The sequence below is a fragment of the Zingiber officinale genome, chromosome 5B (assembly GCF_018446385.1).
Source record: "Zingiber officinale cultivar Zhangliang chromosome 5B, Zo_v1.1, whole genome shotgun sequence".
Lineage (NCBI taxonomy): Eukaryota > Viridiplantae > Streptophyta > Magnoliopsida > Zingiberales > Zingiberaceae > Zingiber > Zingiber officinale.
Window position 1 is genome coordinate 118918898 of NC_055995.1, and position 72089 is coordinate 118990986.

Below are 72089 nucleotides of genomic sequence, written 5' to 3' on the forward strand. Positions count from 1 at the left end.
CTTTAATTTATTTTTGTTTGTCGGTAACATTTACATTTTAGTTCTTATACTCAATCTTTATAACTTATTATTCGAACTAATAGTGATTGTCCAACAAAAACACTCAACGAGTGCAGGCCTTGGAGTAGGAATCGTCAAATGCTCCGAACCAAGTAAAAAATTACTTGTGTTAGCATTTGTACTTTTATGTTTTTTTTGCTACGTATTCTCGATTTTCTAAAAAACGACGAATGTTATTCCCCCTCTAGTATCTTTTCGACCTAACAGAAAGAGTGTGTGATGGGAGAGAGCATGAAGAGAGAGGATGAGGAGAGAGAAAATATGATGAGAGAGAAAGTATAATGGAAGAGAATAAAAAGAGAAAATGAAAAGAGACAGTGTGATGGGAGAAATTGAGAAAAAGAATGATAAGAAAGAAAGTGTGATGATAGAATGATGAAAGAAAAAGTATTATGAGAAATAACAAGAAGAAAGAAAGTGATACAAAAGAAAAATTGAATAAACATATTAAGGATATTTTCATCCAAAACTTAATTCTCAATCTTATTCCTATTAAAATCAAATAGAGAAGGTGAGTTTCATCAATACTTAAATTTTTAAATTCTATTATCAAATTTTAATTTTATTCTCATCAACTAAATATAAAATTTAGAAATAAATTTATTCTTTCATTTCCAAATTACTAAACTAAACGACACTTGAGTATCCAATCCATATGAAAATGAGACTGAGGATAGATTTAGTAAACGAGAATGAATACAGAAGATATAAAATCCTATTCATATCTTATACATTGTGCCCTCATGGCTCCTTTCTCCTTTCTCCTTTCTCCTTTCATATTATATTAAAAAAATTAAAATTAATAAATTATAAGAAAAATAGATTTTTGATGATCAAATTGATTTTTTTCCTGAATTTTTCATGGCAATTTTTATCAAAAATGTCTTCTGTTTTGTGTGCGTGTGAGAGAAAAAAAAGCGAGCCTCTTTTGACTTCCATTTATAAGCGAAAGCAAAGCCAGGTCACTCGAGTTCACGTGGGGAAAGCGGGGGTGCGGGAAGAAGACCATCTTGAACTCGCCTCTCTCCCTCTCCTTCTTTCTTTGAGGGAAAGGGGCGATCGGGCGAGGCGATTGAGCGCCTTCGGCCCTCGATGTCACGGGCTTGATCCGAGGTTCGTGCTTTCAGGATCGTATCTGTGTCAACCCTAGGTGATCGGGACCATGGAATCGTTGGCGCCGCAGCCATTTGATATCTTCGAGGTCTTCTCCAGGTACTCTGGTGAGTGGAAAAAGTTTCTCTCTTCGGGTCGACGATTGTCTTCAATTTTTGTTTTTGACGTCATAACTGAGAAGAAGATTTTTTATAATTATATTTTTTTTATGAAAAAAAAATATTTTGTGGATCCTTGAGCACGGAAGAGCGTGCCATCTGTGCAAATCATGGGGAGCAAGTTGGCTAAAATGAAGTGAGGACAGTGATCTGATTGATCGCCGGTTCGACTGATATAAATGCTAGTATGTTAGTACTTAGTACGTTAGGTTTATGAATAAATAATATGCATTGTGTACACTGGGAATTCACATTTCAGATTGTTGAGTCATCGGCTGCAGCCTTCATTTATAATGACGTTGCAAGGCATGAAGGGGAGCGATCAGTCTCTACTCGATCTTCTAAACATTCTTGAATAAAGGCCTCTGGACAAATCCATATACATTGTCTGACTCTTCATGCACTGTTTGAGAGTATAATTAGTCTTACTATGTTTTTTGCTGCAGTGGACTATTATTTTTCAGTAGAAAAACAAGAACGAAATTGGATTCACTAATGCCATTGGTTGCAGAATTTCATAGCATTTGTGGCTATCTTGTTCTTTTCTGTGACATCAGAGAATTATGCCAAACTAATTTCAGTGTACCTTTTAATTTTTTGTGCAGATATAATGTCCAATAGTCAGCCATCTGGAGGAAAGACAAGATTAGCTGCATTTTCCAAATCGTTGGAATCTAGAGGTCAATCAGGGTTTGTGCCTTTTGGATAGTTTAAATTTTCATACTCATCTTTGTTGTTTATTGCTTTTCCTTTAGCTTTGATTAACTCATTAGTTATAAATCATTTTCATAACTAGCAATGCATTCGTGTGTTAAAGTGAACACAGTTGTAGAATTGTAAACTTTAATCATCTTGTATTTCATATTATTGAAAGTTTACTTTATTTAAAACAAAGCAACCTTTTTTTACTTGGTTTGTCAGAAAAAAAACATGCTTATGGTTCAATATTTATTGATAACGAACATCTTGCATCATCTTTTTGTCTATTGAAATTTGTGTGATTATTCTTCTGAAGACCTTGATAGTCGGCTCTCAAAATATGGGTAGTAATAATGGAAAATATTTCCAACAGTGCTTCTCAGAGTTAAAAACACTGTTTTCTTTCTTGGTCAGACATACTCTAGAAGAAATGCAAATGGACTGTTCATTGTTCCTTGCAAAAAATAGATATCTATTTGCAATGTCTTAATCTGATGTACTCATTTTTTTATAGTTCATTTGTTGTTTGATTTGATCCAGGAGTACGATATTTGATGAGATTGGCAAGCGTATGTCAAGTCTAGATTTGTCTGTAAGTGTAGATAGCTGAATATATGATCACCATCTAACATCCTGCTTGACATTTCTATTAATGGTTGGTAGTATTTTTTTTTTTAGGGAAATTCCCATCAGTTCAATTTGATTTATGATTTTGTCTTCTTCATTTGTCGTGGAGATGGGCAGAAGAATCTCAGTAAGATCAGCTAGACTTTTAAGTTACTGTATTTCATACTTTGAATTTTCTTCATGACGTTAAAGATCATATATTTCCTCAGCTGTAAATAGGGCGATAGCAGGATAGAGGTTAGTTTTGAGGGGAAGGTTTCGCTTGCTGTGCCAGTGGTGTAATTTTGTTGAGGTAGGAGGCATTTATATACTAGTTAACTAATTATTTGCATACCAGATTTATGACTTGTGCAAATGTGCTTATTTTTTTTCCAGATTCATCTAATAACTCGAAGAGGCACATATTGTTGCATCTTTCTAGTTGCTCTCGAATCTTAAGATGGAGAGTCAATAGGACACGTATCTTCATAATTTGGATTAATTATATCACACATTGTCTCTATTTAGTGCTCCTTAAAATTTTGTTAGCTAACTATATTTATTCTAAACTCCTAATTAAGAAGACCATGTTAGCCATCACATTTCTTCAAGTAATATTTGATTAGGGTAGGGTGAGATCTTAAATCTCTCCAATTTAATATTATTTAATATTATCCTTATCTGGCATTGATGTATTGCTTCAGAATTATCATACTCTTGTTTAATTAATATATCATTTCCTAGGATACTAGTACATGTAGTATATAGTTTACTGCTTCACATATACTCCAGTTTAAATAATTTTAATAATTATATCAGTACTATTAATTCTTAATCTCTGCACTGAGATGTACTGTTTAAAGTGTTATTGTTTGTTAATGATGATCTCTACCCACACCCACTACTTCCATTTCCCCTTGTCATTTCCTTTTCAAGAGAAAGCCAATGGATACAAATGGACAGGAGTAGGAGGCGATGGTAGGGCAATTGGATAGCAATGGAAATTGGAAAGTGTCTTACAGCAACAAACAACAATATGCCAAGAGACTGCTGTTCTTACCATTTTCAAGAGTGCTTGTCGCTTTATTTCAAAACCTTCTCTACTACCTCCTCTTCTATTACCTTATTCCGCCTTCTTCCGCTGCTGCTATTTTTCTGGTATCAGAGCCTCACATACTTCTGTTGTTCGGGCAAGTTGGTACTACGCAACCCTGCGAGGCAAAAGAACAGATCCTAACTTGGCACATAGGGCAGGAGGCCTGAGTAAGTCCAAGGGCACATCTGTATGAGGTTCGCTGGGAAGGAATTGCCCTCGCCTGAGCTCCAGGAGTCCCTGTAAGTACTTACCAGCTTTTATGAGCACTTTTATAACAACAAGGAATACAAGTTCATACCGAGAAGCACTCTCTTCCACTGATACTATAGAAACCTCCTCTGTTGGCTTTGCAAAACCTTGCGATTACCAAGGTGTTACACCTGGTATTGCTACTATCATTATGCAAAATAACACGCAAATCCAATTACTAGTTCAAATAACTGAATCCTTGAAAGATATCCAAGCTGAACTGAGAAAACAGAATACTCCTCCATTTCCACAAGATCTTATTTCCAAACTACAAAACCTATCTCTTGGTTCTTCTAAACCCAAGGAAAAGGCAGGGAAACTTAGAGTCTTTAAAGACCCATACAAAATTCTGAAGGAAGAACGGGAAAAGCTGAAGGGAGTATGGCCACAAGAACAGAACAAGTAACTACAACTCCTTTATTTGAAGATCAAATTCGAAACTACAGAAGGAGTCAACGACGATTATATAATACCCAGCAAGCAGTAAGAAGATTGGGGCGACAATTAACTGGAAGAACAACTCCTAGATATACTCTTGAGCAACAAATCGAGCCTGAAGCGCAGCTCCATCTAGCAATGCAAGAACGAGCTTCAATAGTACCTGCTGAGGTACTTTATCATTCTCGACGAGATGATGCACATCATAGAGTATATATTCACAGATCTGAAGAAGCAGTACTAGTGACATATAATTATCAAATTGATAGAAGTTTTATTCAAGAAGAAAGCTTTAACCAACTAAGAAGAAGTCAGATGCAATCCATCCACCAGGGAGTTCTCCAGGTACGTATCCAAATACTACACAGGCAACAAGAAGGGACCATGGCGCTTATCGTTTTCAGAGATAACCGATGGCAAGGAGATCAGGCAATTTTGGCAACCATGGAAGTTGATCTAACTCATGGAAGCCAGATGATCTATGTCATCCCAGAAATTATGATGACTATTGGAGATTTTTACCGAAATATTCAACTCTCTATCTTAACCAGAGGATATGAAGCATGGCATAACAGTGAAGCTAATCTCTTAATCACAAGATGACTGGTAGGTAGACTTTCCAACACCCCTAATGTCAGTTTTGCTTATGAAATACAGGGCGTAGTGGATTATTTAACATCCCATGGGGTAAATGCCCTACCTGGACGAAGTCTTTCAACAAGACACCTACAAGGCCTCAATTGGGTAATCAATCCTACCCAAATTATTAATCCAATGCAACCATCCGAAGTCAACAGTCAAACATTGATGGATGGTCGAATTTCGTTAAGCTTCAAAAACTATGATGCGGCTCAATAAGTTGAGCAACCAAGTTATAATGAAAAGGATGAAGAAGTCCAGGAAGTATTAGCAGTTTTAATACAAATCAAGCCAGGGATATTTACTAATTTTAGCGGAACCAAGGAAGAATATTATGAAGAGTATGACGATTTTGAAGAAAATAGCAAAGGAAAGTGGATAATTGAGAATGAAACACGGTACCCCTCTCAAACTGATCCACATATTCTTGTTAACAAAATTTTACAACATGCAGTATTGCCACAAAGACAAACACCGGCATCTGTTGGACTTGACATATCAGCAAGCCATACGGCTATCATAGAGCTATATGGGCGAGAGCTTATTCAAACTGGACTCCGGATTGAGATACCTGATGGATATTATGGCAGACTTGCCTCACGCTCTGGATTAGCGTGGAAAAGCGACATCGAAGTCGGTGCGGGAGTCATTGATTCGGACTATCCGGGTGAGGTACAGGTCCTTCTATTTAACCGTACTAATATATCGGTTAATATTTTTTCTTAGCAAAAGGTAGCACAGCTAATCCCGGAAAGAATAGCCCTTCCTGAAGTCTATGAGGTACCTCATCTCAGCATTACTGATAGAGGGGAGCGAGGTTTTGGCTCCTCTAATATTTTTGCTCAACCCATTCCCAGCAACCAACCATCCTCTTCTAAGCAACCACAATCCTTTACGCCAACTGATATCTTCTCACTCCTCATGCCACGTGAAACAACTGTAGTCCTACTTCAAGGAGACTCTTCTTTCCTTAATAATTCTGAGGAAGACCATGCAGCGACTACAAGCCGGCCTCTATACCGCAGCCCATGGACCCTACTCCTAATTATGAGGATAATGAAGAATCCTATCTCGACTATATCCATTATTTATCCACTTTATCAAACCCACAACCAAACTGGGACGATTATCCCGATGATAATTGGACGAACTCTTTTGCAAGCGAAGGTGGTGGGAATGAACTTATTGCAGCAAATTGTGAAATGGAGTATCCGTGCTTAAGACGACTAGCTAAGAAGGTAGAGGTAGCACCAACGAAGCAAATTTATTCGACCAGTACGATCCTATCTCCCTACAGACCACCAACAGACATTGCAATGGGACCCCAAGCTACCCCCCAGCCAATTTCGCAACTGGACCACCAACTTTCCAGCTAATTTATGAGCAACAGTCTCCTAAGGCAAAATTTAAGGGAGGAATGAATAACAAATTATGGACTCTTCCCTCTGCACAGCAGCAAAGCGGGGCTTTATTTGTTATACCAGAACAACTGGGCCTTTTTGATGATGCCTTTTCACGATGAGAATCTATCACAAAAAATTATGTGGCATCTCAAGCGTTTACTGATTTAAAGGAGAAGGTAGAATTTATTGAAAATCTACTTGGAGAGATCAAGAAAATAACTTGGGTCCAATGGAGGATGACCTATGTCAGTGAGTATGATGCCCTTATTTCCATTAGCGAAGGAAGGGAAGGAACTCAGAATATTCTCTCCCAAATGAGGTGTGTTTTCTCGGCAGAAGATCCTACCCAAGGATCTACGGAAATACAAAATTCTGCATACAGAGACCTAGAAAATCTATCTTGTGATAACGTGAAACATATTATTCAATACATTAATGATTACATGCGACTTGCAGCAAAAATCGGAAGGCTCTATGCAGGACCTGAATTATCTGAAAAAATCTGGCTCAAAATGCCTGGAGATTTGGGCAACCGAATCAAGGCGGCGTTTGAAGCAAAACATCCAGGTCTTACAGTTGGGGTATTCCCAAGAATTATTTTTGCTCATAAATTTCTTGAGCAGGAATGTAAGGATGCAGCCTTTAAGCGATCTCTGAAAGACTTATCATTCTGTAGTCAGATCCCTATACTTGGATACTATCAGAAGACAGGACCAAGAAAAATTGGAGTCAGGCAGTCAAAGACCTATAAGGGAAAACCTCATGATTCACACGCAAGGATAGAGAAAAGGAAGCATTTGCTAAGAAACAAGAAGTGTAAATGCTACCTCTGTGGCCAGGAGGGACATTTTGCGAAGGACTGCTCCAATGAAAAGAGAAATGTGAAAAGAGTTGCCATCTTTGAACAACTTGAGCTACTAGAAGATTGTGACATTCTCTCTGTACAAGAAGGAGAAGAAGATGCTTATGACTTACAAAAGTCAGTACAGACGCTGCAATTAGATACTATTTATATGCTAGGGTCGAAGATGGAGGCTACAGACAGCAAGTACAACTCTCTGAAGCACAGGCATATTGCCTACACAACTAAAAGCATAACGAAAGAATCTTCGCCCCTCAATCCCAGAATTGCACATGTTGTAAAAGAGCAACGATGCAAAGAGCAAAAATACATTGTCCGAAAAGCCTTCTAACTGTCTGCAATCTATGCGGACCCTACTATTTCAATAAAGAGGTACCTGTCACACCTGCTCTTCCACATCATTTTTTCCACTAAATTTGATACATGAACAACGAAACTATATTATTTGGTGTGAAGAAGAGATTAAAAGGCTAAAGGAGGAAGTGAGTTACTACAGGACCCAATATGAAGCATTACAATTAGAACAAGACCTACAAAAGGATTTTCAGGATCTTGAAGAAGAAAGTGTTGGGACCGATGTGCCCGCTAGAGGGGGGGTGAATAGCGTCTCACCAAAATCGATGGCTTCCTACGTATTCGTTAGTTGCACAGCGGAATAATACGAAACTAAATACGAATATGAAAGCTAAAAGACAAAGAAAGGAAATGCAAACCAATGCACGTCAATGTAACATGGTTCGAAGATATCTTGCTCCTACTCCACGGCTGTCCGTAAGGTGGACGATCCCGATCCTTCGGTGGATTAACCCCCGGCAAACTCCGGCTACTCAAGCAACTCCTTGTGGGTGGAGAAACCTCATCACAACACCAACCAAGAACACTTGGACACAAGAGAACCTTGAGCACGTTTGGTGACTACCAATTAGGCTTTAACCAAATCTAATTTCGTCACCTTGGCCGGCCATCCCAAGCTCCTTCTTATAGAGCTTGGAACAAATCAGTAAGCTGATTTGCCCGTTACCAGTCGACTGGTCCTTGCACCAGTCGACTGGTGTCAGCCCAACGGCTCTCTCAACCGCTCTCTACAGTGCACCAGTCGACTGCTACAATCACCCGTCGACTGCTACAGTACTGCTAAGTACTGCTACATTACTGCTACAGTAAACCCTAATTCTAGGATTTTACCTCGAGTACATTCACTCAACACTCGTTCTCGCCCGACCAACCTAGACCTAGCCTTCTAGCCTCCTCCATCAGCCTTGCGTCCCTCGGATGCCTCCCCATCCTTCACGTCTTGCCTTCTGGAGCTTCCATCGGCCTTGTCATTGTTGTCGGGTCTTCCTTTGCCAAGAGGTCGCGCCTCCGAGACTTCATCCATTGTTAAGTTACACTTGAACTTACGTTGCCAAGACTACATGCTTGGACTTACACCGCCAAGACTCATCCTTGGACTTTCCTCCTTTGCCAAGATCACACTTGGACTTACGTTGCCAAGACTACATGCTTGGACTTTCCTTGTTGTACCTGTATCCTGCACACTCACAATGCATATCAAATACAACAATAAACCTAACTAAAACCTTTGCTCAAACATCAAAACTTAGGGCACCTAGATTTCTCCAACAATCTCCCCCTTTTTGATGTTTGACAACCTGTTTAAGTTAGGGAAACATAAATGCAATACATATGCAAATTAATTTGCAAATCAACTCATGCATAAATAATAGAACCTAAATCCCTAGGCTCCCCCTTCACCTAAGCTCCCCCTTGAGCTAGGATTTCCCGCAAAGGTAAACTTCTCCCCCTTTGCCTAAACAATCGCTCCCCCTTCACCTAAGCTCTCCCTCGAGTTAGGATTTCTTGCAAAGGTGTATAGGTTTCCCACTTAAACCTAGACTTCTCCCCCTTTGCCATACATCAAAAAGAGCTCCAACAGAAAGAACTATAAATATGCTTATTGAGGAAATAATAGCCGCAACACAAAGCCCACTGTTAGTCAAGAATATGTTATACAATTTAACGGTTGAAGTTGATATCCCAGGAATTCTAAAGTTTAAGTTAAAAGCAATCCTAGATACGGGAGCAACGACTTGCTGTGTTGACCAAAGATCAGTCCCAAAGGAAGCACTAGAGCAGAACACCTTTGTGGTCAGTTTCAGCGGGATACATTCTCAGCAAACCGCTAATATGAAGCTCAAGAATGGAAGAATGATGATAGGAGATAATATGTTTCGGATTCCTTATACCTACAGTTTTCCAATGACACTAGGTGATAACATTCAGCTTATCATTGGGTGTAATTTTATCAGAGCAATGCAAGGAGGGCTCAGAATCGAAGGCAATATGGTAACGTTTTATAAAAATCTAACCACAATTAATACGTTACCTTCCGTTCATGCAGCAATAGAAGAGTTAGAAATGGACGAGGATGAATACATGCAAATTAAAGAAATGGTGCATTTCTCAATTGGGAAAATAAACTGGACCTTTGAGCAGAAATTCGAGCCACTTTTGAAGGAGTTAAAGGCACAAGGCTTTATTGGGGATAACCCACTACAACATTGGCAAAAGAATAAAATTGTTTGTCATTTTGATATCAAGAATCCAGAGTTTACTATTGAAGACAGACCCTTGAAGCACTTAACGCCGATCTAGAAGGAAGCCTTTACAAAATATGTAAAGTCTTTACTTGAATTGGGGATTATTAGGCCCAGTAAAAGCCGTCACAGAACGACTGCCATAATAGTAAACTCCGGAACAACGATTGATCCTATTACTGGCAAAGAAAAGAAGGGCAAAGAAAGATTGGTATTCAACTACAAACGCCTGAATGATATTACCCACAAGGATCAATATAGTCTATCCGACATCAACACAATCCTTAAAAAGGTCAGTAACAGCTGTATTTTTTCAAAATTTGATCTAAAGAGTGGATTTCATCAGGTGGCTATGCATCCTGAATCTATCGAATGGACGGCCTTTGGGGTCCCGGATGGATTGTATGAATGGCTTGTAATGTCATTCGGTCTAAAAACCGCACTTGTCATATTCCAGAGAAAGATGGACCTATGCTTTAAGGGGACTGAAGAATTCATAGCCGTTTATATTGACGATATATTAGTTTTCTCGCCTGATGAAAGGAGCCATGAGCAACATCTTCGAAAGATGCTTCACATATGCAAATAAAATGGGCTAGTTCTTAGTCCCACTAAGATGAAAATTGCGGTTCCTGAAATAGAATTCTTAGAGGCTATTATTACAAGCTGCAGAATTAAATTACAGCCCCATGTTATAACCAAGATTGTGGGCTTCAAGGACAACGATCTGAAGACAACCAAAGGAATGAGATCGTGGTTGGGATTGTTAAACTATGCTAGGAATTACATCCCAAACTAAACTACTAAGCCCACTTTATGCAAATACCTCTCCAAATGAAGAAAAACGGCTGAACCAACAAGACTGGGAGCTAATTCATATGATGAAAGAAAAGGTCAAGCAACTCCCAGACCTTGAGATACCCCCCCCCCCCGGACTGCTACATAGTGCTTGAATTAGATGGATGTATGGATGGTTGGGGAGGTATATGCAAATGGAAGAAGAAAAAATATGATCCGATATCCTCAGAAAAAATCTGTGCATATTCAAGCGGGAAATACAATCCGCCTAAATCAACTATCGACGCAGAAATACATGTAGTCATGAACACCATGGAAGCATTAAAGATTTATTTCTTGGATAAATCAGAAATCATTATTAGGACCGACTGCCAAGCAATTATTAGTTTTTTCGACAAGACAGCCAACCATAAGCCATCCAGGGTCCGATGGATTTCCTTTATCGATTATATTACTGGCGCAGGCCCTTCAGTACAATTTGATCACATTGATGGAAAAAATAATCAGGTAGCCGACTCTTTATCTCGACTAATCTCTGTGTTAATTTTGACAGAATGGCCGGAATAGGAGTTAGGCCGACTGGCCTTGGTGGCACCAACACTCAAAGAAGTGGAAGGTCAGCCCAGTCCAGAGGTCCATCAGATGTTAGTCAGGACACTCCAGGCCCTCTCGACCTTGCTGAGCAATACCAACGGAAACTTAATGAAATACACAACTCCTACCCAATACCTCTGGACGAATACCACAACTTCTCAGAAGAACTACACGAGCTGGAACAAAGAGCAGCGACCCAGGCTGTTAACACACTTCAGCAACTCAGACTCATCCACTCACTAAAACGACAAGAATGCAACAAGAGGAGAGGAAAAGACAATTGGTGGAATGACTGGTATCCTGCTGTAAAGCAAAACGATGAGCAACTTTCTCAGTCAGCATATCTCCTTCAAGATTGCGTATCAAGGATGAGGAACTTCAAGGTCTAACTTTGGGAAAGTGGTGGGCCCAAAACACTACTACTCACTGTTGACACATGTTTAAAGTAGATTCGCGTGTTGTAAAGTAGATATGTGTGTCTAAAGTAGGTTTGCGTGGTTATACGCCACTACTTTAAAAGATTCCTTCCTATCTGATTAGCAATGAACGTGCCGATGGGGCCAATAAGCACCCGACGTTTTGCTATAAGAAGGGAGCAATCTCCTCTTGCAAGGCATTCAAGCATCCACTTGAGCCTTACTTGAGGGATTTATGTAAGATTACCATTTCAAGAGTGCTTGTCGCTTTATTTCAAAACCATCCACTTGAGCCTTACTTGAGGGATTTTTGTAAGATTACCATTTTCAAGAGTGCTTGTCGTTTTATTTCAAAACCTTCTCTACTACCTCCTCTTCTATTATCTTCTTCTGCTGCTGCCATTTTTCTGGTATCAGAGCCTCACATACTTCTGTTGTTCGGGCAAGTTGGTACTACGCAACCCTGCGAGGCAAAAGAACAGATCCTAACTTGGCACATAGGGCAGGAGACCTTAGTAAGTCCAAGGGCACATCTGTATGAGGTTCGTTGGGAAGGAATTGCCCTTGCCTGAGCTCCAGGAGTCCCTGTAAGTACTTACCAGCTTTTATTAGCACTTTTATAACAACAAGGAATACAAGTTCATACCGAGAAGCACTCTCTTCCATTGATACTATAGAAACCCCCTCTGTTGGCTTTGCAAAACCTTGCGATTACCAAGGTGTTACACCTGATATTGCTACTATCATTAAGCAAAATAACACACAAATCCAATTACTAGTTTAAATAGTTGAATCCTTGAAAGATATCCAAGCTGAACTGAATACTCCATTTCCACAAGACCTTATTTCCAAACTACAAAACCTATCTCTTGGTTCTTCTAAACCCAAGGAAAAGGCAGGGAAACTTAGAGTCTTTAAAGACCCATACAAAATCCTGAAGGAAGAACAGGAAAAGCTGAAGGGAGCAATCTCCCTTGCAATGAACGTGCCGATGGGCCCAATGAGCACCCGGCGTTTTGCTATAAGAAGGGAGCAATCTCCTCTTGCAAGGCATGAACGGAAGGTAACGTATTAATTGTGGTTAGATTTTTATAAAACGTTACCGTACTACCTTCGATTCTGAGCCCTCCTTGCATTGCTCTGATAAAATTACACCCAATGATATGCTGAATGTTATCACCTAGTGTCATTGGAAAACTGTAAGTATAAGGAATCCGAAACATATTATCTCCTATCATCATTCTTCCATTCTTGAGCTTCATATTAGCGGTTTGCTGAGAATGTATCCCGCTGAAACTGACCACAAAGGTGTTCTGCTCTAGTGCTTCCTTTGGGACTGATCTTTGTCAACACAGCAGGTCGTTGCTCCCGTATCCAGGATTGCTTTTAACTTAAACTTTGGAATTCCTGGGATATCAACTTCAACCGTTAAATTATATAACATATTCTTGACTAACCGTGGGCTTTGTGTTGCGGCTATTGTTTCCTCAGTAAGCATATTTATAGTTCTTTCTTCTTCAAGATCCTGAAAATCCTTTTGTAGGTCTTGTTCTAATTGTAATGCTTCATAGTGGGTCCTATAGTAACTCACTTCCTCCTTTAGCCTTTTAATCTCTTCTTCACACCAAATAAAATAGCTTCATTATTCCTGTATCAAATTTAGTGGAAAAAATGATGTGGAAGGAGCAGGTGTGACAGGTACCTCTTTATTGAAATAGTAGGGTCCGCATAGATTGTAGACGGTTACAAGGCATTCCAGACAATGTATTTTTGCTCTTTGCATCGTTGCTCTTTTACAGCATGTGCAATTTTGGGATTGAGGGGCGAAGATTCTTTCGTTATGCTTCCAGTTGTGTAGGCAATTTGCCTGTGCTTCAGAGAGTTGTACTTGCTGTCTGTAGCCTCTATCTTCGCGCCCTAGCATATAAATAGTATCTAATTGCAGCGTCTGTACTGACTTTTGTAAGTCATAAGCATCTTCTTCTCCTTCTTGTACAGAGAGAATGTCACAATCTTCTAGTAGCTCAAGTTGTTCAAAGATTGCAACTCTTTTCACATTTCTCTTTCCGGTAGCATTTACATTTCTTGTTTCTTAGCAAATGCTTCCTTTTCTCTATCCTTGCGTGCGAATCATGAGGTTTCCCTTATAGGTCTTTGACTGCCTGACTCCAATTTTTCTTGGTCCTGTCTTCTGATAGTATCCAGGTATAGGGATCTGACTACAGAATGATAAGTCTTTCAGGGATCGCTTAAAGGCTGCATCCTTACATTCCTGCTCAAGAAATTTATGAGCAAAAATAATTCTTGGGAATACCCCAACTGTAAGACCTGGATGTTTTGCTTCAAACACCGCCTTGATTCGGTTGCCCAAATCTCCAGGCATTTTGAGCTAGATTTTTTCAGATAATTCAGGTCCTGCATAGAGCCTTCCGGTTTTTGCTGCAAGTCGCATGTAATCATTAATGTATTGAATAATATGTTTCACGTTATCACAAGATAGTTTTTCTAGGTCTCTGTATGCAGAATTTTGTATTTCCGTAGATCCTTGGGTAGGATCTTCTGCCGAGAAAACACACCTCATTTGGGAGAGAATATTCTGAGTTCCTTCCCTTCCTTCGCTAATGGAAATAAGGGCATCATACTCACTGACATAGGTCATCCTCCATTGGACCCAAGTTATTTTCTTGATCTCTCCAAGTAGATTTTCAATAAATTCTATCTTCTCCTTTAAATCAGTAAACGCTTGAGATGCCACATAATTTTTTGTGATAGATTCTCATCGTGAAAAGGCATCATCAAAAAGGCCCAGTTGTTCTGGTATAACAAATAAAGCCCCGCTTTGCTGCTGTGCAGAGGGAAGAGTCCATAATTTGTTATTCATTCCTCCCTTAAATTTTACCTTAGGAGACTGTTGCTCATAAATTAGCTGGAAAGTTGGTGGTCCAGTTGCAAAATTTGCTGGGGGGTAGCTTGGGGTCCCATTGCAATGTCTGTTGGTGGTCTGTAGGGAGATAGGATCGTACTGGTCGAATAAATTTGCTTCGTTGGTGCTACCTCTACCTTCTTAGCTAGTCGTCTTAAGCACGGATACTCCATTTCACAATTTGCTGCAATAAGTTCATTCCCACCACCTTCGCTTGCAAAAGAGTTCGTCCAATTATCATCGGGATAATCGTCCCAGTTTGGTTGTGGGTTTGATAAAGTGGATAAATAATGGATATAGTCGAGATAGGATTCTTCATTATCCTCATAATTAGGAGTAGGGTCCATGGGCTGCGGTACAGAGGCCCATGGGCTTGTAGTCACTGCATGGTCTTCCTCTGAATTATTAAGGAAAGAAGAGTCTCCTTGAAGTAGGACTACAGTTGTTTCACGTGGCATGAGGAGTGAGAAGATATCAGTTGGCATAAAGGATTGTGGTTGCTGAGAAGAGGATGGTTGGTTGCTGGGAATGGGTTGAGCAAAAATATCAGAGGAGCCAAAACCTCGCTCCCCTCTATCAGTAATGCTAAGATGAGGTACCTCATAGACTTCAGGAAGGGCTATTCTTTCCAGGATTAGCTGTGCTACTTTTTGCTAAGAAAAAATATAAACCGGTATATTAGTATGGTTAAATAGAAGGACCTGTACTTCACCCCGGTAGTCCGAATCAATGACTCCCGGACCGACTTCGATGCCGCTTTTCCACGCTAATCCAGAGCGTGAGGCAAGTCTGCCATAATATCCATCAGGTATCTCAATCCGGAGTCCAGTATGAATAAGCTCTCGCCCATATGGCTCGTTGTTTGTTGCCGAATGAACAAGGCTGAGCAATTTGATGTGATGGTCAGGGGTCATGACTTGTGCTATATTTTCTACTCGTTTGCTTAGAGGAAGTATAATTATGCAGTATATGTGCATTCCACAAAGTTTTCTATTGCACTTATTTACAGAAAAATGTTAGATGTCTACGAATATGAACTAATCATGTGACCACCTTTAATTTCTGAGTTTGTACATTTGTTCCAAAATGAGGCTGGAAAAATGGAAACCTAAGAGAAGTGAAAATTGCTTTTGCTTAATTCCAACAACTCTAGAACCATGGAGAGAGATCTTGGTAACAGTGAGAACCAATTAGGCTATGAACGATGACATTAATAATATTAAGAGTTATAGGGCAAGTGGGCAAGTATATGATTAAGAAACCATTTATTTATTTTCTTTGGCTTTACCTAATCATCACATGAATTTGCCTTTGATATCTGAACATAATTAGGGTTGTAAATGAGCCGAGTCGAGCTTTGGGTGTTCAAGTTTGTTTGATAAGGTAATCGAGCCGAGCCTAGCTTAAAATGAACCAAGCTTTTGAAATGATTGTTCAAGCTTGGCTTGGTTTATTTTTTATGAGCTTGAGCTTGTTTGGGCTTTAGTTTTGTCATTCTTAGTGTTAATCGAACTTCAAATCAAATGTAGATTCACTACATTAACGACCCCCCACGGATGACTGCATGGAGGAATACAAGTGCATCAGTAGCACAGATGCTCAGGTCGTCAGTTCTTGAGAATCGACCCTTGGCCATTACGCTAGAGATGTCATGTGCCCACCGTCTGTGCTATGCCTGGGGGTTTGGCTTGAGCTTGGTTCGAGCTTGGTTTGTTTAGATGTTATCGACCTCTCAATTCAAACTTGTTTGATTGTTTAAAATTTTTAGTTGTTTGATTGGTTATTGAGATTGATAATTTAAACTTTTTTTTTTATTTTGTTTTATTTTATTGTTTATTTAGTATATTGAAAAGAGTTTTATTAATGAATATGGTTCGTGAACATTGTTCACTAACGTTAACGAGCTGAACATATATGTGTTCAAATTTGTTTGTTTAGTTTAACGAGCTGTTCAAGCTTGTTTGTTTAATTAATCTTGTGTATATTGAATGAACATAAACAAGCTCTTACCAAGTCGAACACCAAACTTGTTCACAATTGCTTCGTTCATTTATAGCCCTAAACATAATAGAAGTATAGAACTATAGAATGAATTCAATTTATGGAATTACAGTTGGGTGGGCCTCTAGATGTTGGGCGGCTCACCAATACTTCTTTGCCGATGCTGTTATTTCTGTTCCTTATTGATGGACTGATCACCATATCTGAAACTAAATTTTTTGCAGCAAATAAGCAATAGTCACGCGGAATTAATTTCCATTTAGGATGACTATTCTCTCACCATAGAAGAAGATCTCAAATCTTAAGAGTTTTGAGTAGACAAAGCTGTAGTTCCAAGTTCATTGGTTAATTTTATTTATTTAGGTCTAGTTCAAATAATTTATTGCTCTTAAATAATTTTCTCGATTGAACCCAGATGCACCAACGGAATAGTATATCAGAAGATACTTGGCAACAACTCCTCGCCTTCAGCCAATGTGTCAACGAAGATCTTGAAGGCTATGATCCAAATGGTAATCATAAAATAACTCATCTATTGATATGGGCCTTTAGGTACTGCTAAGAGTGCATATCATATGTGCATGCTGCAGACCTCATTTGAGCATGATCGGTAGTCTTCTATATCTCACAGCTAGTCGACCGGACATACTCTTTGCTGTGGGCATGTGCGCTAGATATCGTTCAGCGGAATCATTAATCAGCTAAGAGAATTCCGAGATACCAAAGGCACACCAGAGTCGCCCGCATCGACTTGACCGACATTACACCGACGCAATCGATCGAAAGCACTGGGGTCGCCACCCAGATCATCGTTCGTCGCCAGCAACATCGCCCCCACGATCGTCACACCGCCACGGAAGAGCCACACCGCCGCCGATGACCACCTGAAGACACGATCGTGAGGCAAGCAGCCAACATAGACAACAACCCAGTCCACCATCATTCAGACCAACAGCGCCATCACCACAGATCACGCCGAGACATCGCCCATGCCGAGTCAGTCAACCCAGTCGACATTCACCAATTCTTCCCGAACGTCATTTAAGGAAATCGAACGGTCGACCAACACATCACGATCACTGACCATTAAACGACAAGAGAAATCAGAACACTGGCAACCGGAACATCCACATACCACACAAAACATTTTATTCTGGCAACGGATCGATCAACCAAATGTTCAAACGATCATGCATCCCTGAACACCAGTCACAACAGCACGGGAAGACCATCACATCTCACGCAGTACTCCCAGATCCACCATATTCCAACCATGAATCTCGCCGTTACCAGAAATCATCATCACATGTCGACGTGTCGATCGATATTGTCGATCATTTCACGATTGACAGATAAGATGGTCATAAATAGAACTAATCACATTTTCATAACCCATACATCCAAGTCTCCACCTGGTTCACTATAGATAGTTTTATAAGGTTTTCCGAGATCGAACCCCAAGATTCCAACGTCTCGAGTTTTAGTTCCGGTCCCCGCCCAAACGCCCGCACCACAAGATTGCGCATTTTCAGATCTCAGGCGACGATTCTCAGGTTACGACCTGAGATCTCGACCGAAGTTCACTCGATAACAACCCTGTACCAGCTATCGAACCAGACCTCGAAGATCGCGTCCGACCGATCAGGCTGCCCGATCGTCGATCCAGATCGAGCCCTGCATCTTCGCTCGATACCGATCGTTCCACCACGACCGCATCGCATTCATCATCACGAGCCCATCGATGATCCGTGATCGATCGAGCATCGCACGCATCTACCCATCGATCCTGATCGGGTCCGTGACCCATCGAGCTCGACGGGTCCCACCACCCACCGATCGATCAGACGCCCCCGATCGGTCGATTTCCGATCGACAGCCGTCCGATCCGCTCGATCACCCCATCTCCCCAACCTTTCCTCCGCCACGCCCTAGCCGACATTCTCCTTCCCGCCCGACCTGAAGCTAACGGCGCCTGTAACCTTCGAATCCTTGTTGGCATGTTCATCGACCGTCTTCGTCCGGCCTACTGTTCGCACCATCTGTCCCGTTCATCACGTCCCATTTTGCCCATGAGGGTACAGTCTCGTCAGAAAACCTCTCACCAACCTTCGAGATTCAACCGAACGAACAACGCCAACAGGATCTGTTATCCACGCCGACCGCGATCGGCAAACGGACGGTTGTCCTCTTCCAGACCGAACCGCACCGACCTGTCCCAGATCAACCACGACCAGCACCGACCTCACGTCATCAATGACGCCAGAACTGCATCGCCAAGAACTATCGACCGCCGACTTCGCATCCAGGTCACCAGATCCCACCATTTATCAGACATCCTCCGACCTGATCCACATCCGACATCATTCACGAGATCGACACCCTGGATCGACGAGTCGACGCCAGCCTCACTCAGACTATCTCCCCGACCATATCCTTAAGATAGTCACAACCGCCTTCCACCATCCACCCCCCACAGATCCGACCATCGACGACGCCGCCGATGCCCGACCTCACGTCCCAGCATCATTCTCGACATTATCCATACCGCCATCCACCATACGCCCACGGCACATAAGATCGTCGAGATCTTCCGACAGACGTCTGCCCAGATAAAGACGGTCGACAGATCGCACTGAAACGGCATTTTCCGTCCCAGACCGGATCGCCGACCGGCGGAGGAGAGGTCCGGAGAGCACGCACCGACAGTCGTCGCGAACAGACCGACCGCGAGATCGCGCAGAAGGACCGCTGACCACGACGACGGTCGTCACCGATCGCCGCCGATCGACCGCCCCACGATGACGACGCAGCCGACGATGAAGTCGGCGCCGACGGCACCATCAGCCGCCATCCACCGAGCCCGCACCAGACGACGACGACGTGACGAGGACATCGATCGACATTCGTCACTGATCGCCCGCTGATTTCGTCGCCAGACGACCGGATATGCCATCTATTTACGCCCATTTTCCGCACGCGTCATTTACCATCGCTATCGATACGCCGTCCACGCCTCGATCGCCTCATTCCTCGCCACATCACACCTGGCGATTTCAATGCAGCACACACGCACGGTTGCAGTCTCAGCCTCATCACATTTCGGCTGCGTGAGGATATCTGCTCAGAGACGATGGTTGCTCATGTGAAGATGACGGAGGATCTGATCTCGCCATCGACATCCCACATCGCGGTCATCTGGGAGGATCTCGATCCCTTAAAATCACGAAGAACATCGATCCATCCAATCGTCAACAAAGTGGGGAGATCGTCGACAGTCGACCGGTCGCTTTTCACTGCCGACACCGATTTAAGCTCAGATCGACGTTAATCGAACTCGACAACTGCCTCCCACCAGAGGGCCGAGCGCTCCTCCGACCGAACGAGGGCCCTGAGCCTGCTCTACGGAGGATCGGTCCGAGAACCAGCCACCGAGCCCTCTCCACCCAATCCGGTCCGCAGAACCAGCCCGAGCCCCTCTCCGACCCAGTCCCAGAACGAGCCGAGCCCTCTCCGACTCGCCCCGGTCCAGAGAACGAGCTACCGAGCCCTCTCTGACCTAGTCCGGAGAACGAGCTACCGAGCCCTCTCCGACTTCGTCCGGTCCAGAGAACGAGCTACCGAGCCCTCTCTGACCTGGTCCGGAGAACGAGCTACCGAGTTCAATTAACATCTGATACAAACTTAAATTAGTGTCAACATCAAAACAACAGCCAGGTCGTATCAACAATCTCCCCCTTTTTGTTGTTTGACAACACGATTTAAGTTTAGATCAGAAATGTTCTTATTTTCATAATTTTAGGGGAATCAAAATCCTCCCCCTAAGATGAATACATCACGATGTAAGGATGTCAATAACGGGAATCAAGATCCTCCCCGTTATCTTCTCCCCTAAAATCAAACCTTTATACATCTCTAAACTTAGATATCCTCTCCCCCTTTGTCAAACACCGAAAAGGTACGAATGGGGTGATAAGACTCAAAAGACTCCCCTTAACCCATACTGTCTTTTTCTTAATGCACCTAGAATTCCCTCTAAGTGTATTATGAGACAGTAATAAAGAAATAAGAGGCAGTCAAGACAAAGCATATGAACAACATATCAATCAATCAAAATGACACATAAAGAGAAAAAGAAAGATAAATAATAAATAAGCAAATCTAACCAAATAAAAAAATAAGATCCAAAATCACGTATATCAAAGTGACAAACAGAATATATCAATCAATGTCCTCAACACGAGGAACATCATCATCATCCATGGAGGCACGTGAACCCCGAGGCGCACGCCTGGAGCTCAAGGTGGATGGCCCGAAATGTCATGAGGTGGGTAGTCGATCATCCAAATTCTGTATACCGGCCACCATCCACGATCACAGATCATCATAACTGGTCGATCCGAACGCAGCCCACGGAGCTCGCAGCCAAGAGCTCATCGTGCCGATCAAGCGGCCTCCAGCCTCGCACCGCCATCGCAGTCGTGGCTCACTCATCAAGAATGGAGGAGGAGCAAGAACCGCCGAGGAAGTGCCCGTGGTAACTCTCCTGCACTCTCCCATCCTTCCATCGAACGTCCCCATTCGTCCTAAGATACCGACTGAAAATGCCCGCTTCCCAAGTCTGCAATCTCGTCCGACCATCTTCACTATCCTACCCTTGACATCTATCGAAGGGTCTCGAGCCAATCTGTAATTATATGCCCATAAGGCATATAAATAGTGGAGCTGCTAGGCTGAGTATATGAGATGATCGAAGAATAGATGCTCGACATGATATCAAAATCGAGACGCCGACGCAAATCATAAAGCATCAGGCAGTGGTATGGTCGGATCTCTGCTAGAGGTTTGGATGTGATTGGAAGAAGACAGTTTGTGACTATCTTAAAAAGAATATAATCAGGAGGAGATAGTCTCAGAGCCGCAAAAGTAGGAAACTCGACATCCAACTCATCCAGTCCATCCGGTCTAGGGTGTCCAAAGAAATACTCATAGATAGTGTCAGGTGATACATCAAGTGGAGGAGGTAATAGGTCTGGTAAATCAAGATAAATGGGAAAAGGATCTCCTGAACACATTCGGCAACCTAGATACCCAAAGAATTCTACGGCGGAGAAATCGATAGTTCTCTTAGCGATTCTGGTTCTATAAGCACCATCACTGGTCTGATGAAGATTGTTGTAGAATTCAGATACTAGGTCATAGTTGATGTCCCTTTCTAGGTAGACTAACGAGTCAAGTTTATAATATGCCAGGGTTTCGGATACAGAGGGACAAAACTCATCCATGTACTTTCGATCCACAGATCGACATGGGAGTAGCTTAATGTCCTCTGCTGAAACGCTTGTTCAAACTGCGGTTCGGGAATCTCAAGAAAAGGAAGGTCGAGGTCGGAGGGTGCCTGACTTGATTTCTCAAAGAGATGACTTGTAAGTACCCTCACCGCTGATTTCTTCCTAAATAGCCAAAATGGGACACGATCGGACAAGTGAGAGTGCACGGGAGCCCCAAACAATCAAGAACCGAGACAAGAGACAATATACAGAGATTCAGTGAGAAATGAAACCAAATGCCAACAATGAACAGATTTCGGGAAGGAAAAAGGAGTTACCTGGGCGCCATTTGTAGCTTTCGGAGAAGGTGGAGAGAAGAATCGGAACTGAGGAGAGTGCTGAGGAGAATGTCGGCTAGGGTTCTTTGGCGTGAAATGAGAGGAGAAAGGGTTGGGGGAAGTTAAAGAGGGTGATCAAAGCATAAGATCGGACGGCTGTCCGATCAGAAATCTGACCGATCAGTGAACGCCCCGATCGGTCAGAGTGTCCCGATCGGCCGGAGACCGATCAGAGTTTCCCGATCGGTCCTCGACCGATCAGATGTGATCGAAGGTCGACGCGTTGTCTCCCGATCGATCCTCGGATCGATCAAGAACCTTCGCGGTCGGATCGTCCCGACGGCCGCGAGACCGATCGTATCGAACAGAGGTCAAACGGGTTCGAACTCTCTCGACGGCCATGGAGACCGATCAGTAACCTCGATCGGCTATCAGTCTCGATAATATCGAAATTCGATTTCAAGAATCGAATTTCGAGTATTGCTCATCGAGAATTCTGAAAAGTTCAGAACTCAAGAATTCAGAATCTCCCAAATTCATAACTTAGAACCTAAGAATCATCACCCACAAATATATTCAAAAAATGAGCTCTTATGGTCTGAGCTTGTTTAGAGCCCGAAAGTTTCAGACTTTAAAACCAAAAACTCAAGACATTTGGAATTTTAGGGTTCCAATCTCAGAAAACCTTATAAAACTATTACCTATAGTGAACCAAGGTATTAATTAAGACTTAGGATTGCTATGATCAGTTTCAAATTTGTTAAAATATATCCAAGTTGCTATTATTTCCTTTAACAACCTATCTTATTATCAATCAAAGTCATGAAATGAATCAAACAACAATATCAATCAACACATCAACCATAATTAGATAATTTCTAGGTAAAAGTCCAACCAAGATTCCTTGGTTGGAATATATGAGTAAGATCTAGGAATCAAATACACATGAATTATGTAATGGTCTTCCCCATACTCAATTTATGTCTCTTCAACCTAATTATTCAAGGGATGCATGATACATTTTGAATAATTTGGTTGATCCTAGCATCTCACCCCATTTCTAGCAAACAAAAATATTTTGTTAAACCTTATAGTTTGTGTGAGATGTTCCCAAGTTGCCCAAATTAATTTCCCAATTTCTCTTGTCATTTTAATGGTCCTTATTGATCATGATGTGGTCAAAATGACTTATCGAGCCAAACAATTCCCAATTCCCTCCTTAAACGACTAAATTCATTTTCCTAAGGGCTCGTGAAGATATTAGGTTCGACTTGACCAACATACGTGAGTGCAATGTCTCCCTAGCTACGCTGATCTCTAAACGGCGACGACGCACTTCAACGTGTTCGTACTGTAACGACGGACCGGATTTTTCGTTAGGTTTATCAGGCTAATGTTGCACACAACACTGCACCCCTTTATACGAAAGTCCATAATCTTCAGAGTGTGAATCATCCACAACAATCGTGATACACCTCTCCCACGACAACGATTCAAATTTCTACGCGGAGAGAGCAATACAACGTCGCTTCCGACTGAATTAACCAACCAACGACGATCCTAAGAATCGCAACCCCACTAGTGCTTTTCCGATCCAATTGGCACCCAGATAATCTGAGCTCAGATAACCTATCAAGTCAAAAGACTCAAGACGAGGGTACCAAAGACTACTCTAATCGCGCTTTAAGGTATCTCTAATCTCTTTAATCGCAATTAAACGAGATTCCTCGCATGACTCGATATCTAGCGCACACGCCCACAAAGAAAGAGTACGTCCTACGACTCATTGAGATATGAGGACCACCGATCATGCTTCTATAACGCTGCTAGATCAACCGATTTTCCACTCTCATCATCGTCCGCACGAGTGTTTGTCGCCATTGAGTGGACACTTCCAGAGTCACCATGTTGAATTTCGAGCATCTCGAGTGTATTTCGTCCGATGGACATAAATGCTATCTCGAGCTTGTTTTGATTCAAGTCCAAGGAAGAAAGTCAATTCTCCCACCAGACTCTCAAACTCACTCTCCATGTGAGTGATAAATTCATTCAAATAGTTCTTGTTATTCGAGCCACAAATTGTGTCATCGACATACACTGGGCTACAAAAATATTTTCACCATCTCACGCAGAAATAGTGTTGGATCTATTCACCTCTCACAAACCCTTTCTAGTAGTAAGTCGACAACCTTCGCATCAAGCTCGAGGTGCTGCTTAAGCCCATAAAGAGCTCGAGCTCAGACACGTGGTTCGAGCTCGTATTCACAAACCCCGTGGTTGTTCAACATAGACTCTTCATGAATCCGCTTAAGAAGGCCGATTTAACGTCCATTCGATAGAGCTCAAACCCCATGCAAGCAAAGCCAGCATTAAACGAACGGACTCTAATCGCCACGGAGCATAAGTCTCATCATAATCGAGGCCTTCAACTCGACTATAGCCCTTGGCTACAAGTCTCGCCTTGTTCCTTACGACTTCTCCCTTTTGTTTAATTTATTTTAAGACCCATTTAGTTCCAATAACGGTGGTCTTCTTAGTTCAGAACCAAGTCCCACACTGCTCCTTCAAATCGATCTAACTCATCTCGATAGCTACGATCCAACAGATCGCAATGCCTCATCAACTATTTTCGTCTGGCCGAGATCAAGGCGACCTCATTAGACTCATTTCTAAAGAACGATCTAGTCCTAACCCTCGTGGACGTCTCCCACAACCGGGTCTGGGACGACTCAGAGGCTATCCTAGATTGCTTCGTGTCAATGCCTCACGAACGGTCTCACCAGCACGTGCAGACTCAAGATCGTGCAAATGATCACCGAGCCCTTGTTGCCTTCGCCATCGCCACGTGAGTCAACCCCGACTCTTTCTTCATTTTCGATCATTCAAACTTAGATTTCTAAGTTCAAGTTGAATTTCTCCTACATCCCTCGATCGATCATTCGATTTAGGGATTTCTTCAAATGCTATATCCGAGGACTCTTCAATCAATTTAGTCCTATTGTTGTAGACTCGATAGGCTTCTCAAGAGAGAGTACCCGACTCCCTTCATCAGCTTTAGCCGTGAACTTTCCAAGACGATCCTTGGTGTTCAAGATAAACACCTTACAACCAAACACCCTAAGATGTTTAATCGTAGGGGTTTCCAAACCAAAGTTCATGAGGAGTTTTCCTAAAACCCATGATCGTGACTCTTTTACATAGCAAGTCGTATTCACACTTCACACAAGTAGCTCCTGAGTGAGTACTCATCGAGCACGCCTCATTAAAGCTCTTTTTCTCCAAACCCCATTTTCACGTGGGTCCTTGAGTAGAACTCGCCATATCCTTTTCTCGACAAAACTCTAAAATCTATGGTTTTGAAATTCTCCACCACGATCACTTCTAATTGTTTTAATTGTTGTTGATTTTCATTTTCAGCTCTTCTACAAAAGAAATAAAGATATCTATGGTTCGATCCTTATTTTTCAAAAGAAAAGTCCATGTACTAGTAAAATCATCAATAATCACTAAGCAATATCTACTACCATTTAAAGAAACGACACTACTACAATCAAACAAGTCCATATGCAGAAATCTAAAACAGAGGTACTTACAGCGCTTTTACCTTTATGAGTTGCTTTTGTTTGCTTTTGACACGCATCACATAGTTTTGTCTTTGATACTGATGCTTGTAAGCCTCAGACTAATCCTTCATTGCCGCCTTCTAATATTCTTCATGTTCATACGAGCCAACCTCCCACGCCAAAGCCACGATTCTTCTTCTTTGATATAAACACTTGCAGAGGCATTAGTAGCACTTTAAAAAAATTTGATAAATGTTATGCCTACTAGTACCGTATCAAGTGTGTCAATGTGTTCGACCGCACATCGACTTGAATGAAACTCAATTGTGTAACCCGTATCACACAATCGATCGACACTTCAGAGATTAAAAGTCATCCCTCGACTAGAAGGACATTCTTGATTTGGAGGCATTCGGATATACGAATGTCTCCAACTCTATAACCTTAAGACTACCATTGTTACCAAATGACACATTACCTCTATTTTTGTTTTGAAGGGTAGTAAAAAGTGACTTGTCCTCGGTCATGTGCTTGGAGCATCCACTATCAACAAACCAAGTTGATAGACGCTCCCCCTTGACCAATGCCTACAAGACACGAAAGATAGATGTTTTAGGTACCCAAATCTTGGGACCTAATGCATCTACAATGAAAGACTTAGGCACCCATGCCTTGGTTACACCCTTCCTAGTCTCATGAACCCTAGAAGCATGTGATCTATGAAAATGGGTTCTAGACACTAGAGAAATAAAACTTGACTCCTTGGGTTGATAGCCTAACCCAGCCTTATTGTAGACCGCCCTTTGGGCATTTAGAATCATGTCTAATGTCTTGGAGCTAGTTGAGAATTTCTGAAGCATTTTCTTGAGTTTCTCAACTTCACTCTTCAAGGCTTTGTTTTCATCTTCAAGGAGCTCTAGATGTAGGTCATCAACCTCATCTTCCCTAAGAGCTCTCAAGTTCTCTACTTCATTTTTTAAAGATTTAATTTCAGTTTTTGATTTTTTAAGCAAGGTAGACAAATATGTAATAGTCTTATAGCATTTTTCTAAGTGAGAAGAGGTTACCTCTTCATCATCCGAAGATGATGAAGCCAAGGTCACTCCCGGAATCGGATTCCTCCCTTGCCATGAGTGCTAGTTGCCTTGTGCTCTTCTCCTTCTTCTCTTCCTCCGATGAGCTCGAGGAGGATTCATCCCATGTGGCTTTGAGGACTTTCTTTTTCTTGGCCCTTTCCTCCTTCTTTAGCTTTGGACACTCGCTCCGATAGTGTCCTTTCTTGCTACACTCATAGCAAGTAACGTTAGACTTATCAATATTTTGATCTACAGTTTTACCTTTGTATCTCCTGCTTCTTCTCATGATCCTCCTCACAAAATTTGCCATCTCGCTGACGATGATCCACCTTCATCACCTGACTCATGGAAGGTCGATCTTTCTTTCTCCTTCTTTCTTTCTTTCTCCCATCCTCGCTCTTTCTCCCGCAACCAAAGCTATACCTTTCTCCTTGACCTTTGTTAGCAAGTTCATGAAGTTCCATTTCACAAAAGAATTCATCTAACTTTACAATCGAAGATCCTCAGAGACCTCGAGGCATCTACCATAGATGACCACAAGGCACTCCTCGGAAAGGCTTTTAGAGCGCACCTTACAAGATCGCGATTCTCCACGCGTTCATCCACGGAACGGAGGCCATTGATGATCTCTTCAAATTCCATGTAGCTCACTTATCGCCTCATTTTCCCTCATGGTGAGGTTTTGAGTTGGTTTAGGAACAAGTCTCTCTTGGCGATCCGAGAGTCCCGAGTTCCTTCTTGGAGCTCGACGAGCTTGTTCCATAGATCTTTTGCGCTCGTGAAAGGACCTACCTTGACGAGTTGGTCCTTGGCTATTCCACATCGCAAAGTGACCACCGCCTTGGCATCGGCTCGTCCTTTGGATTTGCTCGGTGGACCACCTCGAGGAGTCGAGTTCCTTACCTTCTTCGTCCTTCGAGGCGTAAATCCTTCCTTTACGGAAAACCACACGGAGATATCGGTTTGAGATAATACCCACGCGACTCTTCCAATATTGAAAATCTGCTCCATCAAGAAGGGTGGTCATTGGTGCCGAATCCTTCCTTCATGGCCATCTTCTTGCTCCTTAGGATGTTAGTCCGGATGAAGAGCACCAGGCTCTGATACCACTTGTTGGGATCCTTCGGATGGCTAGAGAGGGGGAGAGTGAATAGCCTCCACCAAAATCTTAATCTTTTCACAAAAATTCTAAGCGAGTTTGTTAGCGCAGAAAATAAGCAAACAAAAAGAAATTATACGAGAAAAGAACCAAGCACCACTAACACAAGATATACGAGGTTCGGGGATAACTTGCCCCTACTCCTCGGCGTGTCCGTAAGGTGGACGAGCCCTTGATCTTCGGTAGATCACACCCCGGATGACACCGGCTAATGAAGCTCTCCTTCTCGGTGGAGAAACCTCTCCACAAAGTCTTCGAACAGATATAAAATGAAGCACACAAGACTTACATATCACAGTGGCTCAAAGAAAATCGAAGTAAGCTCACAGCCACGAAGATGATGAAGACAGAGTCCAAGAACACAGCAAGATCTCAACCGAAACACACACAGCTTTTCACTTGCTTCACGTACTTCTTTTTTCTTTCCAAGATACATCGCTTTATGTCTCGATTCGATCACCGCACCGGATCGCGCCAACCCGCACCGAATCCTCGCTGCAAGCTACGGCCGCCAATCGCTTCTTCCTCTTCGATTCTCCGAGCTCACACCAATAGAACCACGGTCTTCACCGTGCCTCCGAGCTCGAACCAATCACCGTGAGTTAAGCCAATCGCCACCGACACCGCCAAACATGCCAATCGCAATCAGAGCTGGCCGCTTCAAATGCATTCGACGCAGAGAAACAATGGAAAGATCCTTTGTCTCATTCCTTCACGAGGCTTAATTTAAACTAAGCACTGGTATGGTACTGCAACCTGTATCTCCAAAAGAGTCACAGCAGAAGGTTAAACAGAGATGGGCAAAAGAAGTGCGAATCGTAAAATATCGTAGAAAGCGCACGACAATGAATTAATCGTGGATCGGCCGCCAGACCGATCACAGATTTTGTACCGATCGCATAACACCGATCGGTTCGAGGTCGGTCCGATTGGTCGCGGGCGACCGATCGATTGACGTGGATCGGTCCATGTACCGATCCAACGCCTCTTTTCTTCGCGACATTTTCTCCCGATCGGCCTGCACTCATCGATTGCACTCGCAGGTATCGAGTAGTTTCTCGATCGGTCACCGCACCGATCGAAAATTTGTCTCACTAGATCGGTTCATGGACCGACACCATCCAGATCACCGATCGGTCCGCCGACCGATCCAACGCCTATGTGATACTAGGATTGGTCCGAGAATGAGCTACCGAGCCCTCTCTGACCTAATCCGGTCCAGAGAACGAGCTCCCGAGCCCTCTCTGACCTAGTCCGGAGAACGAGCTGCCGAGCCCTCTCCGACTTCGTCTGGTCCAGAGAACGAGCTACCGAGCCCTCTCTGACCTAGTCCGGAGAACGAGCTACCGAGCCCTCTTCGACTTCGTCCGGTCCAGAGAACGAGCTACCGAGCCCTCTCTGACCTGGTCCGGAGAACGAGCTACCGAGCCCTCTCCGACCTAGTCCGGAGAACGAGCTACCGAGCCCTCTCCGACTTCGCGTGCCAAGTTTCCAACTTGGACTTTTCCCTTCCACATTATCAACCTTGATCAGTAATCAATCCGAGTTCAATTAACATCTGATACAAACTTAAATCAGTGTCAACATCAAAACAACAGCCAGGTCAGACTGTATCAACACATATCATATGTGCATGCTGCAGACCTCATTTAGTACGACTGATCTTTGTCTTTATTCTTTTAGGTGCTTGGCCTATTCTTATAGACAATTTTGTTCAACACATGTACAGGTTTGTTACTTTATATGACTTGCTTGTGATGGTTCCAAATTATACATCAGTAAATTCTCGCTCTCATGTCATGTTATTAGTAGGCTGGAATCCCCCCCCAAATTGGGGTTTAGGTGGCAAGTTTGGTTGTAATTTATTTCCCTTTATCTAATTCAAACTAAGTTTTGCCCACCACAACTTGATTTTTGTCATTAAATGGGTATATGTTGTTGGAATTTTTTTTTTTTAAGTTGCCCTTATTTTAGAGTGTCTTTTTCCCTCTACTTCCTATTTAGGATTTCCATAGAAGAAAATTAGAAATTTGAACATTGAGAAATCTAGAGGGTAGAATTACAATGACACAAAGTAATCATGTTCCCACTATTCAATCATCTGTATGGTTAGGAGCCTCTTTATTGTTCTACTTTCATTCAAGTGTTTTTGCCCATCTTATCGTGCATTTATTTAGAATCTTTCCTGCAAAGTGGGTCTCGTTGGAAACTTTTATATATATATTTACTACTAGGTGATTGAGAAGTTATTTTTCTTTATGATTTGGCAAGAAATGTTTGAGGCTGCTATCTAGATGGTCGACATTGTTTGTGCTGGTTGTTTCTGTGTGAACACAATGGCCTTCTTACATAAGATCTTGTTGGAAAACTAAGATGTCTATATAGGAAATTGTTCAGATCATATGAATTCACATATTGGTGAAGAAATGATCAATTTGATGGAAATCTGTTAAATTTTTCCAGGTGTACACATTGGCGCAGGAAGGACAATTTTGTACAAAATCTAAGAATGACAATATATTACCATGAAAAATTACCCTTTTATTCTGGAAGGGGATATAGGGCATTCAACATAATGGAGCTGGTAAAAAGTCATTAACCAATAAAGAGGCATCAACAACATGCATTGATAACGTGATTCTAAAACATAGCAAACTTATTCATATTTTTTAAACAACATAAATTATGATTAATGTGTGAACTTTAAATTACTTCTTTACCTGATCAAGTAATTGTTAGGAAGTAGTTGGTATGATATTTTCGTTATCCTGAATCGTTCAATTGCTAAGGAGTTCTTTGTGCTTTGTTAATATTTTGAGGAAGCAAACGTTGTCGTTCAAGTTTTATGTTAATTCTTATGTTAAATTCTGTTAATTTCATCAATGATTATTAGCTTTAGTAGTTATTTAGATGGTTCGGGCTTATACAATTTCATACCAAAATGCAGAATCAATAAATCAAGTGGTCAGCATGGCAGCGCTGAGGATTTTACTTCTGCTGATGCAGACAGACAATCTGGCATCTCTGAATCTTTCAGTCGTAATAACCCCAATTTTTAAGCAGAATTCAGATGTTTAGCAAAAATAGTAGGCTCATGTTATGCTTATATTTAAGAATGAAAAGAAAATTGTTTTTCAACCTCATATGCAAACATATTTGACACCACAGAAACCAATACAAAAACTTTTCTTTATCTTTATGTTTATCTTCTGACGTCACTGGTAACCATAACTCATTCCATATTTTGCAGGATTGAATTTGCATTCCGGCTCCAGGAGGAAATCAAAATATTTAGAGGTTTCTACAAGGTCAGATTATAACTATTTGGTGAGACCTAAGAGAATAAAGCATACCTCTTTTACTGGTAACCTTGGTCTTCTGGATTCTGGTCTGTCTGTTGGTATGAGTAATGGTACATTGGACAACCAAAATGGCACAAGTAAACACAGTGCACATAATTGTATTCATACTTTGGCTTGTGCAGTGGGCGAGAAACTGTTCAAAACTTCAGCAGGATCCATCTTGTTAGGTTGCAGTTTTCATTTTGATCCAAAAGCCAGTTACATATGAGATCATTTTCTTGATTTAATCGTATACCATATTACTTTGTACTCTATGTTGATTTTTTTTTGTAAATTTATTTATGGTGTAAACATCTGTTTGCGTGGTTGTAATTAATGTCTGAAGAACAGAGGCACAATTTATTAGAACTCCCTAAAACTAGTTTATTTATCTGCACCATGCCGTTCATGCCTGGATAACAGAATGGGTTAAGACATATTGAAACTACACAACTATTTTATATTAAAGATAGATGTTAGAAACCCATTTTATATTCTGGGCCAGCCCAACCCACATGCACGTTTTGCAGCTTTAGGGCTTGATGTATTTGTCCTCCAATTCAACCTTTGTTTCCCTTCGAATGAGCAATGTCTATGCTAGTGCTTCCTTAAATTCTCCTCTCCCAAGGATTTACAAGCCACACTCCTCGATGATTGCCTTGCCTTCCCCATCTGCCACGGTAGGTTTTCCTGCATTGCAAGCACTTTTTACAGTGTAAATTTGTATGTTTGTGTGAAATTTTAGTCGAGCAGTGCCTTGTTAGCGAGGAATTTTTGGGATTGAAGCAAGGAATAACGCTCAGGAAGGGAGTGCCAAGATAAGCAATTGGAGGATGCAGAGAAAGGTATGCACTTGTTCTCAAGTTAGTATCTCTTATGATGATTTACCATGCTTTCGATATGTTTCCTTTTACTTTATTTACTATAACATGGTTAAGAATTGGACTTCTGATGGATTTGTTTTGCCCCTTGTGAAGTACAATGGTTCTGCTAGGAAGCCTAGTCTCTCTGGGGTCTGCTCCAACATAAAATTGTATGCAATGCTGGTCGATAATCAAAACAAGAAGACTCTTCTACGGTAGCAAATTGCAGAAATCGATTCAGGAAGATCCTCCATGTACCAACATTGTAATTAAACACTATTCTAATGGGTTGTCTCCCTTGAGAATTCATTGTGTAGTCACTCTTCTAGGGAGACTCTTTTGTTCATTAATGTTCATGGTTCCAGTCTTATTGTATCATAGCTAAATACTAAACATGACCATAATTAAGTTATGTAAATAAATCAACATTTTTCCCTTGAAGCAGATGGAGTACAAGAAGAATGCTTACTATGCAGTGGAAAAGAATTTAATGCAGCTATTTCTCTAAGGACCTTATGACTATTAGTTTAATCTTTTGAGTCAAAAGAGTGAATCTACTAGTCCATACTGGTCATGACTCTTGGAATTATTGTTTGATTAAGAAGATAGTTGAAAAAGTAAAATACTTTGTATGAGATAATGGTTCTCTGTTTTTGTAACTTTACTGATCTTGTCACTATGGTAGGCGTTGAGGTGATAATTCAATGTGTTCTTTCACTGGGATCAAAAGGTTACATGATACTTAGTACGTGAACAAGGTTTTAGACCATATGGATAGCTAATTTATACATTATGCATATTGCACTGGAACTAGCTAGGGTGATATACAAATGATTATTTAGAAACATGAATATATGGATAGTGCACTTTCAGAATAGTTTAAGCTTTTAAAGATGTATGGTGTCTTCTTGTTATAGTTGATACTATGTTGGAGCACATGTCATGAGTTTTAATCAATAGCTTTTCTTGCTATCACCTCTTTGTTATCTGTCATTGTTGAATCTCACATTATGTTCCTGCTCATGAAATCCTATGGATCTTGGCTTGCTATCTTTTGCTGTTTGTTCTTGTTGCACTGTACCATTCTATCAACTGACTCATCTAGATAGAGTTACTATTTTTTAGCCTTTTATGATACATTGATGAAAATCCAAAGAACTTTTTGCATTGAATTTCCTACTACTGTCTCTATGTTTGACGCTTTGAGTTGTTTGACAAGTTCTTATAATCCCACTGGTATTTGATTGCAGAAAGCTGCTCCAAAGATTGGAGAAGACGGTTTGAAGAGCAGAGAAGGTGCTGGTGGAATTAATTATTGATCAAAACGCTCCAAGCGTGCAAAGATTTGAACATATCTGAAATATCTTCTTATGCTCGTAATGGTTGTACGAGGAGTGAATTTCAACTCGAATTTTGCAACATCTATGGTTAGGTGAAGAATGTTAATCTGCAGGTCGCATGCATATTACTTGGAGGGACAGCTAATTCAAACAAAAAGATTACATTTTCTGCCTCAGTTCCATCAGGTCGGTCCTCTCTTAATTAAAATTCACAATTCAAAGTTAATGAATTTAATACACATTTATGATCAAAACATTTGGAGGGGAGCCTTGGCGCAACGGTAAAGTTGTTGCCATGTGACCAAAAGGTCACGGGTTCGAATCCTGAAAACAGCCTCTTGCAAAAAGAAGGGTAAGGCTGCGTACAATGGATCCTTCCCGAGACCCCGCATGACGGGAGCTTCGTGCACCTGGTTGTCCTTTTATGATCAAAACATTTAAAATGAGCTCTCTTTAATTTCCTCACGCACTAAAGATTAATGCCTGCATGTTCTTGTGCTGTAGCGCCTAGATTTCTTTTGATTCCACTACCACATAGATACTGATAATAAAACATGTGCTCAAGATTATTTAAAGGCGTCTGGTAACAAAAAAAAGAGAAGATAATTTACCAAACACTTTATTTTTAACTTTTACCAAATTGTCTTAGTTTTCCTAACTTAGTTCTAGTTCATTGGATTATGCTTGATCTCCTTTTTACCAAACACTTCCTGTGTGTGATTCAGTAAATTTAGAAATTGGAGCATGATTTGTTACTAGAGTGTGAGCTAGTAAATTCCCCTCAAATTAATTCAACTTATTAAACAAACAACCATGATATAATTTGAAGCATGCAATAACTCGGCATGGTATGTAAATGTCAGTGACTTTATAACTAGAGAGAGAGAGCACATAAAAAATTGAGGACATGGGCAACGCCCAATTATGAATGTTGCATTTTTATAAATTTATATGAAAACTACACAAGGAATTGTATATATAGATGAATGTGCTAATAATCAATTACCAAAAATCTAGAAGAGTTGCTTCACATAAATCTGTCCCGCTAAGAGAAATTAGAAGAGTAGCAGTAAGGAAAGCTTTACGGCTTCTTTTTTGGTGGCACTGTTAACTGCAGAATTGTTAAATCATAGCTCTTCAATTCCACATTGAATGGCTGCGGTTCTTTGAGGAGTTAATCTGACTTTACCTTGAGATATAGATACCAAAGGCCTCACTAAATGCACGCATCTGTCTTCTTTGACTCTTATTCCCTCTCCTTTGAACTCCACAAGCTGAGTTAAAGCTTGATCTTTTCGTTACATTTTGCTATATTGATTTAGAGATCAAGCTCCAGGAAGAGGAATTAAGAAGAAGATGGGAAGGCCACCTTGCTGCGACAAAGATGGTGTGAAGAAGGGACCTTGGACACCAGAAGAGGACATCCTCTTGGTCTCTTACATTCAACAGCATGGTCCAGGCAATTGGAGGGCTGTTCCTACCAACACTGGTCAGTTTTTTTTTCTTCTAAATTTTATCTTGTGGAAAAATTATGATTAATTTATTTTTGTTGTGCTAGCTGATCTTGATTTTCTTCAAAAATTAATTTGTATCTATAGGTCTGTTGAGATGCAGCAAGAGCTGCAGGCTTCGGTGGACTAATTATCTGAGGCCGGGGATCAAGCGTGGCAACTTCACTGATCAAGAGGAGAGGCTCATCATCCACTTACAGGCCCTTCTAGGCAACAGGTAATTTAGTCACTTCAGTATCAGCTCTGTCAAAAACATTTAAATTTTAAGAGAACAAAAACTGGATCTTGCTATTTTGTTTGTTTGTTTGAAATAAGAAGTCATTTGGTATTCTTTGAAACAGGTGGGCAACCATAGCTTCTTATCTACCGGAAAGAACAGACAACGATGTCAAAAACTACTGGAACACGCACTTGAAAAAGAGACTCGAAAATAAGCTTGCAGGAGGGCATGATTCGGTGCTCGCTCACCACCCCACGCCTAAGTCCAAGGGTCAGTGGGAGATGTGCGTCCAGGCCGACCCCCAATTGGCGAAGCGAGCACTCTCAGAGGCCTTGTTGGAGAAGAACTCCTCTAGTGATGCCGCGAACAATTATGCAGCAAGCGCCAAGAACATAGCGCGGCTTCTGGAGGGGTGGATGAAGAGTAACAATAGCAGCAGCAACAACGCTATGCTAAACTCTAGATCGCCAAATTCTGCATTGCTGAGCCAGATAAGTGCAAGCAGTACCTCCAACTACTTGGCGTCACTGGAGTCACTCGGCTCGTTTGGATTGGAGGATCAAGCGACTTCTGTGCAGGAGGGATCGCCGGGGACAGCCCACATGCCGCCATTAGAGCTGCTGAAGTCGTGGCTGCTTGATGCAAATGTTGGTGACGAAGAGCACCAAGAAAGTTTCCTCAGCATTGTGATGGATCAAACTAACTAAATCTAAATGATCGGAATACTAGTTTTAATCTGTATCGAAGCAAAATCTGAAGTTGAGATTTTGACGACTTGTCAAAAGAGAAATTTTTATAGCTTTGATTTGGATCTTAATTTGTTTCATGCGTCAACACGAATATTCTTGAAAACATTTGTAAGGATCATATTGAGAAGTTGATTTAATAAATGATTGTAGTTTGTTCCAAGTGGATAGGAAAATGATGAAGCAAATTGGAGGGTCCAATTAATTAAATGAGTTTGATTGATCACGACACTTGAGCAACTCCACGTGGAAGTCGGCCAATTAAATTCATTCTAGAAGATGAACAAGCTTAGAGACATTTATCTTGTGATCCAATATTTAGAATTTTACGGAAAACTACATTCTTTTTTTTATTTCAAAATAATAAATTATCCTTTAATCTTTTCCGCTTGATTAATATGATACAAAAGTATTAGTAGGTTGCCCCATAATTCATACATTTTAGAAGAAAAAAAGGTGCATCCTTTGAATCAAACAGCAGTCCGTCACGTCATGTTATGAATACTGTGAAGTGGATAATCTAAAACAATAACAAACCATATAATCACAAAAATCCTTCATAATAATAGGATTAGATCATATCAATAATGTCCAAAATTAACTTGGCAAACAAGTTAATAGAGTTCATTCCTTGAGATCACAACTTAGCTTTGATTTGTAGAAAAAACGTCTGTTTTACTGAATTTTCCCTTACAAGAACCACCTTGAGCAAATGACATATATTATCAAGTGGCATGCCTCTACTAAGCTTCATGCTTACAGAACTTGGACACTTCTTATAGCAACTCCATTGCTTCATATCTCGCTTGAAGAAGCCATTAGATTAAATCGGTTGTACTTTGTCGGTCAGGGCTATGTAAAATATGAATGACCATGGGTTAAACAAACAGCAACAGTCCGAGTATTTACTGTGTATTCACATGATTCCAGATCATGCATTTGTCAGCTAGGCTCTTGGAGTTGTAGCTATGATCTTACGGATCAAATTTTGCCCAAAAGTTAAGATTCTGATTGATATTAGCAGGCTGTCTTAATGCTCCTCCATATGTTAACCACTCTTTTTGAGTTTAATATGTAGCTGACAAGGTCAGTTCTCAGTGATCGTGTGCTCCTGTTCCATGTTGGTAGATTCCCTTGGTCTTTTACTCCTCCTAGTCATAAACCTTTGAACGACTGATCTTGCTGTGGAATTATGCAATTTCAGAAATAAAACATATGCTATTGTTCATCTTGCTTCAGCTTTTAACAAGAGAATTCCATCTCATTTCATGTTTTCCTTTCCTTTCTATTCTATAAATTTTACTGCAGAAATAGCATCCCCCAGGAAGGAAGGGGAGATCAGTGTGCTGATTAAAAATCAATGATCCTCGTGCCTTCTGTAAAGACCTTGCTGCAGTAGGATTAAGCTCATGTGCTGCTGCTGCCCAAGAATTTTCAGAAAAAATGATCTTCCTTTGATCGGCTCAGAATACCAAAAATAGTAAAGGCATTCTTCATCTATGAACATAGTTCACCATTATTTTACTCAGGAGAGCCAGTTTCATCATTGGATCGATCTTTATCAATATTCAAACTAAAAGGAAACGTGTGTTCAGTCAAACAGAGTAATCTTGATGGATACAGAGATGCAGACACCAAACCTTTTTCCCCTATATTTATTTGCCGCAATTGGCTGGCTAGCAGAGAAGTACATCAGTTATTAACACCAAACCTTTTTCCTCACTATCTGGTAGATCTGCAGGATAGTTTAGCTTTCCAGATCTTTTCGGAAATCGTTTAATACTCGATTGCCTTAACTTAGCAGGCCCATTGTTTAAGTATTTTGCTTGGCTAACTATCCTTCTAGATCGAATCCTAAGAAGTATTAGTAACAGCAATAGAAAAAGTGTCTAAGAAATCAGATCCTTAACGATCTTCCTTTCTACTTTTATTTGTTTGAGATCTGTTACTTTCTTAAAGACATTAAAAAAACAAGAAGAAGGAGAAAACTCATTGCGTGATGGTATTCAATGCATGCTTATCTTAGCACATGCAATTTCATACTGGAAGAAGACAGGGCAATATGGTTTGCATGCTAGAACCTCTGCACATCTCGAGCGAAAGACAAGCTGTCGTGGGTCATGCATGCGAAGAAGATCTCGCTCGAATTGGATGTTCTCGCACTTTTCTTCAAATGCAACGACTAGCAGTACTACTTCTATTGCAATTTGCAATGGTCCCAACTCCAAGCTCTTGCTCGCTCGCTCGCTTGATTGCTTGCTAAACCCCCTCCCTCGATCCATGTGTGTTGGTGCAAATATTTTAAACCTCAACACAACGTGGTCTGCGTGGCTTCTCCTGACACAAGTCCTTCGTCTTTGTCCCTTAACCGAGGCACTTGGCCGCCATTAGAGCCCCACTTGCAGATGCACAAAAATGGTGGTGGGACAGCATGGCGTATCCCTGCTTTCTCTACTTCACTATTTATACTCGGAACTCGTCTAGTTGTTCCTCCCATGCAGCCTTGTCTTCCTCATTAACGCCTCACTAACTGCCACCCCTAGCTACCTCCCGAGTTCCTCCTCTGTTCTCGTATCTCTACGGCCAGGCCTATAGATGTCTACCAGGAGGTCTCGCTCGAGGCAGGCGGGCGCGGGGAGGATCACCGACGAGCAGATCGACGACCTCATGTCGAAGCTCCAAGCTATTCTTCCTGAAGCTCGGCTCGGCCGCAACGACAGGGTAGGTGCAGGGATGCGAGGCAACTCGATCGATCAGGCAGGGGATCTTGATCAGTTAATTAATTAAAAGAGTAGTGTTGCATTGTGGATGCAGGTGTCGGCGGCCAAGGTCTTGCAGGAGGCTTGCGGCTACATCAGAAGCTTGCACAGGGAGATGGATGACCTGAGTGAGAGGCTGTCGGAGTTGCTCTCCACCACAGAGATGAGCAGCGCGCAGGCAGCTGTCGTTCGGAGTTTGCTGATGTGATGAACTAGATTGGGTTTAGCTCCCTGCAGGTTTCTTCTACCTATTAATTAATACCTGAGTGTTCTTCGATCGATGTAATACTACTGCTTGATTTTTATTTCTTCTTCTTCTTCTTCTTCTTGGCATCGATCAGTAAATTAAGTTGCTTCTCTTCTCCGATGCCAAGATAGATCACGACCAGTCTCTCTCATTTCCAGCATGATCTCTTTCTTCCTCGAAGAGTTCCATTGGGCATCACAGTTTCACGGACGATGCCCATTTGCGACGTTCCAACGTCAAGTAAAAAAAAAACAAAATCTACCTCTTTTTAAATGAGAATACTTAAAACCGTACTTGAAATATTAAAAAAAAATCAACGTGAGGTTTCAATATAATTGTCTTGAATAAACTAAAATATCTTTAAATGTTGGTGCGGTGCAAAATTATAGTCAATAGATTTTTGATCTTCTCCATTCCTATTGGTTAATAATAATAATAATAAAAAATAAAATAAAGTATATTTTGAGGAAGAAAGTGACTTTTGTTTTAACCCATTTTGTCTACTAACCCATCGTTTTGGAGAGGTTTATGAAATAAAAAGTTGAATAAAAAAGTTTGAAGTTTGAAATATTTATTTTAAGAACAGTAGTAAAAAAATTTCAAAGTTTTTTTTTCGCCAAGAATATGGATGGGATATAGAGATATTAAATAAAAAAATAATAAATAAATATGTACGATTATATAATTTTAAAAAAAATATTGAAAGATTATTTTGACTAATGAAGAGAGCAATAAATTTTTATGCTTTCAATATTCATTGAGTGACATATTGAAGATAAAAATAAAAATAAAAAAAATCTAAATCTGACGATTGAATACGCCCTGACTACTCGTTGAATCACTCAATCTAAAGGAAGTAAATATATGGAGAATATTAACATATTTTGCTTATGCTACACGCACCATAGGTGCATCTAATTGTAATATTTTTAAAGCTTAGGGTTTAGGATTTAGAATATAGTATTTAGTTAAAGAAAATAGAAAAATATATATATGAGCACAGATAACTTCCAGACTTCCCAACCACTCAGTCTTAGACGGGGAGTCAAGTTTGATAGCACTGCTCATATAAGGATTTGATATTCTCCCCGACTCACTGTCCGCCACTTACAACCGCAACTGAGCGATCAAGGCAACCGAAAGTAATTTGGGTGCCCCAAAGCGAATGTACTTGGGGTGCCTGGAGCACCCGGAGCGTGCCATATCACTTTCTGATGGCCAAACCACTCAATCATGGACGTGAGTCGCAGAGGGCGAGTCAGGGAGGATATCAAATCCTTATATGAGTAGTGATATCTATAGGTCCCGGTAGAGGCCGACTAGAGAGGGTAAATACCCTGAAAATAAATTAGACAAATTTCTCTTGCTTTTACTTTAGCAATGATACATAATTAATTAAAAAAATGAAAGAAATAAAGTAAGAGGACTAAGGAATTTTACTTGGTTACAACATAAGTAGTCATTAATCCAAAATAGTTGAAAACTCTACTAAAAATCTCTTACGTGAAGGCGGAGTATTCTCTTACAATCTTTGAAAGCTCAAAAATAGCTAGAAAGACGAATACAATGATTGATATAAAATTCTTAACTCTATGAGGCTTTTTATAACCTCCTAGGATAAGTTGTCATTGCTTGGAGATGCCTCCAAAGTTAGCTAGGGCGCCTCCAAGTGGATAAAATTTTATCCACTTTTCAACGATCATGTAATGACTCTAACTGGTTAGAGGCATTTTCAATGTGATTGGAGACACCTCAGTACTGTTCATCTGAGATGCTTTAGATCACCAAAGGCGCCCTCACGCTCCGCAGATTGAAGGCACCTCAGCACTATTCATTTGAGGCGCCTCTAACTCCATTAGAGGCGCCTAGAACGCTATTCATCCGAGAATGAACAACTCCAATCGCTTGGTTGATGCTCCATTCTTCCGAAGTTGAGCTCACCCGAACGCAACTCCAATCTTCTCCTCGAGCAGACTTCCTCTTGACTTCTCATCTCTTGAACGCTCTACGTGCTTCCTTCTCATTCATCGGTATTCTTTTTCATAGCTTTTCTCCCTCAGATGCATCGAGCCTGTCTACTCATTTTCGTGCCACCGCTCACCGCATCTTTCGCTCGACTTCTTGTATTTCTAAGTTCCTGCACATTTAGATACAAGACTTAAAAACGACATAGTACCTAACTTAAATTGGTTGATTATATCAAAACTAATCTCGAGTACTTATAATCTCTCCTTTTTTAGTGTGTATCAACTCGAGTTAAGGTTATGATTAAACGAACAAGTAAAAAATAATTATAACTTAGATATAGCAAGTAAACAGAATTATTAAGATTGCCCCTAAATAAGCATGACAATTAAAAGAAACCTCCCCTAAACTTAACATGTAATTATTCTTCCCTGGATCACATCAAAAATTAAGGAAAAAATAAAAAATAATAGCATAAAAATATGAGAAAAAAATTACAGGGATTGGTTGCAAAATATCTAAATTCCAATATTTTTATCAAAATATTTTGGCAAATAATTTTTAAAAGATATTTCTTATTTTTGTCAAAAATAATTTAAAAGTCATTTTTAAGTTATGAAAAATTCTTAAAATTTTTATCAATGTTTCACATAACCATTTGGATTTGAATTAAATTTTTTCATTAAAATACTATTTCCTTTCATAGACAATATAAATACTTTGGTATCGAAATCTATATTTTTAATATTTATCAATTAAAAATATTTTTAGACTTCGAAATATCTTGATAATTTTTAGCATGTAAAATATAATATTTATTCACCAAAAATTTAAAATTTTCAAAAATAAAATTTTGAGTTTTTTTAAAAAAAAAAATTCATAACGGTCAAAAAAATATCTAAAAATTTACTAGTAATAGAGAACATAATGTTTTAACACATAAAAATTCAAAACATTTTTAATTTTAAAATTCATTTTTTTTGTTATAGAAATTATAAAAAAATAATATGACGGTAAAAACAAACTCAACCCAAAACATGACCAGTAGATAAACAAAATAATTAATCTTACCAAACATGTTACTAGTTAAAGCAAATTCAATTTAAACATGTATATAAAAATAATTTAGTAGATTAAGTATGATTTAAGAACTAATATAAATTTTTATCTATTAAATTTAATTTCTAGACACTTTTGATATTTAGCAAAATATCTTAAATACTAACTAAGTCCTTTATTATTTATAAAATATGAAATTCATGAGAAATTGAAATTTAAGCATGCAGTCCTTTATCAAAAATCCAATTTGCTTTTTTAGGTTTACATTTTCATCATTAACTTTTTCGAAATTTTTTACTAAGGATGCATAGTTTTTTTTTCCTCTAAATATTTTATCCTATTTTTACAAAATGATCTACTCAGTATTTGTACAACTTCATATAATTAATTGAAGGGGAGGTTACGTACCTCATTTATCATATCGGATTCGTAATTCGACACTCCTTCTTCATCGATGTTCATCTCGGACAAGCTTTCTTTATCTTTATCTTCTTGATGACTCACCATAAAAGCCAATCCGGCGTAGGCCTCGATCTCGGACTTGACGATGACTCATCCCGCATGACTTTTAGATTTTTGTGTTTCGTTCGTCTTGGCCCTTTGCCTTTTTCTTTCTCCCTTTTCTTCAGCTTAGAGCAGTTATCTTTCATGTGTCTTTCTTTTTGATAGTTATAGCACCGAACCTTCCTTTTACTTTGGATTAGCTTCGTTGCATTTTTTTTATCAAAATTGTTAGATTTTAAAAATTTACTAAACTTCCTTATCATGTAGGTTTCTTCATTTTCGTCGAGCGACGATTCTAAGTCTGGATCAATCTCCTTAGCTTTGAATGATAAGTTATGTCTTGGCTCCTTTTTCTTCTTTAGATATGCACATCGAATTTTATGTAATTCTAAGGTTGAAAACAAACTTTCTAAAATACTTACCTTCAGATCCTTAGAGATGTAATAAGAATCTATTATCGACGTCCAGTCTGAGGTCCTCGGTAATGCATTAAGTGCATATCTTAATGAGTCTCAATTTGTTACTGTTTCTCTGAAATTGGTGATTCCAGTTATCAATGTTGGGGATCAGATGGCCGACTAGAAGGGGGGTTGGATAGATGGTGCCCCCAATTCGATTGCTCCCTACGTATTCGTTAGCATAGCGGAATACAAAGAATACAAATACGAATACGAATATGAAAGCTAAAGACAATAAGAGAAATGCAAACCACAACATGGTGATTTATGTGGTTCGGAGATAAAACTCCTACTCCACGGCTATCTATAAGGTGGACGATCCCTATTCGTAGGTGGATTAGTCCTCGGAAACTTCGGCTAGTACAATCCTCCTTGTCGGTAGAGAAACCTCGCCACAACTCAACCAAGAACACACGGATTGCAACGTAGGCTTGGAGACTCTAAATAAACTTTAACCAAGTCCAATTTCGTCACCTTGTCCAGCCATCCTAAGCTCCATCTTATAGAGCTTGGGAAGAAACAGCAAGGTTAGTTATCGTTACCAGTCGACTGGTCCTTGCACCAATAGACTGGTGTCTGGCCAACGGCTCTTTACCAATCGATTGGTGTCAACACCAATTGACTGATCCCTGCCGTTCAGCCACAAAACCTCTCTGTGCTCACCCCCAATCAACTGGTCCTAGTACCAGTCAACTGGTACAACCCTAAACCTAGAGTTTCATTTTCTGAGTACATTTCTCTCGCACTCGAACCCTCACGACTGACTTGACTCTTCTTCGCAGCTATGACCTCTTGCCTTCAAGCCTACTTCCTTTGGCTCTCGTCCCTCGGATGCATTCAAGCCCGCGACTCGTCCCCAATGTCATCCTTCGCGTATGCCTTGAAGTCGCTTCCCTCAGCCCTTGTCCTTGTTGCTTTGTCCACGGTGTTAGGATCGTTCGTACTCGGCTAGAGAGGGGGGTGTGAATACCCGCCCCAAATTGTCGTATCTTTCTACAAAACGTGTTAGCGCAGTGGAAAATACAAAGAAACGAAAGAGAAGAAAACCAAACCTTAACACAAGGATGTAATGAGGTTCAGATATTAGGGCTCCTACTCCTCGGCGTGTCCGTAAGGTGGACGAGTCCAGTCAATCCGTCGGTGGATGAGTCCCCGGAGAACCGGCTAATACAAGCTCCTTCTGGGTGGAGAAACCTCGCCACAACACACTCTTGCAACAGCAAGTAAGGAGAGTACAGAAATACAAGGAAAGACAGCAAGAAATACAACAGTAAGAAAACTCTTGCTTGCCTTCTCTTCGACTGGAAGAAGCAGCAGCTCCAAGCGCCTACAACAGCAGGTGACCCAGCCAAAGGGAAGCTCACGCGAAGCTTCAACGCTTCAAGAACTCAGCAGAGCTCTGCAGCAGAAAGAAGAAGAAGGTTCGGAGAGGAATGGTCTGTAGAGTCGCTCGAACCCTTATATAATCCGCGAACCTGCAAGCCAAAAGGCCAGAAACACAGGAGCCAAAAATAGCCTAGCCGTTGTCTCTCAACGGCTAGGGCCAGACCGATCAGGCATCGCCCTGATCGGTCTGGAGCTATCCTGATCGGTCCGGAGCTATCCTGATCGGTCCGAGAGACTGATCAGGCCCCAGTCTGATCGGTCCCCGGACCGATCCCACCTCTCTTACAGAGAGGTGGCTGCGTCTCTGATTGGTCGTGGAGACCGATCCAGCTGTTCTACATAAAAGCGCCCAACTTTCTGTGCGTACCCTGATCGGTCCCGGGGACCGATCAGGATTCATGCTGATCGGTCCCCAGACCGATCAGTAAGCTCACAGAGGCACACCGATCGCTTTCTGATCGGTCTCCAGACCGATCAGATGACCTGGATCGATCCACTGATCGATCCAGCTCTTGGTTTTTATCCAAACCAATTCCCACGCCTTCCACACCAATATCCGGTCAACCTTGACCTATTGGTATCTCATGCTTAGCATCTGGTCACTTCCTTGACCTGCTAAGACTCCCTACTAAGTGTCCGGTCAATCCCTTTGACCCACTTGGTCTTTCCAACACCAGATGTCCGATCATCCTTGATCCATCTGGATTTTCCCTTGCCTGGCTTCACTCACCCGGACTTTCACCTGGCTTCACTCACCAGGATTTCCACACTGCCTAACATCCCAGTTAGGACTTTCTCACTGCCTGGTTTCACTCACCAGGACTTTCCAACTGCCTAACATCCCAGTTAGGACTTTCCCACTGCCTGGCTTCACTCACCAGGACTTTCCACACTGCCTAACATCCCAGTTAGGACTTTCCCACGTGCCAAGCTCCCTGCTTGGACTTCTCCGTGCCAAGTCTCCATACTTGGACTTTTTCAGTGCCAAGTCTCCATACTTGGACTTTTCCCGAATCAGGTCAACCAGGTCAACCTTGACTTACGGTTGCACCAATAATCTCCCAAACATCTATTCTTGTCTCATATCAAGAATAGAACTCTCTCACGAGTGTCAAACATCAACATGCAACTCAACTAGGTCAACCTTGACCTAAGGTTGCACCGACAATCTTCCCAAGTCAAACATCAAAATACAACTCGAGTCACGTCACCTCGAGTCGGGTCAACCAGGTCAACCTTGACCTAAGGTTGCACCAACAATCTCCCCCTTTTTGATGTTTGACAAAACCCATAATCAAGTTAGGTTAACCCGATAACCTAACTTAGGTTTTCCAACCATCTTCCAATGTCCAATGTTCTTTCCTTGAACATTCTCTGGACATTCTCCCCTTAGGTTAACCCGATAACCTAACTTGGGTTCTCCAATAATTCTCCCCCTTTTTTGACACACATCAAAAAGAATTCCAATGTTCTTCCTCGAACATTCCTTGACATTCTTCCCCTAGCTTAGGTTAACCCGATAACCTAACTTGGGTTCTCCAATAATTCTCCAATGAACACTCTCCCCTTTTTGACACACATCAAAAAGAGAGAATCAAGGTCAAGAGTTTCCTCCTAATGAAAGTCCCATACCTTTCATTGAAACTCTTAATTTCCCCCTTGATACTAAACTCAACAATCAACTTAGTGACAATCCTATGTCACTAATCCTCAAAAGTCTTTAAGGAGTAAAAAACTCCCTCTCAAAGTCAACTCCCCCTTGACAATTAGTTAAAAACTCCCCCTAAAGGTCAACTCCCCCTTGACCATTGCACCAACAATGTCTTGGAGAGTTTCAAACCTTTAGAAACCCGAAACTCAACTCCCACAGCTGAAATTTCAGACCACAGTCGAAATTCAGCAAATTCAGCACGCCTGATCGGTCACCGGACCGATCAGAACCCCTCTGGATCGGTCCCCAGACCGATCCAGCCTTCCCTGGATCGGTCCAGTGACCGATCCAGCCTTGGACAGACTCGAGTTCTGATTTCCTTCTCCCGAAATTCAGAAACTCACAACAAATTCCAGAAAATTCGAAAAATTGTGAAATTTTGAGGATACATTCCTCATAGCATATACTATCATGGAAAAATAGTTTTCTATGAAAATAACTTCCATTTTTCAATCTTGATACAAAGTTCAAAAACTTTGAAATAGTTCAAGTTTAACTCAACTTTGTATCACAATGTTCAATGATGAATGCAATCACTAAGATGGCTTCATCAAGGTTTTCCAAATCAATTTCAAAATGATTTTAAACCTTTTAATTTAGGACCATAATCTTAGGGCTAAATGTACATGACTTGTATACAAGCTTTCCCTATGATCCTCCATTTCTTGAATTAGGCTCATCTAGGTACAAGAACTATGCACCTTGATCCTAATTCATGATCCTAATATCTCACACACATCTAAAGTGTATCAAACACATCCATGGCAATTTTGATGTGAGATATGGGTTTAGGTATCTTAGACTAAGGTCTCATGCATTTTCTAAACACAAATTTGATCTCAATATCAAAATGTGTTTTTCATCCTTAAATCAATTCAATTGATTATTAATGCAAGAGATGATGACATGGCATAAAATGGTATCATAAATGAAAACATGTGCCAATGTCATGATGTCATGGAATAAAGTTTGAAACTTAAATAAACATGACATAAAAACTAGCCTAAGCATTATCATGACATTTCAAATGATAATAAAACTAAACATGATGTCATGACATGTGAGGGCAAACAATCATGGCAAGATTTAGCATACATAAATATACCTAGATTACCTATCTAAGTATCCTTAACCACTTGGCTAACTTCAAATTTAATCCTAGATTGCCCCAAAATGCCAAAATCCTAATTTTGACACTTCTTGAACTCTAGATTAATTCATGCCACTTAAAGATCAAATTTATCCTCAAAACTTGGCATGTTTCATTTTTCCTCGAGAGTTCTCTAGATTTTCCCAAATTGTGCCAATTGAGATTAAAAATAAAATTTTCAATCTTTAGGCACATTTAACTCTTCAAAGGAGTAAATGATAATTCCATTTCATTTTCAAAAGTTCTCAAAACTTGAAAATGCTCCTTGAGTGTCAATTTCCTCAAAGTTGGGTTAACTACCCTTCTAATCGGAGTTGACACTCTCTAACCCATCTATGGGGTAGAGAAGATGCTCCTAGGAACCCAATACCTATTAGAGCTCATTGGGTTCACTAAATATTCACTAGGGATAACTTCCCTAGCAACCCTCCTAATGACCCTCTTAGGCTTTAAAGCCTTGGTCATTTGGGTCTCATCAAGGTCAACTATAGGGGTGACTTCCCTTGTGACCTTGGTAATGGTCTTCCTAGCCCTAGGTTTTGTTCCATAATCGAATGAAACATTATGATAAGTGGGCTTGACCAATTGAGACTTAGGTTTGTGACCCAAACCTTTCTTGTCCTTGGACTTGGGTTTTTGACCCGTAGACCCTAGAGTCAAATCCTTAAGAGCCTTTTCTAGAGAGTCAAGTCTTGACCTCAAGACTTGATTTTCTTTCTCTAATACCTCAAGTTTTGATTTATCATTTTTCTTTGAGGTATTCCTAGGCATGTGTCTAGATGATTTGGGATTTCTATCTAGATTTTCCTTAGCCTTAGATGAGTTAATTCTAGGGTTAGCATTTCTAGAATTGTTCTTATCTAGGCTAACATGCTTGGCTCCTAAGCACATGTATCGATTTCTAGTGTTAACATGCTTATCATTATTGACAATGGCAATAAGACTACTAGTATGCATCCTACTAGAATTGCAAGAATGAGCTTTAAATGTTACCTTAGGGTTTGCCTTAGCTCCCCCTTTACATGTGTTTGGCCTCTTGTCCTTGTGAGGTTGCCTCCCCCTTGGACATTGACTCCTATAGTGTCCCCGTTGCTTGCATTGGAAGCACACCACGTGCTTCTTGCTCTTGCATGTCGAGACTCCGGCTTCCTTGACCTTTGGTGCCGGTGGAGTCTTTCTAACCCTCTTTGGACACTTACTCTTGTAGTGCCCAAACTTCCTACACTCAAAACACATTATGTGTAATTTGCTTGAAATCACAGTGTTTGAGTTACCTAGGGTTGTGGATGTAGATGAGCTTTCTTCTTCATCCCTTCCGGAGGTAGATGCCTCTTCTTGCTCCGATCTTGAACAAGAGCTCTCCTCCTCTTCTTCCTTGGATGTTGAGTAGCCCTCAACTCCCAATTCGCTTCCTCCATGATGTGAGCTACTTGGCTCACTAGGCTCCTCTTCATGGCTTGAAGTGGAGCTCTCCTCATGGTACTTGGCCAAGTTATCCCACAACTCCCTGGCATTGTTGTATTTACCTATCTTACACAAAACATTAGTAGGTAATGAAAATTCAATTGTTTTAGTTACCTCATTGTTGATCGTGGATTGGTGGACTTGTTCCTTCGTCCACTTGTTCTTCTCTAGAGGCTCTCCTTCTTTATCCATTGGAGGAGTAAACCCTTCTTGTACACAAAACCAGTTCCACATATTAGTCCTAAGAAAATACATCATCCTTACCTTCCAATATGCGAAGTTGTCGTTGTAGAAGGGTGGAATGGTGATGTCTTCTCCGAATTGATCCATCTCTAGCTTGTGCTCCCCCGGGTGTTGATCCGTCGAAGAGCGGCCTCGCTCTGATACCACTTGTTAGGATCGTTCGTACTCGGCTAGAGAGGGGGGGTGTGAATAGCCGACCCCAAATCGTCGTTTCTTTCTACAAAACGTGTTAGCGCAGCGGAAAATACAAAGAAACGAAAGAGAAGAAAACCAAACCTTAACACAAGGATGTAACGAGGTTCGGAGATTAGGGCTCCTACTCCTCGGCGTGTCCGTAAGGTGGACGAGTCCAGTCAATCCGTCGGTGGATGAGTCCCCGGAGAACCGGCTAATACAAACTCCTTCTGGGTGGAGAAACCTCGCCACAACACACTCTTGCAACAGCAAGTAAGGAGAGTACAGAAATACAAGGAAAGACAGCAAGAAATACAACAGTAAGAAAACTCTTGCTTGCCTTCTCTTCGACTGGAAGAAGCAGCAGCTCCAAGCGCCTACAACAGCAGGTGACCCAGCCAAAGGGAAGCTCACGCGAAGCTTCAACGCTTCAAGAACTCAGCAGAGCTCGGCAGCAGAAAGAAGAAGAAGGTTCGGAGAGGAATGGTCTGTAGAGTCGCTCGAACCCTTATATAATCTGCGAACCTGCAAGCCAAAAGGCCAGAAACACAGGAGCCAAAAATAGCCTAGCCGTTGTCTCTCAACGGCTAGGGCCAGACCGATCAGGCATCGCCCTGATCGGTCTGGAGCTATCCTGATCGGTCCGGAGCTATCCTGATCGGTCCGGACCGATCCCACCTCTGGCTGCGTCTCCGATCGGTCGTGGAGATCGATCAGGCTCCATGCTGATCGGTCTCCAGACCGATCCAGCTGTTCTACAGAAAAGCGCCCAACTTTCTGTGCGTACCCTGATCGGTCCCGGGGACCGATCAGGATTCATGCTGATCGGTCCCCAGACCGATCAGTAAGCTCACAGAGGCACACTGATCGCTTTCTGATCGGTCTCCAGACCGATCAGATGACCTGGATCGATCCACTGATCGATCCAACTCTTGGTTTTTGTCCAAACCAATTCCCACGCCTTCCACACCAATATCCGGTCAACCTTGACCTATTGGTATCTCATGCTTAGCATCTGGTCACTTCCTTGACCTGCTAAGACTCCCTACCAAGTGTCCGGTCAATCCCTTTGACCCACTTGGTCTTTCCAACACCAGATGTCCGATCATCCTTGATCCATCTGGATTTTCCCTTGCCTGGCTTCACTCACCCGGACTTTCACCTGGCTTCACTCACCAGGATTTCCACACTGCCTAACATCCCAGTTAGGACTTTCTCACTGCCTGGCTTCACTCACCAGGACTTTCCAACTGCTTAACATCCCAGTTAGGACTTTCCCACTGTCTGGCTTCACTCACCAGGACTTTCCACACTACCTAACATCCCAGTTAGGACTTTCCCACGTGCCAAGCTCCCTTCTTGGACTTCTCCGTGCCAAGTCTCCATACTTGGACTTTTCTCGAATCAGGTCAACCAGGTCAACCTTGACCTACGGTTGCACCAATAATCTCCCAAACATCTATTCTTGTCTCATATCAAGAATAGAACTCTCTCACGAGTGTCAAACATCAACATGCAACTCAACTAGGTCAACCTTGACCTAAGGTTGCACCTACAATATTCCCAAGTCAAACATCAAAATACAACTCGAGTCACGTCACCTCGAGTCGGGTCAACCAGGTCAACCTTGACCTAAGGTTGCACCAACACACGGTCCCTCGGATCTCCATCCTTCACCGAACCCGAAGCCATTAAGCTGAGTCATATGTGTTGGATCGTGAATTCGATAGTGGGGGTGAATATCGATTAATAAAAATTCTCGTTGAGTAAGCACACAGCGGAAAATAATTAAGCCAAAGCAAACACAATGATTTACTTGGTTCGAAGCCTTTGGCGACTCCTACTCCAAGGCCCGCACACAAGGGTGCTTTCGATGGACAATCACTAATAATTCGAAAGGTTATTACAAACTAAGTATAGGAATTAATTAGCGAAAAAGAAAGCTGACAATAAATAAAAACAGAAACAGAATTAACAGTTTTGTCGGAGATCTTTCGCAGCGTCGAAGGAGCACAGAAGAGTAGATCTTTCGTTGTTGTAGTTATGACTCCAGCCTTTACCCACCTTATATAGGAGGTTCCGGGCGCCTGGAACCTCTAGGGCGCCCTGAATATGACGTAGCCGAGCCAACCAAGGCGCTCCGCGTGGCGAAATGACGTTGCGGATAAAAGTTCACCTCCGGGCTCCCGGATCCCTCTCGGGCGCCTGGACCCCTCCAGGGCGCCCGGACCACTCTTCTCCAGAAAATCCTTCTCCTGCAAGAAAGAGTTAGTCCAAGGCAAAATGCAAATAATATTATCCTACAAAACAAAGTGTTAGCACAGTTTAAAGTTAATAAGTAGAGTATTAGCTAGATTTCGTCTCCTCGAGACTGGAATCTAGTCACGATCTCGACTTAGATATCCGAAATGAGTCTAAGTCGGATATGTTGGGATCTTAGATGGCTAGAGGGGGGGTGAATAGCCTCTTTGAAAACTTAAACACAATCTTTCTTAAAGAAAAACTTGTTAGCACAGCGGAAGTAGAAAACTAAAACGGAGGAAGAAAGACACACACAGCAGACACACGGATATACAAGGTTCGGGGATAACTTGCCCCTACTCCTTGGAGTGTCCGTAAGGAGGACGACTCCTTGATCTTTCGGTAGATCACACCCCGGACAAAATCCGGCTAAAGATGTCTCCTTCTCGGTGGAGCAACCTCTCAACAGAGTCTCAGTTGATTATAGAATTAAGCACAAGACTTACAGTAGCTGAGAAGAATAATCAGATGAGCTTACAGCCACGCGGAGAAGTAACAGAGCAGAGAGCGCACAACAACCTTCTTAGCAAGGAGCTCATAGCTTCACCAACTTGCTTTCTCAAAGGATTGATCGATTGGAAAACAGAGAATCCAATTAACTTCTTTCTGAACCTCTCTTCTTCCTTCTTATGTCTCTCTGCTTTACTGGCTCGAATCACTGCCGCCTGTAGAATCGCTGCTGCCAACAAGGCGTAGCCAATCACCTCTCCTCCTCATCTGGTTCTCTGAACCCATGCCAATGGAAATCACTGGCGTCTCTGGATACGAACCAATAAGTAGAGGTCAAACTGAGCGCAGCCCAATCGCAATCAGATTCGTCAGTGAACGTTGATGCCTCAAATGCATCTGTTGCAGCAAATCACAGTGTAAAGAGCACTTGTCTTCTTCTCTTAATGAATCTTAATTTGAATTCAACCATGAGAGTGTGACCTGCAAGCTGCAAGCTAAAAAGACTCACAGCAGATGGTTAAAAACAGATGGGTGAAAACAAATACGGCAATCAGAAAAAGTACATGCAAAACAAACAATACCGTGGGTTGGTCTGCAGACCGATCCCTGGATCATCGCTGATCGGTCTGCGGACCGATCAGGCACTAATTTGATCGGTCCCCAGACCGCTCTTTCCAAACGCGCACAACTTCTGATCGGTCTGCGGACCGATCAGGCACTAATCTGATCGATCCCGAGACCGATCAGATGTCGCTCTTCCCAAGCGCTTACAGCCTCCTGATCGGTCTCCAAACCGATCAGTAAAATCACAGTAGACTACTGATCGATTCCTGATCGGTCGCTAGACCGATCAGGTGTCCAAGGTTTCACTGGATCGGTCTGCCGACCGATCCAGCTTCTTGACTCAGTCCGGGTCGAGCCCTCTCTGACCTAGTCCGGAGAAGCGAGCTCCCTAGCCCTCTCCGACTTCATCTGGTCCTAGAGAACGAGCTACCGAGCCCTCTCTGACTTCGTATGCCAAGTTTCCTTCTTGGACTTTTCAACACCAGATGTCCGATCACCCTTGATCCATCTGGATTTTCCCTTGCCTGGCTTCACTCACCAGGACTTGCACCTAGCTTCACTCACTAGGGTTTTCACCTGGCTTCACTCACCAAGATTTCCAATCTGCCTGGCTTCACTCACCAGGACTTTCCAACTGCCTAACATCCCAGTTAGGACTTTCTCAATCAGGTCAACCAAGTCAACCTAGATTAGTAATCAATCTGAGTTAAATATCTGATACAAACTTAAATCAGTGTCAACAGCAAAACAACATCCAGGTCAGACTGTATCAACAATCTCCCCCTTTTTGTTGTTTGACAACACGATTTAAGTTTAGATCAGAAATGCTCATATACCCATAATTTTTAGGGAAATCAGGATCCTCCCCCTAAGACGGATATACCTTAGTTATCTTCTCCCCCTTTTTCATATCGACTCGATGAAGTCAATTCATCACTTAACTTAACTTAGTCGAATAGGTGCGAATTAGGTAAGAGGATTCAAAAAGACTCAAAGTCATCCTCTCCCCTAAAATCAACCTTTCATTCATTTCTAAACTTAGTTATCTTCTCCCCCTTTGTCAAACACCGAAAAGGAGCGAACAAGGTAAGATAACTTAAAGAGCTCCCCCTTAATCCATACTGTCTTCTGCTTAATCCCCCTAGAATTCCTTCTAAGTGTATTTTAGGACAGTAAATGAATAAAGAAATAAAAGACATATGAAGAGTATAGTAACAACCAAGAAAAGAACAGCAAATATATAAGGAAGAATGAGTAGCATAACAGTAAGTAGCATACAACCAGGTCAGGCATAAGTATCTAGCAACCATCATCCAAAACATACAATCAATATGATCATCAAAAAGTATCAGTCATCTTCCTCAAGACGAGGAACATCTCCAGTGTCGGCTGGAGGAATATCTTCCGGAGGCGGGATGCTGCTGCTCGAAAGTGTATGGTCCGGGTGGTGCTGCGGAGGTGGGTATCTGGCCATCCACCCTCGAAGCAGTTGCTGAGTCACCAACTGCTGGCTGCGCAGATCGTCGTAGCGCTGGTCAATCCGTATGCGTAGTCCATCGAACTCAGCAGCCATCATCTCCTCGTGGCGATCAAAGCGACTCTCCAGCTCGGCGATCTGCCAGCGCAGATCAGGATCGGCCTCTCCATCGTCAGCAGGAGGAGGAGCAGCAACAGGAGCAACCTGTCGTCGAGGTAACTCACCTAGTGCCCTCCCATCCTTCCACCTAACTGCCCTAGCCTGTCCTAAGATTCCAGACTTGGAAAATGCACGTTTCCCAAGTCGACAATCCTGCCTAACCATCTTTACCATCCTCCCCCTAGAGACGTCAACACCCAGGGTCTCAAGCCAATCAGTAATTACATGCCCATAAGGCATATAGATGGTGTAACCGCTTGGCTCGCTATGGGATATGATAGAAGTATAGACACTCGACATGATATCAAAGTCAAGACGCCTACGCAACCCATAAAGCATCAGACAATGATACGGTCGAATCTCTGCCAATGGTTTAGAAGTAATAGGTAGTAGACAGTTTGTGACAATTTTGAAAAGAATGTAATCAGGAGCAGAAAGGCAAAGGGCTGCAAATGTAGGAAAGTCGACATCTAACTCATCTAATCCAGCCGGTTTCGGATGTCCAAAGAAGTACTCATAAATCGAGTCAGATGAGACATCAAGAGGATGAGGCATGGGTTCAGGCAAAGCAGGATAGAATGAGAACACTGTCCCCGAACACAAACGACAGCCTAAATAATCAAAGAAGGCAATTAAGCTGAAATCAACGGTTTGCTTAGCCACTCTTGATCTATAACTACCATCAATAGTCTGATGAAGGTTGTTATAGAATTCAGAAACTAGGTCAAGGTTGATATCCTTCTCTAAATATACCAAGGAATCAAGTTTATAGTAGGCTATGGTCTCCGTAATCGCTGGACAAAACTCATTCATGTATTTTTTATCGACTGATCTACATGGGAGCAACTTGAAGGTCCTTTCCTTAAAGGATTGTTCAAACTGTTGGTTAGGAAATCTTCCCGAACTGGATGGTTGAGGTCGGGAGGTTTCTTTGGATTTGGATTTATCTTTGGACTTGGAAGTACCTTCACCTACTGGTTTCTTCCTAAGGGGTTAGGAACATGACACAGATGAAGCAAAGGAGCACAACCCGAGCACCACCCCAAATCACTGAATCAGTGAGAAATGAAACAAATGAAGTACTAACGAGAAATAGAGCTGATGAAGTTACCTTGGAGCCATTTCTCTAGTTTTCGGAGAAAGAAAGAAATGCTGAGGCAGGAGGGAGTCGTCTAGGGTTCGGCGATCAAGGGGAAGAAGAAACGGGGGAAAAGAGAGTCGGCTAGGGCTTCGTAGGTAATGGGAAAGGAGGGAGTCGGGAGGAGTTAAAGCCAGGGATCGATCTATTCTCTGATCGGACGGCTGTTCGATCAGGAGAAATCCTGAACGATCAGATTCACCCGAGTGAATCGGCGACACCTGATCGGTCAGTGGACCGATCAGGGATCATCCTGATCGGTCAGTGGACCGATCAGGGATCATCCTGATCGGTGCCCGGACCGATCAGGGGGCTTTCTTCGTGCGCTGATCGGTCACTGGACCGATCAGATACCAAACAGAGAGTTTGGCTTCGTTCTGGATCGGTCGACAGACCGATCCAGACTTTCCTTATCGGTCTGTGGACCGATCAGTGTCTGATAACCCGATTTCAGTAATTTCAGTAACTGAAATACTGAGCCATGAAGTCTGAAGAATCCGGAACTCAAGAATTCATAACTTCCCTAAGACATACCCTAGAACTTAGGAATCACCAAACACTAATATATTCGAAATATGATTTCTTATGGCCTGAACTTGTTCATAATCCAAAAGTTTCAGACTCTTATCAAACAAAACCTCACACTAACTCCAACCATATGGAGTTCTGTCTTCTTGGTCCTTAGAAGTTCAAAACATATTTTTGCTAAACTCATCTCTATGATCAGGTTCAAATTTGTCAAAATATAAACAACTTGTCCTAATTTTTCAATCAAGGCATGAAAGCTGAAATTTTTGATCCTTGTTATGTTTAGTTTCAAGTTTGTCAAAATATATCCAAGTTGCTATTATTTCCTTTAACAACCTATCGTTTTATCAATCAAAGTCATGAAATGAGCCAAACAACAATACCAATCAACACATCAACCATCAACCATAATTAGATAATTTCTAGGCAAAAGTCCAACCAAGATTCCTTAGTTGGAATATATGAGTAAGATCTAGGAGCCAAATACACATGAATTATGTAATGGCCTTCCCCATACTCAATTAATGTTTCTTCAACCTAATTATTCAAGGGATGCATGATACATTTTGAATAATTTGGTTGATCCTACCATCTCACCCCATATTTAGCAAACAAAAACAATTTGTTAAACCTTATAGTTTGTGTGAGATGTCCCCAAGTTGCCCAAATTAATTTCTCAATTTTTCTTGTCATTTTAATGGTCCTTATTGATCATGATGTGGTCAACATGACTTATTGAGCCAAACACATTCCCAATTCCCTCCTTAAATGACTAAATTCATTTTTCGGAAGAGGTTTTGTGAAAATGTCGGCTAAGTTTGACTTTGACTCAACATATGTGAGTGCAATGTCTCCCCTAGCTACGTGATCTCTAATGAAGTGATGACGCACTTCAATGTGTTTGGTCCTTGAATGATGGACTGGATTTTTCGTTAGGTTTATTGTGCTAATGTTGTCACACAACACTTGCACTCCCTTATACGAAAGTCCATAATCTTCTAGAGTGTGAATCATCCACAACAATTGTGATACACTCTCTCCCATGGCAATGTATTCAGCCTCGGTCGTGGAGAGAGCAACACAATGTTGCTTCCGACTTGACCAACTAACTAATGATGAACCTAAGAATTGGCAACCCCCACTAGTGCTTTTCCGATCCAATTTGCACCCAGCATAATCGGAATCGGTATAGCCTATCAAGTCAAAAGACTCTGTACGAGGGTACCATAGACCTACTCGAATTGTGCCCTTAAGGTATCTCAATATTCTCTTAACTGCAATTAAATGAGATTCCTTGGCACAGACTTGATATCTAGCGCACATGCCCACAGCAAAAAGTATGTCCGGTCGACTAGCTGTGAGATATAGAAGACTACCAATCATGCTTCTATATTGCGTTAGATCAATTGGTTTTCCACTCTCATCATTGTCAAGGCGAGTGTTTGTCGCCATTGGAGTGGACACTTCCTTAGAGTCACTCATATTGAATTTTCTAAGCATCTCTTGAGTGTATTTTGTCTGATGGACATAAATTCCATCTCGAGTTTGTTTGATTTCAAGTCCGAGGAAGAATGTCAACTCTCCTACTAGACTCATCTCAAACTCACTTTCCATGTGAGAAATGAATTCATTCAAATAGCCCTTGTTATTTGAGCCACAAATTATGTCATCGACATACACTTGGGCTACAAAAATATTTTCACCATCTTTACGCAGAAATAGTGTTGGGTCTATTTGGCCTCTTACAAAGCCCTTTTCTAATAGGTAAGTTGACAACCTTTCGTACCATGCTCGAGGTGCTTGTTTAAGCCCATAAAGAGCTTTCTTGAGCTTGTACACGTGGTTTGAAACTTCGGTATTCACAAACCCCGGTGGTTGTTCAACATAGACCTCTTCTTTGATGAATCCGCTTAAGAAGGCTGATTTAACGTCCATTTGATAGAGCTTGAAACCTCTATGTGCAGCAAAAGCTAGCATCAAACGAATGGACTCTAATCGGGCCACGGGAGCATAAGTCTCATCATAATCGAGACCTTCGACTTGACTATAGCCCTTGGCTACAAGTCTTGCCTTGTTTCTTACAACTTCTCCCTTTTGATTTAACTTATTTTTGAAGACCCATTTAGTTCCAATAATGGTGGTCTTCTTAGGTCTAGGAACTAAGTCCCACACTTGGCTCCTTTCAAATTGACCTAACTCATCTTGCATAGCTAAGATCCAATCAGGATCGTGCAATGCCTCATCAACTAATTTTGGTTCAATCTCTGAAATCAATGCGACTTCATTAGACTCATTTCTAAAGAATGACCTAGTCCTAACCCCTTGTTGGATGTCTCCCACAATTTGGTCTTGGGGATGACTAGTGGCTAACCTAGACTGCCTTGGTGTTGGCGGTGCCTCATGAGTGGTCTCACTCGGCACAGGCAAGGACTCAATATCAGGCAAAGGATCAGATTGAGTTCTTTGTTGCCTTTGCTCATCAACATCAGAGTCAACTTCGACTCGTTCTTCATTTTGATCATTCAAACTTAGATTTCTAAGTTCAAATTGAATTTCTCCTACATCCCTTGGTTGATCATTTAAGTTAGGGATTTCTTCAAAAGCTACATCAGAGGACTCTTCAATCAATTTAGTCCTATTGTTGTAGACTCGATAGGCTTTGCTGGTAAGAGAGTACCCGACCAGTATCCCTTGATCAGCCTTAGCCGTGAACTTCCCAAGATGATCCTTGGTGTTCAAGATAAACACCTTACAACCAAACACCCTAAGATGTTTAATTGTAGGCGATTTCCCAAACCAAAGTTCATGGGGAGTTTTTCCTAAAAACCTATGTATTAAAACTCGATTTTGCACATAGCAAGCTGTATTCACAGCTTCAGCCCATAAGTGGCTCGGTAGTGAGTACTCATTGAGCATGCTTCGTGCAGCCTCTTGTAGGACTCGGTTCTTTCTCTCCACAACCCCATTTTGCTGTGGGGTCCTTGGAGTAGAGAACTCATGCCTATATCCCTTTTCTTGACAAAACTCTAAAAACCTATGATTTTGAAATTCCCCACCATGATCACTTCTAATGGTTTTAATTGTTGTCGATTTTTCATTTTCAGTTCTTCTACAAAAGGAAATAAAAATATCTATAGTTTGGTCCTTATGTTTCAAAAAGAAAGTCCATGTGTATCTAGTAAAATCATCAACGATTACCAAGCAATATCTACTTCCATTCAATGATATTACACTACTGCAATCAAATAGGTCCATGTGCAATAAATCTAAAGCAGTAGATGTACTTACAGTGCTTTTACCTTTATGAACAACTTTTGTTTGCTTACCCTTTTGACATGCATCACATAGTTTGGTCTTGTGGTACTTGATGCTGGGTAAGTCTCGCATTAATCCTTGGTTGGCCAACTTCCGGATGTTCTTCATGTTTACATGTGCCAACCTTCTATGCCATAGCCAAGACTCTTCTTCTTTCGACATGAAACACTTAATCAAAGCATTAGTAGCACTTTTAAACGATACTTGATAAATATTATCAACCCTTGTGCCTACTAGTACTGTGTCAAGTGTGTCAATGTGTTTAACCAAACATTGACTTGAATGAAATTCAATTGTGTAACCCGTATCACACAATTGACTGACACTTAGGAGATTAAAAGTCATCCTCTTGACTAGAAGGACATTCTTGATATGGAAACATTCGGATATATGAATGTCTCCAACTCCTACAACCTTAAGGCTACCATTATTACCAAAAGACACATTACCTCTACTTTTGTTTTGAATGGTTGTAAACAGTGATTTGTCCCCGGTCATGTGCTTGGAGAATCCACTATCAACAAACCAAGTTGATAGATGCTCCCCCTCGACCAATGCCTACAAGACACGGAAGATAGAGGTTTTAGGTACCCAAATCTTGGGACCTAATGCTTCTACAACGAAAGACCTAGGAATCCATGCCTTGGTCATACCTTTCCTAGTTCCATGAGCCCTAGAAACATGTGATCTACTATTTTGAGTTCTAGACATTAGAGAAATGAAACTCGACTCCTTGGGTTGATACCCTAGCCCGGCCTTGTTGTAGACTGCCCTTTGGGCATTTAGAATCATGTCTAGAGTCTTAGAGCTAGTTGAGAACTTCTCAAGCATTTTCTTGGGTTTCTCAACCTCACCCTTTAAAGCCTTGTTCTCATCCTCAAGGACTTCTAGATGTAGGTCATCGACCTCATCTTCCCTAAGGGTCCTTAAGGTTTTTACTTCTTCTTTTAACAATTTATTTTCTGTTTTTGACTTTTTAAGCAATGTAGATAAGTGAGTGATAGTCTTATAACACTTTTCTATATGAGAAGAGGTTACCTCTTCATCATCCGACGATGATGAAGCCGCGGTTGAAGCGTCGCTCGAGTCTCCCTCACTTCCGGAGTCCGAAACCTCCCTTGCCATAAGTGCTAATTGTCGTGTGCTCTTTTCCATCTTCTCTTCTTCCTCCGATGAGCTTGATGAGGACTCATCCCAAGTGGCCTTGAGAGCCTTCTTCTTCTTGACTCTTTCCTCCTTCTTTTTGGCTCGTTCCTCCTTCCTCTTTAATTTCGGACACTCGCTCCGAATGTGTCCTTTCTTGCTACACTCATAACATATAACATTAGATTTATCAAAATTTTGATCATTAGTTTTACCTTTTCCTTTGTATCTTCGGCTTCTTCTCATAATCCTTCTTACGAAGTTCGCCATCTCACTTGATGATGATCCACTTTCATCATCGGATTCGGAGGAAGAGGTGGATGAGGAAATCTCCTTTTCCTTCTTCTTTTCCTTCTTCCTTCTTCCATCCTTGCTCTTTGGTCCTGCAAATAAAGCAATACCCTTCTCTTTTTGACCTTTGTTAGCAAGCTCATGAAGTTCCATCTCACAAAAAAATTCATCTAGTTTAACAATGGAAAGATCCTTGGATACCTTGTAGGCATCTACCATAGATGACCACAAGGCATTCCTCGGAAAAGATTTAAGAGCGTACCTTACTAGATCGCGATTCTCCACTCGTTCGTCCACAGAGTGTAGACCGTTGATGATCTCCTTGAATCTCCCATGAAGTTCACTTACCGTTTCATTGTCCTTCATGGTTTGATTTTGGAGCTGATTCAAGAATAGGTCCCTCTTGGCAATCCGAGAATCTCGAGTTCCTTCTTGGAGCTCGATGAGTTTGTTCCATAGGTCTTTTGCACTCGAGAACGGACCTACCTTGACGAGTTGGTCCTTGGCGATTCCACATTGCAAGGTGACCATAGCCTTGGCATCGGCTTGTGCTTTGCGGAGTTGTTCGGTAGACCACCTTGACGAATCGAGTTCCTTACCTTCTTCATCCTTTGGTGGTGTGAAACCTTCCTTGACTGAGAACCACATGGCAATGTCGGTCTTGAGGTAATACTCCATGCGGCCCTTCCAATAATGAAAATCTGCTCCTTCGAAGTAGGGTGGTCGATTCGTGCTAAAGCCTTCCTTCATAGCCATCCTTGTTTGCTCTTTTGGGTGTTAATCCGAATCAAAGAGCCCCTTGCTCTGATACCACTTGTTGGGATCTTAGATGGCTAGGGGGGGGGGGGTGAATAGCCTCTTTGAAAACTTAAACACAATCTTTCTTAAATAAAAACTTGTTAGCACAGCGGAAGTAGAAAACTAAAATGGAGGAAGAAAGACACACACAGCAGACACACGGATATACAAGGTTCGGGGATAACTTGCCCATACTCCTTGGAGTGTCCGTAAGGAGGACGACTCCTTGATCTTTCGGTAGATCACACCCCGGACAAAATCCGGCTAAAGATGTCTCCTTCTCGGTGGAGCAACCTCTCAACAGAGTCTCAGTTGATTATAGAATTAAGCACAAGACTTACAGTGGCTGAGAAGAATAATCAGATGAGCTTACAGCCACGCGGAGAAGTAACAGAGCAGAGAGCGCACAACAACCTTCTTAGCAAGGAGCTCACAGCTTCACCAACTTGCTTTCTCAAAGGATTGATCGATTGGAAAACAGAGAATCCAATTAACTTCTTTCTGAACATCTCTTCTTCCTTCTTATGTCTCTCTGCTTTACTGGCTCGAATCACTGCCGCCTATAGAATCGCTGCTGCCAACAAGGCGTAGCCAATCACCTCTCCTCCTCATCTGGTTCTCTGAACCCATGCCAATGGAAATCACTGGCGTCTCTGGATACGAACCAATAAGTAGAGGTCAAACTGAGCGCAGCCCAATCGCAATCAGATTCGTCAGTGAACGTTGATGCCTCAAATGCATCTGTTGCAGCAAATCACAGTGTAAAGAGCACTTGTCTTCTTCTCTTAATGAATCTTAATTTGAATTCAACCATGAGAGTGTGACCTGCAAGCTGCAAGCTAAAAAGACTCACAGCAGATGGTTAAAAATAGATGGGTGAAAACAAATACGGTAATCAGAAAAAGTACATGCAAAACAAACAATACCGTGGGTCGGTCTGCAGACCACGCTTCCGATCATCGCTGATCGGTCCGCGGACCGTCAGAATTAATCTGATCGGTCTCCGCATCGATCGATGTCGCCGACTTCGATCGATCTGCGGACCGATCAGCACTAATCTGATCGATCCCAGACCGATCAGATGTCGCTCTTCCCAGCGCCATGCCTCGATCGGTCTCGGCATCGATCAAAAATCACGATGACCATCGATCGATTTCGATCGGTCCGCAGATCGACGAATCGATCGAGCCATCGATCGATTCCCCGACGGCCGCACCGATCAGTGTCCAGAGCCACCGATCGGTCCGCCGACCGATCCAGCCTCTGCTCGATCGGTCCGCTCGACCTAGTCCGAGAAGCGAGCTCCCTAGCCCTCTCCGACTTCATCTGGTCCTAGAGAACGAGCTACCGAGCCCTCTCTGACTTCGCATGCCAAGTTTCCTTCTTGGACTTTTCAACACCAGATGTCCGATCACCCTTGATCCATCTGGATTTTCCCTTGCCTGGCTTCACTCACCAGGACTTGCACCTAGCTTCACTCACTAAGGTTTTCACCTGGCTTCACTCACCAAGATTTCCAATCTGCCTGGCTTCACTCACCAAGACTTTCCAACTGCCTAACATCCCAGTTAGGACTTTCTCAATCAGGTCAACCAAGTCAACCTAGATTAGTAATCAATCTGAGTTAAATATCTGATATAAACTTAAATCAGTGTCAACAGCAAAACAACATCCAGGTCAGACTGTATCAACAGGATCGACGCCTAATGTTCCCATCCCGGGAATGCGTCCTCACAGTCACTCCCCTCCAGCGACTTACCTTCTCTTACCTGTCAGACGTCTGGTTAGCCCTTCGACCCGTCTGAGCTTCGTGTCAGCTATCCGGTCAGTCCGTCGACATAGATGGACTTCGTGCCAAACGTCCGGTCAGCCCGTCGACCCGTTTGGACTTCGTGCCAGACATCAGGTCAGCCCGTCGACCTGTCTGGGTTTCTCCTGCACACTCGGTCAAAGTGTTAGATCACAACAAAACTAACTTAACCTATTTTGTCATTCATCAAAACTTGAGTTAGACCATTAGTGCTAACCGCACCAACAATCTCCCCCTTTTTGATGCAATGACAACCTGGTTAAGTTAGTAAAAAAAAATATGCAAGTAAAAACAAGCATAAGATTGTTAAGTTAGCTTTTAAATTTTGTTGTTTGTATAACTATAATTTAACCACCTAACCCCCCCCCCCCCTGGCATTCATCAAAAAAATTAACATAGAATAAATTATAATTAAAAATATAATGTAAATAAAAATCTAGAAATGTAAGTCAGATTATCTTGGGGGAGTTTAAGTTTAAGCTTTTAACTTTTATCATTTTCAAAGTAGCTACTTTTAACTTTAGACAGATAACTTAATCTTTTGAAAAGAGTTTTGCAATTTGGAAACATAATTTGCAAAGATATCATTTTTAAGTCAAGTTTTTAAAACTAAGTAAAATCAAGTTTTAGTTTGTAAAATTTATTTTTAACTCTGACTTTGTAACCTTTTAAATAAATTTCTAAAAATATGTTTTGAAACCCAAGTAGAATATAATTTGAAAATAAAGCTAATTTTCAAAAAAAAATTTAACTTTCAAAACTAATTTTGAAAAAAAAATCCAAAGAATTTTTTTTTAATAAAAAGATTTTTCAAAGATTGATTTAAAAATAAGTATAAAAATAATTAAAACTCCTCCTGTACCTGACATTACAAAATCTGTCTAACCAGTTAGTTACTCACTGACTATTAGAGGATAGCAGCTTTCACTTGGTTAGTCAAGTTAAGTCTAATCATCATCAGTTAGTATTTGACTAAAATGAATAACTTAACTTGATTAATATCTGTTTGGTATTTAACACCGAGACTTATGTCGATGCACTGAAATAAGCATCTTAAGTCCAGGCAATTTGCCTATGCATCTCACCCCTTTCTATGTTTGACAATTACAAATAAGGGAATCGTAGGGTGTTAGTGAGATGTTCAAGTACTATTCCTAGGGGAACATGCTTTTTAAGGGATTATTCTAGTCTAAGGCTAAAACTGATTTAAAATTCTAGAAATGGAAGATTTTAAGAAAATACAAATATTTTATCCTAGAATTTGAAAATGTTATTTTTGAAAACATGTTTTGCAATTTTTGTATCTTAGTCTATTAAATAAATCAGAATAAATCATTTTCAAAGTCAAGATATACTTAAGTCGGAGTAGTTCAGAATACCATAAGTCAATGTCAAGGTCAACATACAATGATCATAATAGAATATACATAGTGATCAGGAAGTCTATCGAGATGAGGAGGGGTGTGGTCCGGATCCCAAGGAACGTAACATCTCGATCAGCTCAGTGTGATGGGTCCGGGCATCCTCTCGGGAACTGGATAGATCACGTCGAAGGTTAGAGATATCCTGTCTCATGTCTCGTCTCAAGTTGGATACCTCCTGATGGAGACTCGTCATGGATATCTCGAGTCCGGCAACTCGATCGCCTAGAGTGCGAGGAGCGGGACGAGGTGCTCGGCCTGGAGGTGGTATAGGGGTCGGAGCATCCTCACCGAATAATGCGACCATAAACTCATCCTACTCTCCCTCCTCCTGGGCATCTGGGTCTGGCTGGTGCTGTGCCCCCCTCCACCAAGATAGGATACCCTCATCATCTATATGGACACCTCCTAAAGAGAAGCTCCTAAGTCCTAAGTCGTCGAACTCAGTCATGGCTCGAACATCACCTCGGGTGACGTCAATATGTAGGTGGGCGAAATATGCCGTCAAAATATGACAATACGGCATATGAACTCGAGCGCTAGCAGTGACTCCAGCTGAGTGGATAATGGTTTGAAAGATATGTAAACTAATATCTATGTCTAATCTATGACAAAGAGCATACAAGAGAAAGGAATGAAATGAGCGCATCATCGCTATGTCGCGAGTGGAGAGTGGTAAGATACAGAAGACTAAAACCCTATAGAGTACATAATCGTGAACTTGAAGGCCTACTGACCTAAACATAGTCACAGTGGGTACTCGCTCCCCTCTAAAAAAATACGAGTAAATCATATCCAGATTAACGTGTGAGTAGGGATCACCAAATGGTAGATTCCTAGGAGGGTAACACTGAAAAGGGCACGTAGATGGTCGTAACTCTAAGAAGTCCTGAATAGTGGTAGGAGATAATGTAATATCCATACCAGCTACTCTAGTAGTATAAGTAAGATCATCTATCCTAACTAAGTTATTATAAAATTCAGCACATAAATTTATGTTTACTGAACTGGTACAGTAAACAAGGTTCCGTAAGTTATAGTGATTAATGACCTCTACAATTGAAACACAGGAACGTAAGAAAAACTCTCTATCTAAGCACTTAGTCCTAATAGGCATATAGATGGTCGACTTAAACCTAATCCTAAGTTCGCCAGTAGGAAACCTAGGGTCAATACTAGCAGTAGATGGCCCAACACCAGATCTAGAACGTTTTCTACATTATATAAAAAGACTATACTAAGCAAAAAAATCAGTGAAATATTTAAAGAAACTTAGGAGGGACAAAGAAATTTACCGAGGCATCGTGAGTAAAATTTTTAGAGATGACGACCTCGGTTGATTCGTAGCAGCGTAATAACCGCAGAATGAATTAAAATTTTAATTTTGATCACTCTTGCGGTAAAGCTCGAAAAGAGCCTTGACAAGAGTGAAGAAGATGTAGAGCAAAGGGAGAGGGCACCCCTGCCCCCTATATATAGGGGGCTCCAGGCGCCCAGACCCTTTTCAGGCGCTCGGGATTAGGTGGGGCGGGGCGCCCGGAGTCCCTTCCGGGCGCCCCGGATGGGAATACCAGGGGCGCCCGCCCTTGTTTTTTTTTTTAAATAATTTTTAAAGTTTTATTTTTTTATTATTTTTTAAAAATAATTTTTAAAATATTTTTTTTAAAGAATTTTTAAAGTTAAAAGAATTTTTAAAAGTTTTTAAAAGAATTTTTAAAATGATTTTCTTTTTAAAAGTTTTTAAAAGAATTTTTAAAATAATTTTTAAAGTTTTTAAAAGAATTTAAAATAATTTTAAAGTTTTTAAAAGAATTTTTTAAAGTTTTTAAAAGAATTTTTAAAAGTTTTTAAAATAATTTTTAAAATAATTTTTTAAAGTTTTTAAAAGAATTTTTAAAAGTTTTTAAAATAATTTTTAAAATAATTTTTTAAAAGTTTTTAAAAGAATTTTTAAAAGTTTTTAAAAGAATTTTTAAAAGTTTTTAAAATAATTTTTAAAATAATTTTTTTAAAGTTTTTAAAAGAATTTTTAAAAGTTTTTAAAAGTTTTTAAAATAATTTTTTTAAAATTTTTAAAATAATTTTTAAAACAGTTTTTAAAGAATAATTTTTAAAGTGTTTAAAAGATTTTTTTTTAAAAAATAATTTTTAAAGTTTTTTTAATTTTAATTTAATAATTTTAATAATTTTAATTTAATTGAATAAGTTTAATTTAATTTAATAATTTTAATTTAATTTAATTTTATAATTAAATTTTATTTCATTGAGTCCTTAGTCATCTTACCCGATCTACGTTTTCAATTAGGGAATCCTATAATTTTGTGAGATGAATTAGGTTCAATTTTAGTATTTGGTTTCACTTTGTGTTAGATTTAAGTTTAGTTTTGGGCTCAACAAATAGACATTCTTTGGATAAACTTCTGGGCTATGGTGAGTCACTTGGATATCATTAGAGTAACCATTTCTTCGAGGTTTTCCAAATAGTCCTATCAACTGAACTTAATACAAAACCTTGGTCTAACTGGTTAGGATCCATAAAGAGTAGCTTCGGTTAGTTCCACTTAGCCAAATGCACCAGGTCGAAGTCATATCTTCCTAGACATGCATAGACTAAACTTCCCTAATGTACTATCTGTTGGTGCAATCGACCTATACTTGATCAGTATGATCATGGTTTTGATGTATGTGTCAAAGAGTTTAAGTTAAACTTTCATATGTGTTTGATATGTGTGTTTGGGTCTTGCAGGACTTGGTGAAACACACATGAGAAGCTTGGTGCAGCTAAGCTTGGGAAGCTCATCCTAGGGCTCAGATCCTTGAGCCGGTGAAGGATGGTGTGGAAGACATCCGAGGGACCGCCGGACGAGGAGCAACGGAGTGGAGCCGAGGGAAGCGGACTTCAAGGCAACGTGAAGGATGACATGGAGAGGAGCCGCGGGCTCGGGTGCATCTAAGGGACGAAGGCCGAGGAAGAGGACTTCAAGGGCGACTCCGAAGAGGATGAGTGCGAGTGTGTAACAAGGTGCAGTCCAGTCGGTTGCAACTTTTAGCAGTCAACTGCACCAGTCGATTGCATACTTTAGCAGTCGATTGGCAGCGAATAGAAGCATTCTGTTCACTCAGTCGACAGCGACCAGTCGACTGCTAAAACTAGCAGCCGACTGGTAAATGACTGTTAGCCAACTGTTGGTGCTACGAAGTAGCCGTTGGCTACCTCAAACGGTAGCACCAGTTGACTGATGGTTTTGTCAATCTACTGGTGCCAAGATGAGTTGATATGATGATCAACTCTCTCCTCTTATTTATAGGAAGCTTTGAGGCTTGAAGGAGGTTATTGATTATTGTTGAATCACTCCTTAGCAATTGTCCAAAGCTTCCAAGCCTTTCTCTTTCTCCCAAAACCTAAACTTCATCATTGTAAAGAGGAAGAGAGCCTTGTGAGAGGTTTGCTCCATCGAGAAGGAGTAAAAGCTCTAGCCGGAGATTGCCGGGGATTGATCTACCGAAGGATCATGGGTTCGTCCACCTCAAGGACACATCGTGGAGTAGGAGCAAGCAATCTCCGAACCACGTTACATCGAGCTCGTTAGCGATTTGGTATTCTTTCTTTATTGTTTTCATTAGTTAGTTGTATTTCCGCTTGCGCACTAACTTGTAGGAGAAGAAATGCGATTTGGGGGTGACCTAGCTATCCAACCCCCCTTCTAGCCGGCCACTGATCCTTTATAAGTGGTTTCAGAGCAAGGGCACCCTTCAACGGACTAATCGCCGAGAAGAGCACTTTATCAAAATAGTCGGATCAAACATTCATCCACCCAAATTCGAAGGGGACTTCTCTTGGTGGAAGAAGAGAATGGACGTATTTTTTGAGACCGATTTTGACATTATGCTAATCATGGAAAATGATTTCGAAGTGCCTAGGGATCAAGATAATAAAATACTTGAGAAAACAAGGTGAAGCAAGAAGCAAAGGAAAGAACATTTAGCGAATTCTAAAGTCATACATCATCTACTAAATGTCCTTCCCCAATAAGAAGTGACAAGGGTTGGAACCTACTCAAGCGCCAAGGAGTTATGGAAAAAGCTAGTGGAGCTTCATGAAGGGACATCGGAAGCAAAACTAGCAAGAAGGGATCTTCTCCGAACTCAACTCAACAATATCAAACACAAAAAGGAGAAAAGGTATCAATACTTCATGTTAGGATTAAAGAAATTTTGAATGGACTAACAAGTGTAGGTGAGAAGCTTTTAAACCGAGATATCTTGATGAAAGCCATCAATGCCTTCCCAAGAACCTCGCCATGGAGCTCCATTGTAGATTCATTCTACATTTCAAAGGATCTAGAGAAGAGCTCTTTAGATGAATTCTTCTCAACAATGGAGCTTCACGAAACAAGAGTTGAAGGATTAGATGGAGAAGGCAATAGATCAAGAGGAGTAGCCCTTGTGGAAAACAAGGGAAAGGGTAAGAAGAAGAAGTCTTCATCCCCATCATCCTCCGACTCCGAAGAATCAAGCGCCTCAATGGATAGCGACCAAGAGGCGTATATGGTAAGAAAAATGAGAAGAGCATTTAAAAAATTTTCATCTAACAAATCTCATGCTAGGAAAAGTTCAAGAAACAAAAGTAGGACAAGGAAGATCATTTGCTATAATTGTCAATGAGAAGGACATATAAGAGATGATTGTCCTCTCTTGAAGAAGAAGGAAGGAAAGAAGAAGGGGGAGAAAAAGACAAAAGAAAAAGGGAAGAAAGTCAAAAATCTAAAGGTGACATGGGATGATCCATCTTCATCGGAGGAAGAAGAGCACCATGTGTCCCATTTTGTTCTAATGGGAATTGATGATGTAGCCTCCACCTCATCCGAACAAGAAGAAGGAAGGAGCTCAAGTGAAAGTGAAGAAGGGAGCTCAAGTGAAGGGTGAGGGCAAACTTCGGATTCGGACGTCTCGGTATGTGAGGTATACAATCTTCCTTCTCATGTTTTAATTAAGATTATTAAAAGTACAAATGAGGATTTGTTCAAGGCAAAAAGGAAAAATAAAACCTTGAAAAATGACATTTGCATGCTTAATGAAAAAAATTAGAATCCATGTGTTCTAAGGACAATGATATGCATGCTTGTTCTACAAGTTCAAATGATTCATGTTTAGAAGAGGAAAATAGGAAATTAAGGGAAAAAGTAGAATACCTTACCAATGCCCTTAAAAAAATTTGAAATTGGCTCTAAAATCCTAAATATGATTATTGGGAGACAAAGGGTAAGCTTTAAGAAAAATGGGTTAGGATACAATGAACCCAACAATGAAAAGACTTATCATTGTCTACTTGCTATGGGGCAATCAAAAACTAAGACCATAGATAGAAAATGGATCCCCAAGGAATACTTGATTAACCCAATTATAAAGAACCTCTATTGAGTGCCAAAGTCAATCCTCAAGGGTTAGAGGATTTTAGGTCAAGTTAATCATGGAAATCATAATTCTAATTTTCTTTTTGGTTGACTTGAGACCTTAAGGGGGAGAACTTAGCCTTGATAGAAATTCATGATAAAAAGGGCTAAGTAGATGTTACCTTTATCTCACAATGACTTGAATTATTCTCTAACCATAGATGTGAGATGATAGGATGGTACAAATAATTCACTTATGCTTATGGCATTTTGATGAGTTATGAAATGTATCAATTCTTAGTGATCATAGGCCAACTTTGGGAAAAGCAAATGTTTAATTAATGGACATCTTGCCCATAAATCATAATTGGATATTTTAAATGTGTTGAAAACAATTCTATGTTTTATTTACTGTAATATAGTGTTGAAACATATGATTGCAAAACTAATGTTCAAATTGATACAAACTTGAGTGATTTTCAAGGTTTTTGAGATTTGGTTAGAATTCCAAAAATATAATGAATTTTCATGAAAACATATTTTTCCTTGTTAAAGAACATTATAAGAAATATGTGTTCAAAATTTCATGATTTTTTGAATTTTCTATGCATTTCTGAAGTTGGCTTCAGAATGCTGAAATTCAAATTGGGTTTGTGACAGTCGACTGCGACAATTATCAATCGACTGGTACCTGTCTTCTAGCAACTTCAAGAGCTGGTTTTGGGTCATTTTGAGTCCACATTGATACCTTGGTATGAGTCTATGTTTGGTACAACTTTTGATGGTGTCAAAGGGAGAGAAATGGGAAGGTTTAAGTTAGAAACCTAATTGTGTGCAAAACTTGAAAATTAAGGTTAAAGAGCAAATGTTAAGGTGTTAAGGGGGAGCTTGTGTATTATCCTTCATGTTTACATATTGCTTTTTATTTTCAATGTTATTATTTATGTCTAACTTAAACATATTGCCACACATCAAAAAGGGAGAGATTGTTGGTGCAATCGACCTATGCTTGATCGATATGATCATGGTTTTGATGTGTGTGTCAAAGAGTTTAAGTTAGGCTTTCATATGTGTTTGATATGTGTGTTTGGGTCTTGCAGGACTTGGTGAAACACACATGAGAAGCTTGGTGCAGCTAAGCTTGGGAAGCTCATCCTAGGGCTCAGATCCTTGAGCCGGTGAAGGATGGTGTGGAAGACATCCGAGGGATCGCCGGACGAGGAGCAACGGAGTGGATCCGAGGGAAGCGAACTTCAAGGCAACGTGAAGGATGACATGGAGAGGAGCCGCGGGCTCGGGTGCATCTAAGGGACGAAGGCCGAGGAAGAGGACTTCAAGGGCGACTCCGGAGAGGATGAGTGTGAGTGTGTAACAAGGTGCAGTCCAGTCGGTTGCAACTTTTAGCAGTCGACTGCATGTTTTAGCAGTCGACTAGCAGCGAACAGAAGCATTCTGTTCGCTCAGTCGGCAGCGACCAGTCGACTGCTAAAACTAGCAGTCGACTGGTAAATGACCGTTGGCCAACCGTTGGTGCTACGAAGTAGCTGTTGGCTACCTCCAACGGTAGCACCAGTCGACTGATGATTTTTTCAGTTGACTGGTGCCAAGATGAGTTGATATAATGATCAACTCTCTCCTCTTATTTATAGGAAGCTTTAGGGCTTGAAGGAGGTTACTGATTATTGTTGAATCACTCCTTAGCAATTGTCCAAAGCTTCCAAGCCTTTCTCTTTCTCCCAAAACCTAAACTTCATCTTTGTAAAGAGGAAGAGAGCCTTGTGAGAGGTTTGCTCCACCGAGAAGGAGTAAAAGCTCTAGCCGGAGATTTTCGGGGATTGATCCACCGAAGGATCAAGGGTTCGTCCACCTCAAGGACACGTCGTGGAGTAGGAGCAAGCAATCTCCGAACCACATTACATCGAGCTTGTTAGCGATTTGGTATTCTTTCTTTATTATTTTCATTAGTTAGTTGTATTTCCGCTTGCGCACTAACTTGTAGGAGAAGAAACGCGATTTGGGGGTGACCTAACTATCCAACCCCCCTTCTAGCCGGCCACCGATCCTTTACACTATCATCCAAAACTTCACAAGTACCATAGGTCAAA

At 41.1% G+C, this 72089-nt stretch overlaps 2 protein-coding genes across 11 annotated transcripts; both read left to right on the forward strand.

Moving 5' to 3' along the window:
- The first annotated feature begins 1001 nt into the window (after positions 1-1001).
- Positions 1002-36220, forward strand: LOC121985573 (myb-related protein 306-like). Of its 10 annotated transcripts, none has more exons than XM_042539111.1 (15): positions 1002-1280; positions 1937-2021; positions 2571-2622; positions 2709-2784; positions 2867-2949; positions 31003-31094; positions 31306-31363; positions 31927-32076; positions 32150-32241; positions 32374-32524; positions 33510-33641; positions 33713-33785; positions 34922-35088; positions 35198-35327; positions 35452-36220. In XM_042539111.1, the coding sequence occupies exons 13-15, from the start codon at positions 34956-34958 to the stop codon at positions 36035-36037; spliced, it is 849 nt and encodes a 282-aa protein (XP_042395045.1). In that variant the 5' UTR covers positions 1002-1280; positions 1937-2021; positions 2571-2622; positions 2709-2784; positions 2867-2949; positions 31003-31094; positions 31306-31363; positions 31927-32076; positions 32150-32241; positions 32374-32524; positions 33510-33641; positions 33713-33785; positions 34922-34955; the 3' UTR covers positions 36038-36220. The 10 variants fall into 10 exon arrangements, with proteins under 10 accessions (XP_042395045.1, XP_042395046.1, XP_042395049.1 ...); XM_042539112.1 differs by having other exon boundaries at positions 32161-32241; XM_042539115.1 differs by having other exon boundaries at positions 31003-31141; positions 31927-32241.
- Positions 36221-38340: 2120 nt separating this feature from the next.
- On the forward strand, positions 38341-39146 carry LOC121987785 (transcription factor ILI6-like). Its single transcript, XM_042541511.1, has 2 exons — positions 38341-38797; positions 38891-39146. The coding sequence occupies exons 1-2, from the start codon at positions 38672-38674 to the stop codon at positions 39041-39043; spliced, it is 279 nt and encodes a 92-aa protein (XP_042397445.1). The 5' UTR covers positions 38341-38671; the 3' UTR covers positions 39044-39146.
- Positions 39147-72089: the final 32943 nt, after the last annotated feature.

Coding starts and splice junctions, on each gene's coding strand:
- LOC121985573 (XM_042539110.1), top strand. CDS start 34,956: ATGGGAAGGCCACCTTGCTGCGACAAAGATGGTGTGAAGAAGGGACCT. Junction 35,089..35,197: donor GGCTGTTCCTACCAACACTG/GTCAGTTTTTTT, acceptor TTGTATCTATAG/GTCTGTTGAGATGCAGCAAG. Junction 35,328..35,451: donor CAGGCCCTTCTAGGCAACAG/GTAATTTAGTCA, acceptor TCTTTGAAACAG/GTGGGCAACCATAGCTTCTT.
- LOC121987785 (XM_042541511.1), top strand. CDS start 38,672: ATGTCTACCAGGAGGTCTCGCTCGAGGCAGGCGGGCGCGGGGAGGATC. Junction 38,798..38,890: donor GGCTCGGCCGCAACGACAGG/GTAGGTGCAGGG, acceptor TTGTGGATGCAG/GTGTCGGCGGCCAAGGTCTT.